Source organism: Plecotus auritus (genome assembly GCF_963455305.1).
Source record: "Plecotus auritus genome assembly, chromosome: 6".
In the NCBI taxonomy this organism is placed as follows: Eukaryota; Metazoa; Chordata; class Mammalia; order Chiroptera; family Vespertilionidae; genus Plecotus; species Plecotus auritus.
In genome coordinates this window covers 110,727,046-110,798,741 of record NC_137773.1, presented here as the reverse complement: position 1 = coordinate 110,798,741, position 71,696 = coordinate 110,727,046, and the positions used below count along the sequence as shown (strand labels likewise).

The 71,696-nt window shown below is 50.9% G+C and overlaps 1 protein-coding gene across 2 annotated transcripts; it reads right to left on the bottom strand.

The window, feature by feature from the left end:
• Positions 1 to 37,373: 37,373 nt before the first annotated feature.
• On the bottom strand, positions 37,374 to 67,036 carry ANXA5 (annexin A5). 2 transcript variants are annotated; one of them, XR_013960774.1, is made up of 14 exons: positions 66,886 to 67,036; positions 66,703 to 66,753; positions 57,637 to 57,721; positions 55,706 to 55,800; positions 54,037 to 54,150; positions 52,245 to 52,335; positions 46,646 to 46,725; positions 46,281 to 46,337; positions 42,637 to 42,730; positions 41,736 to 41,831; positions 40,700 to 40,758; positions 40,388 to 40,510; positions 37,959 to 38,412; positions 37,374 to 37,615 (listed from the first exon to the last, which is right to left on the bottom strand). XR_013960774.1 is itself a non-coding variant. In XM_080671735.1 (13 exons), exons 2-13 carry the CDS (start codon positions 66,709 to 66,711, stop codon positions 38,350 to 38,352), a joined length of 966 nt encoding a protein of 321 aa, XP_080527861.1. In that variant the 5' UTR covers positions 66,712 to 66,753; positions 66,886 to 67,036; the 3' UTR covers positions 37,931 to 38,349. The 2 variants fall into 2 exon arrangements, 1 of the variants encoding a protein (XP_080527861.1); XM_080671735.1 differs by lacking the exon at positions 37,374 to 37,615 and having other exon boundaries at positions 37,931 to 38,412.
• Positions 67,037 to 71,696: the final 4,660 nt, after the last annotated feature.

Sequence of the window (71,696 nt, the reverse complement as noted above, 5' to 3'; positions counted from 1 at the left end):
CCTTCCTCTCTGAAATCAATAAAGATATATTTTAAGAATAAATAAATGAGAATGAAGAGGGGACAGGGAAGCCTTGGGGAGAGGAGGTCATGTGGAGCCTGTGTTTGGAGAAAGGGAGTGAACTGACAACAGACGTGCAGGAAGGTCAAAACTAAATGCTTCCTGGAGAATCTTGAGGCGATATTCCCACAAATCCTATATAATAAAAGCCTAATATGCTAAGTGTCTAGTCGTCTGGTCATCCGTTCAACCAATCAAAACATAATATGCTAAGGATATGCTAAGGCTGCTCAACCGCTCGCTATGACATGCACTGACCACCAGGGGGCAGACAGTCGGCTGCTCCACCAGTTGCTATGACATGCATTGACCACCAGGAGGCAGACCCTCTGACCAGTAGGTTAGCTTGTTGCTGGGGTCCAGCTGATAGAGACTGAGCGAAAAGGGCCAGACACACCCTGGAGCCCTCCCATGGTTCCTCCCCAGCTGGCCAACCTCCTGCATTCCTCCCTGGCCCTGATCATGCATCGGTGGGGTCCCTCAGCCTGGCCTTCATCCTCTCACAATCTGGGACCCCTCGGGGGATGTTGGAGAGCTGGTTTTGGCCCAATCCTGCAGGCCAGGCCGAGGGACCCCATGGGTGCACAAATTCATGCACGGGACCTCTAGTCAGATAATAATTTCTTGGTTCTTTCACAGCTTTCTGACTTCATTTTCCATCCTGTGACTTTCCTACAGACCCAAAAGTCATAGCAATTAAGAAGAATTTGAGTTGAAGGCTCAATGAGTCGTCACCTAAATTACCCGGCAGACAATTCAGACCTCAGTCTCACCCGGTGCACAGACCACAGGTCAAAGACAATAAAGTCTCCAACTCTCTCCCTTGTCACAGCACCAAGGAAAGACACAAATGCAGCTCAGACTATGGTGTCCTACAAAGGAGTCACCTGGTATCTGTCTGAGAATAAAAGAATAAAAGAATAAACCTAATAAAAGAAGTTGAGGGGCAAATGGCTCATCACAAAATAACAACACACCCACTCTTCTGAATTCCTCCATCTCTCCCATCCTCTTCAGATTTCTCTTACAGCCCTACCCTCCCTACACGACGCCCCTCTCCCCCCGCCGCACCTCGTTGAAGCCTGAGGACCCGGCCACCCCATCTTTCAACACGGCAAGCCCCGCTACAGCTCCAGACCTCCCGCACCTGCTCCTCCCACTGCCTCCTCCACAGCATTCAGATCACACCTCGATGTTATTCCCTCAAAGACCTTTCCTTCATCCCCACTGATGCAGGTTTCCCTGTCATCCGTCCCGGAACACCGCACATGTTTCACTTTACAGCACGTGCCACCGTTTGTAATTGAGCACTTATCACATAACATCTGTGGACCCGGTGGAGCACGCACTGCGCGGGCAGGACTAGGGACAATGTGAAGCGCAGTGTAGACAGTAGCCGCTCAGCGCCTGGACCTGAGAGTGGGGGGCAGTGGTTTCAGAGAGTAAGCACAGTGTCCATGCGTGAGCTCAGGACCCTCACAGGCGGCCAGAAGCTGGGGCAGGGGCCTGCCTCACGTGTTGGGGGCAAACGCCAGGGACAGCAGGAACTAAAGTCCCTCAGCGACTGCGTGAGAACAGGACGTCGCATGGGGCCCCGAGACGTGGCGAGAAGTTGGCTGGGAGTCCGGGACCCAGACCCACCTCTCTGGGCTCTGCCACTGCAACTCGGGGTGGCACAGCTCCTGGGACCTCTAATCTGTTCTGGAAAAGTGGAGGGGCGCCAGATGGCATTGAGAAGAAACCATCTGGCAGGTGCCCCCCACTTCTCAGGAGCAGGCTGTCCCCATGGAGTTTAGCGGTTCCTGTGCTTTGAGGGACAGGGCACCCCGTTGTCACAGGCTCGCCCACAGTAACTTCTCAAGGAATCTCGGGAGTTCCCCTCGGTTACCAGGAGCCCCTGCTTCCTCCGAGACGGCCGCGTGGCCCCCGGCTGCGTCTCAGAAGTCTGCGTGGTCACTCTCCGGCTCCGCCCTTCCATGTCATTCTGAAGGCATTCTCACCTGGAAACAAAGGAAATTCTGTCGGGACAAAGGCAAACAGAAGCTTTATTAGGTGGTATTAATAAGAGGACCAATAAGACTTTGCTTCCCAAAAAATCAAAAAAGTGATTTAATACATGCCTCCCCTTTCTAGTCAAAATGTCAGGCGTACAATTGCACAGCGGACGCTGTCTCTGAGTCTTCCCGGTCGGAGTGCAAATGTGGCTGTAAGAAGGGCTCTGAGAACTGGGCGGACCAGGGCCACACCCTCACTTCACTTTCCATTCTACACGCCCCGCCAGTAACCTAAAGGAATCTCATTCCTCCCAACAGTCTCTGAGGAAGAACGTGTCACTGAAAACCCACGAACTGGGGAGTCGGAAAGCCTGGCTGTGTCATTTACTAACGTACCTTCTCAGGCTAGTCCATTGGCAGTCCTGAACTTCGGTTTTCTCAACTTTAAATGAAAAACATTGGAGTCGATAAACTCTTAACTCTCCTCTAACTCTAAAGGTGTGGCAACATCTCTCCTGGCCCACAGAGCGTGCTGCTGGGATCCAAGAGACACCCCTTCACCCTGTGTCTCTCCAGAATCCCACGGAGGTGGCTCCCCCAGCCCCTGAGTCGGACCCTCTGGGAGAGGCCAGAGCATCAGGCTTTCCAAGCTCAGCAGGTGCCTGTGAGCCTCCCTGCCAACAGCCACCGCACCAGGGGGTCAGGGGCCAGCCCGGGGCTGTGACACCACAGACGGGGGCTCGGAATTGAGAAGGAACCTTGGAACAGGGACTGCCTCTTCCTGGGCAGCCCCAGCGGCTCAGGGAAGTTCAAGAGACAGCTCACCTTCCAGGAAAAGGCCATATGGAGAAGACTGTCACAGTGAAGAATCAAGTTAAAAAAACAAAGCAACAAGCCTGGGGGCTGAAGCACATCACAAGAGTCAACAGTAAGACCTCCACCAGGACAAGTGCAGGGCCCGCCGAGGGCAGGACCATCGGCAATGGGACCACAGTACTTTTATTTATTTATTTTTAACGTTTTTATTGATTTCAGAGAGGAAGGGAGAGGAAGAGAGAGAAACATCAATGATGAGAGGGAATCATTGGTTGGCTGCCTCCTGCATGCCCCCTACTGGGGATCGAGCCCACAACCCAAGCACGTGCCCTGACCAGAATCAAACCCAGGACCCTTCAGACCACAAGCCAATGCTCTGTCCACTGAGCCAAACCAGCCAGGGTGGACCACAGTGCTTTTAAATACGTGTAGGCCAGAAGCAAGAGCAAAATGGTGATTCCAAACCTTATTTTTTTCGTCACGTTGCCTATGTCCTAAGTATTGCACTGAGAGTCTCTCTTAAGGGCAGCCTCTCTGTTTGGAGGGCACAGGGACTGGCATGGCGGACTCCGGCCGGAGAGGTCAGTTCCTCCAGTCTCTCTTCCTGGGCGTCAGTTTGGGTATTGGTGGGGCAATCCCCGCGCAGATACTCGAATAAGCGAATAAGCGTCAGCATGTGAAGGGCGGCCCCGGGAGAACGCGGCGCCCCTCCGACGACCTAGGGATCCGGCGTCTCTGACAAGCTGCCATGTGGCCGAGGGCAGGGTGTGACGATGGGGGCTCTCAGGAGGAAGACGCCCGGGGAGGCAGGCTCAGGGAGGGGCAGGCAGTGTGGGTCCCGGGGACAGGGCCGGCCACAGGCTTACACCCAGCAACATCAGACCCCGCGCCTACCCGTCCTGTCCCAGAGCCCTTCCCTTCACACATCCAGACACAAGCCTACATCTTGAACCAAACTGTTGGTGCTGCTGGGGATGGAGCTGGGCCCCAGTGACCCTGAGCCCGTGGCTGCGAGGGAGGTTTCTCTGGGTAAGAAGTGGACAGGCCCAGGCTGGTCAGGAACGCTCGGCTGCCTGCAGACGCAGGGCCCAGGCTGCGTTGTGTTATGTGGTCCCTGAGGCAAAGGCTCACTGGCCCTGGGGAGGTGGGAAGCAAGTTGCTCACACTCAGGACCGCGGGCACCTCCTGCGCCTGGCAGGTGGGAGGCTCACCATCCAAACACCCGTGGCCGTGGGCACAGCTTCCAGCCTGAACCCCGACTCTGCCCATGTGACCGGGAGGAAGCATCAGCGCTGGGAGCCTCGCGTCGCCCGGTTAACACGGAGATGATGGGCATGCGAGGATGTGTGTTCATTACTGATGCACTCAATAAACACTTGGGTGGGTTTAGTTCATCTGAATTTCAAGGGAGACGCATCCTCTGAAGTGTGACCAGCGCTTCAACCTAAATTCCTGATCAAAAAGCCAGAAAAAAAGAGGGGGGAGCGGAGGAGGCTGCGTGGTCTAAGTCTGAGAGAGTGGGAGTGGCCAGCTCTGCTGCGATATCCCCTCCTCCATCAGCCAGTGCCCAGGACAGGATGGCATGGGTGCCCCAGTGCCAGGGACAGGGCGGCACGGGTGCCCTGTGCCCCGTCTGTCGGAGCTCCCAGGAGAAGATGCCTTGTGTCTGCCACAGGCACCGGGCCCCTGCACACGCCCCCTTTTCCGAAAGCACTGCTGGTTTTTAACTGGCGCCTGTGTCTGCGTGAAGAAAGGCCTTCGTCTCTCAGAGTCCAGAGATTGATGTGCAACCGGAGCCCGGCCCAGGCCCCGACTCCACGTGTTTCCTGAGCACCTGTCTGGCCAGTAATGGCAAACAACTGAGTCCCTGCCAGAGGCAAGTGGGATAAGGTTGGTTATGTCACAGCCAGTTGTGAGCTAGTCTCCGCACAGGCGCACAGAGCAGATGTCCAGCAGGGAGGGACCCAGACACCGCTCTGCGCCACTGGTCAGCGTCCGTCTCTGGGCGCGCTGTCCTGGCAGCCCCTGACCGCAGGACAAGGCCCCTCCTCCCCTACAGTCTCCCCAGACCCCGTGACAAGCACCCCTCCCCACGCCTCTCCACACTCTTCCCACTAAGGGAGCAGATGCCACAAACAATAGCCACAGCTCTGTGGGCAGCCGTGGCTGCGGGGTACGGCCTGGTCCTGGGGCTCCGAGGCCTCCCCCTTCCTGTCCTCCAGGAAACACGGTGGGTCCCCAGCAATGAACCCCGACTTATTGGTCCCACTGTTTCCAGAGATGGCAGAGGGAGAAAAGAAAACCGGGGCGACCTCAAACAAGGAACATTGTGCCCAGCGACGCTGCCAGTGAGGAAGCAAGGCCCAAGGGCAGCCGGTGGGCAGAGGTGAGCGGGACTGAGGAGGAGGAGCAGGGGTGGAGAAGGCCTCCTAAATGTGTACCCGCCTGTCCCGGGCTCGGCATGACCTGGACTCAGACAGACGTCCCAGCTGGAACTGCAGGAGTCACAGCAGGAGAAGGGGCGGCCAGTGTCCACGCGGGAAGGGCTCCCACCCCAGCGCCCCCCAGAGCCCGCGCTCCAGGGTCGCCATGGGCAGCCCCTCCCACCTCCTGATCGTGGTGTGATTTTGTTCACTGGCTTCACAGAGGGCATTTCCCCTCCGTGAGTGACGGCAGCTGCACCCCTCCCTGTGGATCAGAGCTGCTGTGTCTATGAAGCGCACCCTTCCTGCCCCACTCCTGGTTCCTTCCTCTCCTCCTCACCTTTCCAGCTGTCATTCCTGGGACAGGCAGTGCCCGCTGGGGCCACATAACCAACCTTGTCCCACTTGCCTCCAGCAGTGACTCAACTCAGTGCCCGCCCTGCAGAGGGTCCCCCAAAGGCTGTCACTCCAATGTTTGTCATTCCTCTTCCAGCCCAGACCCGCCCCTGGCTCTTGGCAGATGAGCAGCCCCCTCCTCCCCTCTGAGCAATGAGCAGCGAGAGGCCAGGGGTCCCACAGGACCCCTCACCCCACCCCACCCAGCTCTGCTCACCAGTTCTCTCCTTTGTCTCAGAATTTGATGACCGGGGCCAACCTCTCTCTCCCTCCTCTGCCTGTTCCCTCAGCCTAGAAATATTTTGCTCAATCTCTCCATCATAAACAAGCAAACGATTCCACAAGCACAGGACAAAAATCTCTCCTCATGTATTATTTCTTCTTCCAGCATCATTTTCTCTTCCCTGTAACTGCCAACCTAACACAGTAGTGCCCCCCCGCCCCCCCGCCCCCTCACTCAGGCCCCGGGGCCAGTGTGCTTCTCCCTGCATCAGCCTCCTCCCACAAGTCTGTGGGTCTCAGTTCTACCCCTCAGCCCACTCTGAGGACAGACCCTGAGCACCTCTCCAGGCCAGCGATGGAAACCATTGTATCCCGGCTTCACAGCCGCCCGCACAGGCGCTGCCCGAGCACCATCTGTTCCATCAGCAGCTCTTGGATGCCCCCTCTCCTGGCTCCGGGGCATCAGACTCCTGGTTCTTCTGCTCCTTCTTCTGCTCCTTCTCCTTCTCCATATGACTCCCACATATTGAATATTGACATTCTCTGGGACCTTCTTCTCGGCTTTTTGTCTCATCCGTATTCTCTCACTACAGGATCAGCCTGAAATCTCAAGTCACACCTAGTTCTGTTTGACTCTCAGAGTTAGATGCGTTGAGCCCAACGTTTCCTTAACTCCTGTCAGTATTTCCTCCCGTGGGGCCGGCAGACGCCTTCTGTTGGACGTGCCCACCCTGGAGTCCTGAACGCCCTGCCCAGGCCCCTGGTCCCGTGTCCCCCCTCCACCCCTGGTGCCGCCATTTACCAGGCTGCGTGTCCCCTTTCCTGTCTCCATGTCTGCATAGCTGTGTACCTGGTGCTGTGACAGGCTCTGAAAATGCAAACATGAAAATGATTCGGTGCCGCCTTCCGAGGATGCGGAGTCCACTCAGATAGACCAAAACGTGAGCGCCGCTCTCACTACGAGACAAAGGTGACCATGGAGGTGCTCCCGGGAGGCCAGAGGAGGAACTGAGGGCTGGGGGGGAAGGCTTCCCAGAGCAGCGGTTCCAGCCTTGTTTTGGCCACACCCCCCTAAGCATCTCTAACATCCTGATGCCCACCCCCTCCCGTGACATATAATTCTTATTATTCAAAGAGTGAGCTCCCATTCACGTGGAGGAAGCCTAAAAGGCCATGAACTTGGTCTAAACAAGCTTCCAAAGAACATGGCATCCATGAAAGAGGAAAATAAAAGAACAAAAGGAGAGTTGAAGGACTGAGGAAGAAATCACTAAGAAATTGTTAAAAAAAAAAAAAAGATGAAATTATATGAAAAAATAGCAAATAAAGTTTCCCAAAACATATAATAGAGAACTGAAATGTGTAAATATGTCACAATGTATATTATATACTGTATATGAGGCCCCTAGAACCACAAGAAATGCAAAAAATTGACTGCTAATAACTCATTCTCGAATTGCCCCCCTTAAAAATCAAATTGCCCCCCTTTGGGGTGTGTGCCCCACGTTGGGATCCACTGCCCTAGAGGGTCTAACCTTGGACCTGAGTCTGGAAGGAGGAGCACTAATAAGGTGGGCCAATGGCTGAGACACAGCAAGGATAACTCAGCATGGCATGCGGTGAGCCCTTCTCCAGGATGGGTAGATACACAGGAATCCTGCTAGGGAGCCAGAATTTGGAATCACATCTGCCACCCCTGTTGTGCCCTGCCTTGCCCTGCTGTTCCCAGATGGAGAACCTCATGGACCTCTACCATCACGCCTGGGTTCCAACTTTTCTAGGAGGCTACCCATGGGTAACCCGCAATAGTAACCGTTACGTAAGGAGTTCATTCTATGATCAACCACGGCTCCAAGCGCCAGCCTTCTTTTAGCTTAATTCTCAGGACAAGCCTGGGAGGTAGGAATTACCACCCTCACTTGATAGTTGAGGAAACTGAAGCCCAGAGAGGTCCGGTCACCTAGGACTCAGCTCACAGACTCCGAGATGGGAGGCAAGCCATGCTCTCTGGTTAGCAGCTGCTGACTCACAGTGCTGTAGGCCTCCTCTGGGCTCAGGCACGCTGCCTGCACCTCCACCCTCGAGGACCTGTGTAATCTTGTATTTGCTCATCAGACTATGTCAATATGGAAAAGGACCCAAGAGATAACTTTGTGCCAAGACAGCCAAGACTTGAAACTCCCTAATCGGGAATGTTAAGGGTTTGTGAGGTTCTCTCTATGCAGCATATGCCAAGTGATGTAAAAAGATGATCGGACTAAAAATAACTTCAAAATGCATGCAGACCCTCAGGCTTGTCCTCCTGTCTTTCTGATCATGATCTGCTATTGGTCGTGGAACTGAGGTTGGTCTGGTCATGAATGGAGCCTGAATTTTGAGGGAACCGCAAAATGATAAAATGTGCAAGGGGCAGATTAGGAGAGAAAAAAAACTACTATAAACCATTCATCCAAATATGCCTCCTTCAATGGGATCAGCAACATCTTTCCATCAGAAACTGCTCTCATATTCTCCAGGCACCATCACTCAGCTTTCTCCTTTCAGCCAGAGGCCCGCCAGCGGCAGAGCTCAGATGAAGGAGCGTGGCTGTAGAAATGCTTTTTCTAGATTAGATTTTCCTGGAATGTCAAGTACAAAGCATGTGGCCTGCGAGACAAAACAGCAGGAGTGCGGAGCAGCCTGGACGAGCTTACAGATTAGAGCCAGTTAGGGATGCTCTAAGGTCAGGTTCCTTAGGGACCGAGCAGACTGCAAACTAAGTCCTCCTATGTTTGTCTACTACAAACCTTATGCCAGAGTCCAAAATGGGAAGTAATTTCAGAAATCATCAAGTTCAACCCTGCACAATCTCCCTGTTCTATTTTTTTTTTAAATATATAAATCAGTCAGGTACACAAGATGAAATGGCTCAACCAAGGCCCATGGGGGTCAGAAACTGGTCCCCAGGTCTCCTGACTCCCAGGCTAATGTCTTTTTCTGCAATGAACACTCGCTGACTCTCCCGTCCAGTTTGGTCAAACTTGATTGTGTGAAAAACTACTTATTTGTAAAAATTTATTGTTTGACTGTTATGTGATATGTAAAAAAATTTAACTCCCAAATTTTTATAAGTGAAGAAAGATATATCTGAAGTCCAATAATTCTTGCAATTACTGTTTCATTCAAGTAAAGTTAAATTTAATATTTTTAAATCACATGTTTGATGCCCTAGTCAATTTGGCTGCTCCGTGGATAGAGCATCGGCCCATGGACTGAAGTGTCCCAGGTTCAATTCCGGTCAAGGTCCTCGGTTGCAGGATTGATCCCTGGCTCCAGTCAGGGCCCATGCAGAGGCAACCAATCGATGTGTCTCTCTCATATCGATGGTTTTTCTCTCTCTCTGTCTCTCCCTCTCGCTCTAAAAAAAAAAAAAAATCAATTGAAAAATATCCTTGGGTGAGGATCAACAAAAAATTAAATAAATAAAAAATAGATAAATCACATGTTTGATATGAATCCATTTTCCTAAAACTATTTCTACTTACATAACTGTTGTTTGAGCAATGTATGTGTATGTGTGTGTGCATGTACACACACACATAAAGAAAGGTCTAAGGTAATAGTCACAAAACATTGACCAAACGTTAATGCCTTTTTTCTAGAGGGTGGAATTGAGAGGCTGGCATACTGTCGTCATGACTTTTCTATACTGAGTACTTTATAACGGACCATGTCATTTTAACAAATGCATACATAAAGCTACATTGGCCACGTGCCTGACCACCAGCCCTGGGATAGCCGAGGGGGTTTGGATGCTTCCATATTGGCAGCAAAACCACAGCCAGCATCATCCTGAAGCCTGCATCCTTTCTCCTGCATCCTTTCTGTCCCTCTCTGTTCGCCAGCTGCACTGCTCCCGCTGGCTGCGGCCCCACTGTGGGTGCTCTGCAGTGACGAGGGGAGAACCAGGTCCATGGGGCCACGGCCACCATCAACACCCAGGCGATACTCTTCTCCCGTGGCGACTGCCTTCCCCTTCCCCCAGTCACCTCCTCCACTGTGACTCCGACTGCTTGTCCAGGCCTTTGCCACCCTCGTGGCTCTGGACAGGGTGCCTCTCCCTGGAAGATGGACCCTACGCACAGGCCCCATCTCCACTGGTGAAGATTGTGGGGAGCCTAAGGGCGTGATCTCCTTCCAGACAGCAGAGAGCGCTTGACCCCCGTGGTGGGTATTGGTCCAAGCTGATGCTAAGACTTTTAACTCCGTGCTACCTTCCTATCTGGGGAAGGAATCGCTCTGGGTCTTGATTGGAAACAAGATCTCACTGAGAATGAATGCCAGAGAAGTCCTGGCAGCTGTTGGCTGAGCAGGAACCCCAACACTACCAGCGAGAGCGTCCAAACAAGATTTGGAATCCAGCGGTGATGTGGGATGGGCAGCCAGAAAGATTTTTAAAATAAAACCCTAATGTTCTTACTTCCCTGCACAAAATCTTCCTGCGATTCTAAAAGCATTTAGGCCTTTAGGATCTGACCCAGTTGTGACCCAGGATTCTGGCCTCTTCTCTTACCCTCATATCCACATGTTTCTCTCATCACGTTCAATTCTTTACATGGTGTCGGGCCTCCCGATCTTTGCATATTCTGTTCCCTTTGCCTGGAGTGATTTTCCCCGCCTTCTCTCGTTGCCTAATTCTTACTGGCCCTTCAAATTAGCTTTTGTCTTATACTTGGTGCTAAAGATTGGGGTCCCAGCCCCTGTGGCCTGATCATCTCCTGTAATAACAGATGTGTATTAATTTATAGCCCTCGTTTCACAGAACCGCCACCACCTGACTTATTTCCCAGACTTCCACAGTAAGCCGTAACTGAAGCAAGGATTAAAGTCTATCAATTTCTGTAACCCCAGCGCCTTCCCCAATGCCCTTCAATAGTAACATTTTAAAAAATAAATGGCAAATAAATGAATGAGTGTAGTTGAATCACAATATGTTTGTGGGCCCAGTGTGAAGGAAAGGGTTTCCAAACGTGTGCTTAGGAACAGAGTTAGAGACTACAGTGCTTTGGATACTATTGTAATTAGCTAATTATTAATAACTAGAGGCCCAGTGCATGAATTTGTGCATGGATGGGGTCCCTTGGCCTGGCTGGCAATCGGGGTGATTGGGTCTTCTTGCCCAGTCCCAATTGGGGACAATTGGGGCCTGTCAGCTGGGGAGGGATTGTGGGAGGGCTCCAGGGTGTGTTTGGCCCTCTTGCCCAGTCCCAATAGGCCAGACCCCAGCAGTAAGCTAACCTACTGGTCGGAACATCTACCCCCTGGTGGTCAGTGCATGTCATAGTGACTGGTTGGTCAGACACTTAGCATGTTATGCTTTTATTATATACTAGAGGCCTGGTGCATGATATTCATGCACTTGGGAGGGCCAGGGGGGACCCTCAGCCCAGCCTGCACCCGTTTGCAGTCTGGGAGCCCTTGGGGGATGTCCGACTGATGGCTTCGGCCCGTAGTCGGACATCCTTAGCACTGCTGCAGAGGCAGGAGAGACTCCCGCCAGAGCCCGGCTTGTGGCTGAGCAGTGCTCCCGCTGTGGGAGCACACTAACCACCAGGGGGCAGCTCCTGTGTTGAGCATCTGCCACCTGGTGGTCAGTGCGTGTCATAGTGACCAGTCATTCTGCCATTCGGTCGATTTACATATTAGCCCTTTATTATATAGGAGGATAGGAAAGGAGCAAAGGGAAGTCCAGACCTTATAGGCGTGTTTCCTGCAAAACACTGGGAAGGGGACTAGACAAAGGGAAGGTAGATGCATGTGCAGTACAGTCAGATGACTAGGGAAGATACTTGCTGCCAGTCACACCTGGGGACAGAGATGGTTGGCCAGAATGGGCGTGGCCACAGCAAGTGCAGGAAGATTTGGGATATATAATCCCCTAAACAAAGGAATTCACTCTCTTAGCTCTTGGCTCCTCTTGGCAAGCTTGGCTGGTGGCTCACACTTGGCATCCCGGCATTCCCCCAGATGGCCCACGGCCATGCAGACCCCACCCACAATGGACCAATGGCCTGTCACTAGCCTGATGCTGAACTGGACCCGGCTCCAACATGGGAAGGACACGCTGGACACTGGCTTTGCTTCTAGCTTTACTGAAACCCCAGCTACACGTCTTCCACAGCTGGGCAAAGGGACGTGGGACTTTGAAAACCCAGGGTAGAACTCCATGGGAATACAGCTTCTATCACATCTCATCCTCTGACGGGGCCTCCTCAGATGGTTATTCCAGCAGTACTCCAAGGGCCCCACTTCCACCGATACCACTTTCATAAAACCGATGGGGCAGTTTTCAAAATCAATCATTGCATTACTCTCAGGAACAGAGAAACACAGAGCACACAAGTACATCCGGGCAGGCCACACAGTGAGCCATCCCACCCTCTCCCTCAGTGACCCGGGTCAGCATCACAAGTCATTCCAGAGCCTGAAGAACCAGACTTTAAAGTCAGGTGGGCACTTAAGAGTTCGGTTCTATTAGGAATGAACTGATGATTTTTTTTACATAAATGTGTATTTAAAAGAATAATAATAGAAATAAAATGAGCACTCACACATGCTATCCGCTTAAGAAACAGAACATTGCCAATATTTTGGAATCCCTCTGTGTGCCCTAACTCCCAGTCTTTCCTCTCCACACTCCAGAGAGAACCTTCTCCAGAACTTTTCTTTATTCATCCCTTGCTTCTACTTCCTATGTTCCCACACATGCATCCTCCACTAATCAGGACATTTAGTTCTGCCTGTTTTTGTGCTTTATATAAATGGAACGAGGGTCTGTCTTCTTTTGTATCCATCTTTCACATAATTATGTATTTGAGATTCCTCCCTGTTGATGTGGAACTGATGAATTTTTAAGCAAACTATCCTCAGGGAATTCCCCAAGTCCTTCCTCAAAATGACTTCAGATTTTACACCTGAAGTGTGAATTTTAAGCAGAAGAACAAAATAAAACTAAAAGATCTAATGAGATAATACATGAGAAAGGAAATATAAGGCATTATCCTGATTAGATATGTGTCTTGGTATAACACAGTATCTGCGTTATGTTAGAAAGCTAATAAGTAATTTTAAAATAACTAAATTATAGTTTTGTAATATGTTATTTTATGAGGCTTAAGAGAAACGAAAAGAGCCGTGCCAGTGTGGCTCAGTGGTTGAGCGTCGACCCATGAACCAGGAGGTGAGAGTTCGATTCCTGGTCAGGGCACATACCCGGGTTATGGGTTCCTTCCCCAGTAGGGGCCTTGCAGGAGCAGATGATCAATGTTTCTCTTTCATTATTGATGTTTCTATCTCTCTCCCTCTCCCTTTCTCTCTCTGAAATCAATAAAAAAATATATATTTTAAAAAGAGAGAAAAGAAATTAGAAAAAAAGCTGTGTGTCTGGTAAAGGCTATGACTCAATATTTCTTTTCCTGAGAAATAATCTTGCATGCCTCCAAATGGAAGGGAAATTTTTGTAAATATTTCTTAAATGTTGTACCTAATTTAATTTTAGCAAGATGTCCCACTTTAAATTGCAATCTCAGAGAAATGTATAGCCTATTTAGTATCATCACCAGCTGTTCAACTCAGTATTTTCTTAATAAGAAAATTTGTGCAATTGTATTAATAAATCTAAAAATTTAGATGAAATTAATTTTTAGAAAATATAACTTACCAAAATGGACTCAATAAGAAATAACACATATGAACACACAGTGAGCCATTAAAGGCATTGAGTCAGTAATTTAAAATCTTCCCACAAAGAAAATAATAGGCCAGAGGGATTGTCTAGAGAGACAATAAACAGATAATTCTACTCTGGTACAAACCTTATACCAAAAGCGAAAAAGGATAATAGAAGAAATAAAAAACTCATCAAGCTCATGGATATAGGTGTAGAAATCTGCAACACAACAGCAGAAAGCCAAATCCAATCAGCATCCCATACAATGTGGTCGGTCAGGATTACCCTAGAGTTGCATGGGAGGCTTACCTTCAGAACACTGATGGGCATTTTCAGCACCTTAGCAGAATTAAGGATATATCTTAAAAATCTCTGTAGACACAAAACAACGTTCGGTGAATTCAGTGATAAAACTCTTAGCATCCAGTAAGAGATGAGAATTTCTTCAACTTGATAAGCATGTATCTCTAACAAAAACCGATGACAAACTAACATTCAGTGATGACACTTTAGAATTATTTTCTAAAATTCAAATAGGAGTGTAAGAAGCACTCCACGCCTCTTCTATTCAATGTGACTACAGAGGTCCTAGCCAGCAATAAATGACTAGGAAAAAAATAAAATAAGAGGTATTAGAGCTGGAAAAGTATAAACTTAATTGTTGTGATCTCTAAAGATACGGTTGTCTATGCAGAAAATTGATGCTGACATTAAATGATTGCCTATTAAGGGGAACTGAAGAATAAGAACAGGACATGAAGATTTAAAGTCAGAAATAAACATTCAAGCAAGAGGAGGATGAACTGTCACAGACTGGCAGGTGTGTTCAACTACCTGGGACTTTAAAATACACAGATAAGCCCTAGTCAGTTTGGTTCAGTGGATAGAGCATCAGCCTGCATACAGAAAGGTCCCGGGTTCAATTCCGGTCAAGGGCACATACCTTGGTTGCAGGCTTCTCCCTGGCCCAGGTCCTGGTCAGGGCACATGCAGGAGGCAATCAATCAGTGTGTTTCTCTCACATCGATATTTCTCTCTGTCTTTCCCTCTCTCTTCCACTCTCTTCAAAAATCAATGGAAAAACATCCTCAGGTGAGGATTAAAAATAATAAAATATACAGATAAGTTATTAGAATAAATAAAAGAGCTTAGCAATTAGATTGATTTTTAAAATCAACTGCATTTCTATATAGCAATAACAAAGAGACAGGCTGTGTAATTAATAAAGAAATACTGTTTAGAATAGTAATAGAAGAATATATTTTAAAATATACAAGAAATGTATGAGAAAATGATAAATATTTATTGAAAAACACTAAAGAAGGCTGAAACAACTAAAAGTTGGGACAAAATCTATGACACAATATCTTCAAGACTGTGGAAGTCGGGTGGAAGTAGGAATCCCATCTCCACATTTCATGGCAGTGTAGCTGCTCAGTCCTGTTTACATGTCTCTGCTTGTGAGTCTGAGAGCCTCTTTATATGAATAACTAGAGGCCCAGTGCACAGATTAGTGCACCAGTGGGGTCCCTCAGCCTGGCCTGTGCCCTCTCGCAATCCAGGACCCCTTAGGGGATGTCAAACTGCCAGGTTCAGCTCAATCCCCGCAGGCCAGGCCGAGGGACTGCACCGGTGCACAAATCCATGCACCAGGCCTCTAGTATGCATATAAGATCTTTGGTTAATCTCTTCCTGCCCTCTGACCTCCCCCCTTCCCTCTGAGATTCATCAGTCTGTTCCATGTTTCCATGCCTGTGCGTTGAGCATCTGCCCCCTGGTGGTCAGTACACATCATAGCTACCAGTCAAACTGTCGAACAGTCGCTTAGGCTTTTATATATATAGGTGACCTATGCATTTCCCACTCCATAAACTATTTGTCTTTTGCTCACTTTTTATTTGCTCATTTCTCAGGAGCTTATTTTTCAGCTTCTTAAATATTTTAGCTATTAATTCCTGATCACTTTTTAATACCCAAAATATTTACTGCCATTTCATCATCCATCCTCTAACTATCCATTTATTAATAACTACTCCATTCTTTAAGTGCTTAACCACTGTCCCTCAGTGGACAAAAACATCCTTCGTTTTTATCTAATTAAAATCATATTTTTGTTACACAATTTTTTAGTTTCTTTAGCAAATCATTCTCTGGCTTGCCCCTAGTTACACAGAATTTCCCATTACCTCTATAATGTTGCTTTCACAGGGAAATCTTTAGTCTACCTGTAGTCCATTGCTGTATGTGGCATCTATCAGGTATTTTGTTGCATAGAGTTAACCAGTTTTTCCTACACCATATATTTCATGTACCTGTCCTCTTCCCATTTACCTGTGATGCCATATTTCTGTATGTTACCTTACTATGTCTGCATGTACTTTGTTTTAAGAAGTATATTTTTTTTGTATGTGTCATATGTTGAGCCAATACTTGTTTTTACCATGCTGCCGTCATAGTTTTTCAGTCTCAGTAGCTAGTAGGTACCCAGAACTTCAAAACAACCCAAGTGGAATTTGGACCATGGAGAATTCACATCTTTATGGTACTGAGCACTGAGCGGTCCCTTTAAAGAACTTGTATCACTCTCTTTACTCAGCCCATCTTCTCCACCTTTCACCGGTGCTTTAACATTTACTCGGAGTTGTATGTGTTCTTGGGTAAATAAATTCTGTGACGTATTAAAGTTGCACTTGCTTACCAATGGTAGCTCAGTCTGGTTGTGTTTTTATGGGTTCCTGTTGGTGTAGAGCAGTGGTCAGCAAACCATGGCTCACGAGCCACATGCGGCTCTTTGGCCCCGTGAGTGTGGCTCTTCCACAAAATACCATGGCCTGGGCAAGTCTATTTTGAAGAAGTGGAGTTAGAAGAAGTTTAAGTTTAAAAAACTTGGCTCTCAAAAGAAATTTCAATCGTTGTACTGTTGATATTTGGCTCTGTTGACTAATGAGTTTGCCGACCACTGGTGTGGAGGAATCTGTTGGCTGCATGTGTTAATTCTGATTCGCAGGCGACTGAAGCCTTTCTCCGGCCTCCCCCAAGGTGAACATCTTACCCAAGACACTGGCCTTGTACAACCCACAGAGCTGGTTCCTACTCCACTGGTAGGTCCTGCAGGCCCTTGCCACTGAGTGCATGTGTCTGTGGCTCTATTACCTGTTATCATCTCACAGCTGTAAGAGGGCAAGTGGAATATTTGCTGGGAGGTTTGATAAAATCACGTTTAGCACATATGGAAGCTCCCTTGCATTCCTAACTTACTTTTACATTTTTTAAAATAACTGTTGTACCATAGCAAGTGCATTTTCTGTATTAGCTGAAAAAATTACTCTCCCTCATTAATATTTTATAGTGATGAATTGCACGCGTAGGTTTTTGCAAGTAGACATCACCCTTGCATAACTAAAGGGAGCCTACTGATCCCGCGTGCCGGCTCACACACTTGCTCTCACACATGCCCTGCTGGTGTGACCCGGCCAACGGGAAGCAGAGAGAGCTCATGGTGCCTGCTGTGTCCCTAAAGGCAGGCGGGCAGCGTAAGCGCCTGAATGAAGCTTGGGGTCAAGGAGCCCCTCCCCCCCGGGCCTGTCCCAGTGAATAAAGCATAGCTTCCCGGGCGCGGGAAAGCAGGACATGTTTCAAATGTATTTTATTTATTTCAGGGAGGAAGGGAGAGGGAGAGAGAGACAGAAACATCAATGATGAGAGAGAATCATTGATTGGCTGCCTCCTGCATGCCCCCTACTGGGGATCAAGCCCGCAACCCAGGCATGTGCCCTTGACCGGAATCGAACCTGAGACCCTTCAGTCTGGAGACCAACGCTCCATCCAATGAGCCAAACTGGCTAAGGTGAAGCAGGACATGTTTTAAGCAGCCCTGCCAGCAACCACAGTTGGGAAGTGAGCCCAGCTCCCGCCAGGCACCCAGCAGAGCAGGGCAGCCAGCAGCCACGGAACCTGCCCCCAGGGAGGAGTGGCCACGGAACCTGGCCCCTGGAGGAGTCGGGAAAGACCAAGGAAGCAGAGGGGACTGTGTCTCAATAAACCAGCCCCAGGGAAAGAAAGATGACCCAGGGCCATCCATCAGGCTTCAAAGAAACAATCCCTGATTCAGGAGTGCAGACTTGCTGTGGGAGTACATTCTCAGCACAGCTGTGAGGTGTGATAACCCAATGAGAGACGTCTTAAGATATATTTAATTTTTATTGATTAATTTTAGAGAGAGAGGAAGTGGGAGAGAGAAAATGAAAAACATGCGTGGTTCCACTTTATGCATTCATTGGTTGATTCTTTTTTGTGTGTGTTAATCCTCACCCAAGGATATTTTTCCGTTGATTTTTAGGGAGAGTGGAAGAGAGAGGAAAAGACACAGAGAAACATCGATGTGAGAGAAACACATCAATTAGTTGCCTCCTGCATATGCCCTGACCAGGGCCCGGGTGTAGAGGAGCCTGCAACCAAGATACGTGCCCTTGACTGGAATCAAACCCAGGACCTTTAATCCAAGGCAAACGCTCTATCCACTGAGCCACACCAGCTAGGGCCATTGGTTGATTCTTTATGTGCCCTGACAGGGGATCACACCCGCCACCTTGGCGTATCAGGACGATGCTCCAACCAAGTGAGCTCCCTGGCCAGGGCCCAAGATATACGTATATTTAAGGAGGAGCAATGGGGTCTCTCACTTTGTGACTAGACTGTTTAAGTCTGACTCGTGGTGTATTTCCCACACAGAGAGAAACATCAAGAAAAATGTACTGACCCCTGTACTTTGGAAAGAGTTGACAACCTAAGAGGCAGTGGGACTGAGTGAAATCAACTGGGCATGGAGGCTGGTATTCAGGGTCCCAGGGTGGCGCTCTAACTGTGGACAGGACCTGGGACGAGTCCTTAGAATACAAACTGTTGGTGAGGATGTGGAGAAACTGATGGTTAAAACTGATGGTTTAATGGCAGCCGCCACGGGAATGGAAATGGTGCAGCCGCCTTTAAAAAGAAGGGAAGTTATGCTTTTTCAATGTAGATAGAGAATGAGGCATCAAAATGCCCAGGGATCTCGGGGGGACATCACTGTCTGTGCAGGAGGCATGGGAAAGATGCTGATCGCCTACTCAACAGCTGGTCTCCCTTTCTTACAGTGAAACCCCTGCTGTATGGGGTGGCATAGTAGAAAGCAGTCTGCACTATTATTCACAGACATGTTATGCCGGGAAAGGCCGACAGAAATGACTTTCTTTGGTGAGAGGATTCCAGAAAGCTGTTGAATACACATCTTTTCATACACACACACACACACACACACACACACACACACACACAAACACACAAAACTGCATCAACAACCTACAGGTAACAATTTGGGAAGTCCAAGGTTTACACACAGACCGGAAAATGTTCCAACAGCACCAATGAGCGTGGCTAAAGGCTAATCACTGCCTGCGTCTCCCAGCTGCCCTGCCTGTGTGGCCTGGGCCATAGAAATGGTGGGTGGGCTTCTGGGACAGTTCTTTAAGCAGGGCTGACACATCAGAAGCACATCCGTTTTCTTCTCCCCTTGCTTCCTTCTAGAAGGCAGACATGGCAGCTAGAGCCCCTCTGGGATCATGCAATGATCTTGAAGACAAAGCCACAGTTAGCAATGGGGAAACAGGACGGTAGAGTCTAGGTCACTGTGAAGTCATGGAATCAGCCACCCAGTCCCAGGCCAGCTAATTCCAGGTCACACCACCTGGGAGGGGGCGAGCTCCTGCCTTCTGGGAACCACTGGGTCCTGAGGTTGCTTCTGTTAAGCGGGAGTTTGCAGTTTCCCGTCAGCTGAGGGCTAAGGGAGCTGGGGAAGAGTGTTCTATTAGATTCTCGTGGACTCCTGAGTATTTCTGATCAGCAACATCAAAGGCAAGGACACTTTACAATGGGAAGGGAGTTGAATGAACCCACCCGGATCCATGGAGCTTTTCCTCCTAATTAAGTCATGTTCATTATAGTAATAAAGTGTGCCCCATTTTTCCTATCAAAATAAATGCATATTTCTAAATCCACATCTACACTTGAAGGTGGGATCTAAATGATGGTCTGGGTTTATAATAAGCTAACCCAGCTTTAAAGCCTGGCTCCAGACTCAAACAGCTCAGGTAACAAAAAATAACTACATAAATGAGATCTCATCAAAATTAAAAGTTTTGTGCATCAAAGGATGCTATTAAGATGGTGAAAAAACAACCCACACAATGGGAAAATAATTGCAAATCACATCTCTTAGAAGGGGCTAATATTCAGAATAAAGAACTCCTACAATTCAATAGCAAGCCACTCATTCAAAGCTGTACAAAGGATGTGGGCAGACATTGGGGGCGGCCTGAACTGGACAACAAGGCAGCGGAAACCAAGCTCATCTCTGGCTGAGCAGAGACACCCAACTGTACTTCAGCAGCAAACAGCTCATTCAAAAATGTACCAAGGACTTGAACAGACATCTCTTGAAAGGAGATACACGAATGGCCAATGAACACATGAAAAGCTGTTCAACGTCACCAGTCATTGGGCAAAAATAAATCAAAGCCACAGTAGATACACTTCCCACCATGAGAATGCCCCTTATCAGAAAAACGGAAAACAGCAGGCTGGTGAGGAGGTGAGAAATTGGAACGCCTGGGCGCACTGGCGGCAATGGAAACGGTGCAGCCACCATGGGAACAGTAGAGCAGTCCTCCGAAAGGTACTGCAGACTCCCCCTGCTCCAGCACCCCTCTTCCGGTGAAAGCGTGACTGTACACATACGTACACACCCACGTTCATAGCAGCATTGCTCACGCTAGTCGGAAGGTGGACACAACCCGAAAACTCCATGGTACACTGCGCTGTATGCATATATTTCACAGACTTTAACAGGAATAAAGTATGATATAGGCTACAATGTGAATGAACTTTGAAAACATCCTGCTAAGTGACGTAAGCCAGGCACAAAAAGACAAAAACAAAACTGCGTGGTTCCATTTACATGAGGCTGTCTAACACTACCCTGGAGGTAAGGTGTCGGGGCTAGGGATGCGCAGAGCTGAGAAGACATTATTGCTGAGTATCCGGGAAGAGAGCGCATGTGGACTGAGGAAAGACGCCCCCCCCCTCCCCAAAGTGGGTGGCATCACCCAGTCATTGAGGGCGGCCTGAACCGGACAAGAAGGCAGAGGACACCAAGCTCACTGTCCGGATGAGCGAGGCCCCATCTCCTCCTGCTCTTGGACATCGCCGCCCTCGATTCTCAGGCTTCGGGGCTCAGACCACAGCTCACACTACTGGCTCCTCAATTCTTAGGCCTTTGGCCTGGAACTGAATTCCACCACCACTGTCCTGGGTGTGCAGCTGGCAGACGGCAGATCCTGGGTTCTTGGCCTCCACAACCACATGGGCTAACCCTATAATATATGTATATGTATGTGTATGTGTATGTGTATGTGTATATATATACACACATATGTATGTACATATACACACACACACAAATATATATAATCTTATTATTTCTGTTTCTCTGGAGGACTCTGCCTAATACTCCAGGTCATCGACTTTCAACCTTTCTCATCTCATGGCACATAAACTAATTATGAGAATTCTGTAGCACACCAAAAAATATATATTGTTGCTGATCTTATAAAAAACAGGTGTAATTTTGATTCAATCACACTGGATGGCTATTGTTGTGTTGGCTGTTGTCATCTTTTTTACAATTTAAGGGAAAAGAGGTCAGTGCCCCTGGCTGAATAGTCAGGCACTGCATGTTTTAAAATTTCTCACAGGACCCTGGCTAGGTAGTTCCATTGGTTGGAGCATCGTCCCAATATACCAAAGCTGCAGGTTCGATCCCCAGTCAGGGCACATACAACAATCAACCACTTAATACATAAGTAAGTGGAACAACAAATCAATGTTTCTCTTTCTCTCTAAAAATAATTAATTAATTAGTTAATTAATTAATTAAATTTAAATTCTTGAGGTATCCTGGTTGAAAATTGCTACACTATATTGATCAAATTCATAGAGACAGATTGCCAGGGGTTGGTGGAGAGGGGCTGAGAAGTTATTAATATGTCCTGGGATGATATGGGATGATGGAATCCCATGTGGAAGAAGAAGGAACTCCATGTGGGATGGTGGAGGAGTTCCATGTGGGGCGATGGAGGAATTCTATGTGGGATGATGGAGATGTTCTGATTTCTGCATAGGATGATGAAGGAGTTTTGTGTGGGATGATGAAGGAATTCTGTGTGGGATGATGGAGCTCTGTATGGGATGGTGGAGTTCTGTGTGGGGATGAAGGAATTCTGTGTAGGATGATGATGAAATTCTATGTGGGATGATGATGGAATTCTGTGTAGGATGATGAAATTCTTGGGATCATGAAATTCTGTGTTGGTTTATGGATGATGGTGATGATTTTACAATTTTATGAATGTACTTCTGCCACTGAATTCCATACTTAAAAATGGTTAAATTGGTAAGTTTTCTATTATGTCTTTTTTTTAACTGGCTCTAATATGTATTCACCATGAACACAGGAAGCAAGTTAAACTTTCCCACAGTTAATACAGTTCAAAATTGCTACGCTGCAGGGACAATTACCGATGAAATGAACAGCCCTCCTCACTCACTTCTCGCTCGGTTTGACCACTGGAAGTGCCCGCACGCTGCATCCTGGCAATAAACTAAACAGGGAGAAGCTTCTGGTGAAAATAAACAAGTGACTTAAATATAGTGTCTGAAACATGGAAGTGACACAGTTGGAAATGTCAGCGAGGTAGGCATTTGGCCTATGTGGAACACGGTAAACAAAGTCACGGTTGGCCAAGCCTATGAGGTGGTCGCTGCAGCAGTAAAAGCACCAGCTGACTCAGACCAGGGACAAGGGAGAATCCAGATATCCGTACACCAGGGGGGCATTTTAAAGAGGCCTTTTGCCAGCAAATGACAGAATCAATGGGAATACCAGAGGTTGATGGAAAAGACTGGCCCCCATGTGCAGTTCTTGGCCAGGGTCCATGAACTGTCCCGAACAGTGGTTCACAAGCCACTTGCGGTTGATTTGTAGATTCCAAAAAGCCTCAATATGGCTGTGTGTACACAACGCTTGGCCTACAGGACCGGGTTTTCTCAGAGAACTTATTTGCATCACAGTGAGCTGGAGCAGGAAGAGAGACACTGAGCCACGCCTGACGCTGCAGCCACGGCTGCAAGATGTCCCCTACACAGTGGGACTGCACATGCTGGTCTGCGGTTCCCTGATCTCACATGACAACAGATGACAATGAAGACGAGCAAACTGCAACCTGCAGGAAACTGAGAAGCAATCCAGTCCTTGCATGAAGGCGCACTTGGAGAGACGCCGCCCAGAGACCAGGCGTAAAGGAAGAGTCACTGACATCTTTTCCTGCACTAAGCACGCAAGTGAGGCTGAATGCATTACCACAGGAAGGCTTCTCAATCCCTCCCCCCGTCCCCTCCACAAGTCCCTCTCACTCCACACATGCTCCAGAACATCCACGTGTGCTCCAGCACCTCCATGTGTGCTCCAGAACCTCTATATGTGCTCCAGAACATCCACACATGCTCCAGAACATCCACACATGCTCCAGAACATCCACGTGTGCTTCAGAACCTCCACACATGCTCCAGAACATCCATGTGTGCTGCAGCACTTCCACATGTACTCCAGCACCTCCACACATGCTCCAGAGTATCCACACATGCTCCAGCACCTACACATATCCTCCAGAATATCCACATTGCTCCAGAACCTCTCATAGCCAAACCCCAACACTTTCTGTAATCTCTGCCTGGGTGACTGTTTTCAAAATCTGCCAGTTGCCGTGGTTTTTTCATGTTGTCCAATCCTCTCCCTCCATTTTCCTGATGCTGCTCCCCAAGTCCTGAATCTGGCTGGAACAGATAAAACACTTCAGGGAGCTGCCGGCAAGGTGGGAGGAAGGCAGGCAGGAGCACAAATTAACGCATCTTCTCCCTATCAGATATCCAACTGTCAGCTATCATTGTTTTTTATTTTTTTAATGTTTTTATTGATTTCAGAGAGAGGAAGGGAGAGGAAGAGAGGGATAAAAACATCAATGATGAGAATCATTGATTAACTGCCTCCTGCACACCCCTTACTGGGATCGAGCCTGCAACCCCAGAATATGCCCTGACCAGGAATTGAACCATGACCTCCTGGTTCATGGGCCGACACTCACCCACCCCAACCTGTCCTCAGCTATCATTTTAAAACCTGAGTCAGAAACTGGCAGAGCCGAGCTGACGTTAACTGCTCCCCATACTTGGGTCCCTGTTCTGACAGGTTCACGAAGCAGCATCCATGGCCTGTCGCTGCGCTCCAGGAGCCAGAGCGGCTAGCGGGCCTGATGTACAGGGGCTCCAGAATAAAGACAGACCAGGTGATAAGTCAGTGGGAGCAGTGTGGAGGCTGCCGAAGAAGTGCTCTCCAAGCACAATCAGCCTTGGGGCGCCACCTTGGGGTCCGCTCCTGCCCTCCTGGCCTTCCAGAGGAAGGCTCTGTGACCGCCGCCCCTACAGCAGAATGAGGGTGTCCGAAGCCTCAGACAACAGTGACGGAGGCTCAGAATGTCCTCCTGCCACAGGTGTGGCACGGGGTGACCTGGGAGGGGGCCTCCGTCACGGGCTCCCTGACCTGCCGTCTCGCGGGCTGGTCTGGTGTCATGCTCACACTTCGGTCCTCTTGTTCTGCTTTCCCAGCGCTGATCAAGGTGAAGCAGATGTAAGAAGACCTTGTTCCTGAGTTTCAAACAACAGTGTTCAGGCAGCCTGACTTCTCAGGAGCAGTTAGCCTGTTGTTCTATTTGTTCTAAAAGATGAAAACAAAATTCAGCAATATATATGTAAGAGTGTGCTTCTGGCTCGATGTAAGCCAGCGTATGCCCAACTCTAATTCTGTTCCCTTTGAATGCTTCCATTGCGAAGTCCCAAAGGTTGTACAGAAAGACCTATGCTGTTAATTAAAATTCTCTTTTGCTTGGAAACCAGGTGATAATGAGCAGCAAAGGGAACACACACAAACAGAGAATCACGGCGGTTTGTAATATACTAGTAAATTCCCCAGGATGTCAATTAAGGTTTCAGAACTTTTTAAAAAAGTCTGCTTGGTCTTAAAAAGCAGTGAATACAGTGTTGTGTTTTATACACTGATATACAGATCTTTGTTAGGAGACAAAAATCGCATGCTATTTTAACAGTGAGGGTTTCATATGAAGAATTAAACTAGGTAAGAGGATTTTTTAAAACTAGAACAACAGGTTAAAGAATAAGGTGTTAGAAACTAGCAAGCTAGGAAGCAGCTGGAGGGGGGCTGGAGAACAAAGGATGGAGGAGGGAACTCATAGCATTAGAACTTGGGAGGAGAGCCCACAGAGCTGACCCTCAGACCTCTGAGCAGAGGCTGTGCCTCAGCTGCGCGGGCCCCTCTGACCATGGGCAGGGAGTAGGGTATCGCAAAGGGAGGCTTTGTGGCCCCTGCTGGTCCCTAAAAGGCACAATGACGCCTCGTTCTTCAAAGGCTGGAAGATCTCCAACGTGAATTCAACTGCTTCTATGAAATGAAGCGTCACTCCCACTGTGGTACCAGGACAAGAGCCCAACTAAGCAAACAGGAGGCCCTCCCTTCGTGGCTCTTGGAATTCCAGTCCTCTCTAGCACCCCCCGTAGTCAGCGTCTAACAGAACCGGCTGGGGAGGAACGCCAGAAGCCAAGTCCACCATGTCAGCAGGGCTGAATCAGCTGAAAATGACTGAGGGCATGTCACCAAACCTGAAAAGGATTCATAAATGATTGCTTGCTGCCTGACAGCTGAGGACATTTAAATCTACATGTTATTGCCTCCTCCTGGCCAAACACCTGAACAGCCAGAGGTAGTTCCTCCTATCTGACAACGGATTTTGTATATTAAACCTTGCCTTTGATGTATATCTACTTTGCTTTAGGACAATTTGTGTTAATAAAAAGCAAGGGGTTCTGAGACAAGGAGAACTTGGTTTCTTTAGCCAAGCTCCTCTGGCCCCCCAAATGCCTTCCAAAATTATGTTTCGTCTCTGGACTCTTGATTAATTTACACACAGCACCTTCTCCAGATTCCTGAACCCCTTCTAGATGCTGATTTAAGACCACTGGCATTAATGGTGCCTGAAAAGGGACATCTGGAGGAGAAGAATTCACCTGAGTGGATAAAACAGCATCATTAATGGTGGTAAGATTAACTGTGCATAAAACTCATGTTTAGCTTTTGGAAGCCCGTGGATCCATAAGTGTGTGGGTAATTCTTTTTTTTTAAGTCAGATTATAATGGGGAAGAATTTAGTTAAAAGGCAAAATTATAGAAGGGTGGAAAAATGACAGCAGAATAGACAGACGTGTCCGGAGCCTTGTCCCGGAGCAGATAGAAAGAACATCTGAGGGTCGCACAGGGAGTGTCTGTTGGAGAGTTAAGGGACAGCTATACTCCAGGAGAAGCGGGGGGGACTGCTGGACGGGGGTCCCCTGACTGGGCAGCCCCCACTGCTGGGAGGAAAGTGGATGTTATCTGAAGCCTGGAAATCTACAACGGCGGCACCCACCGAACAGCTGCAAACCCCAGAGCACCGGTCCCCAATTGGCGCAAACATGTGGATTCAGAGGAGCTCTACACTCCACCACAGAAAGGTCAGATTTCGCCTGGGATAAGGTGAGGTCTCTGGTCCCGGCAGGACAGAGAAACACTCGCACTGCAGGAGCGGGAGGACCGGGGGAAGTCTGCACCTAGAAAAATCCGTGGATGTTGGGGCTGGCGTGATCCGTGAATGTGGAAGGGGGTCCTCAGAGCTGCTAACAGAGGGGATCTCTAAAAAGCAACCCATTTTGATCTGACGCAGAAGGACAGCCTAAAAATTTTGGGAGTGTGCCGGCTGCTTGGACACAAGGGGGAAAAGGGCTTACGCGCAGACCCGGAGTGCGCACACTAGCACTTTCTCCTCTTTGAATCCTTGCTTCTGATTACTGAGCCCAATACATAGGATCATCCAGTTGGGGACACCCTGGGAGACTGCAGGGGAAAGTTGTTTTTCTGGAACCTGGGGATCAGAGCAGGAAGTGACCATCAGAGAACCAGCTCTGGGGTAGCCCACTCCCACAAACCGGTATTGAGTGCCACAGGGAAAGCAGGATCTAAGAACAGGCTAGAGAGGACCTATAGTCCTGGAAGTCAACTCAGAAACACTGCCACCCAGGGACTGAATCACAAATTGACTCTTCTGTAATCACAAATTAAGGAATACAAGAAAGTAAGACACACTACCTGCTTAAAAATCAGGACTGGCTTACAACACTGAGGAGCAGTGGAACGCAGGGAACTGCAATACAGTCCTGACTGGGAAACAGGCGTGCCAAACAGAACAATAGGGGAAGTGAATGACCTTCACTACTGCACTTTTTTTTTTTTTTCTTTTCATCTTTGACTTAAGAAACTAATTTTCTTTCTTTTTTCCTCACTTGATTTTACCTTTTTATTTATTACATTTTTATTTTCAATCAGTATTATTACTACTACTATTTTACCTTTTTTTTTAAAAAAAAGGTGTCATTTTATTTTCTCTTTATTTGACTTTGAGATTAGTGTTCTACATTCTATTTTCATTTTTCCTTTAGCATCATTTTACTCTATCTCAACTCTACCTTTATGCCATCACTCTCTTCCTAATGTTTGCCCCTTTGTTGTCCTGTTTCTCTTACCCTTTTCCTGCTTTGGATTTTCCCTATTCTTTCTTTTTACCCCCTGTTAAAATTTCACCCTGATTATATATCTAATTTCCAATCCCCTACTCCGAGTTCATACACACCTCTCTCTTCTCTGTCTTCACTATCCAAAAAATTGTTTTTCTCTCTGTCCTTTTGTTGTTGTTTGCTTGAATGTTGATTATATCGATTTTTTATGCTTGTTTGTGAGATTGTTTTGCTTATTCTTTTTTTTGTATTGTTATTATGTTTGCTTTGTTTTTTGTTTTTTTGTATCTGTTTTTCCTCACTTCACTTGATACTAATTGTTGTTTGTAGTTTGTATTCATCTCCAGGTACTTGTTGCTGGTATTTGCTGGGATTAGTGGCTGTTCTGTTGGAGTTGTCCCCCCATATATATAGTTTGTTCCCCTTTTCTTCCTTATTCTCTTTCTTTTCTCTCTTACTTTTTTTTTCCTTTTCCCAATTTCATTTTGGCACTCATTTCTTTTTTTTTTCTCCTTTCTCTCCTATCCCCTAATTTGCCTTTCTCTGGTGGTCACCTTTATTTGGGGTTATTAATATCATGAATATATTTCTGTTCAGTGCCTTGTGTGTGGTACCTGGTTGTGTTGTATTTGGTGCCTTTAAATCAATGCAGGAGAGAGAGAACTACATAACCAGACACCCAGAGAAGAGAAACCATTGGGAGACAAAGAAAGAGCCCGCATATGAAAGAAAAGCAGGAATCACCAGAAAAGGAAGTAAACAAAATGGAGGCAACCAACCTGCCAGAGAAAGAATACAGAGAAATGGTCATAAGGTGGCTGAAAAAGATGGAAGACAAATTCAACAATATGAGTAAGAACCAAGAGAAAATGAAGAAGAATCAAGAAGAAATGAAAAATCACATCGCTGCTGTAAAGAACTCAATAGAAATCATCAAGAGTAGACTAGAAGAAGCAGAGGACAGAATCAGTGAGCTAGAAGACAAGATAGGAAAAAATACCCAAGTAGAGCAGCTTCTAGAAAATAAAAAATTAAAACGCAGGAGGAGAGCCTAAGGGAATGTTAGGACAACACGAAACAAAACAACATCTGCTTAATAGGGGTTCCAGAAGGAGAGGAAACTGAGCAAGGAATAGAAAACTTCTTTGAAGAAATAATGACAAAAAACTTCCCTGATATAGGGAAGAAAAAACCTACACAAATCCAAGAAGCTCACAGAGTCCCAAGCAAAATGAACCCCAAAAGACCGACGCCAAGGCACATTATAATTAAATTGGCAAACACCAACGACAAAGTAAGAATCTTAAAAGTGGCCAGAGAGAGACAGAAAATCACCTACAAAGGAACCCCCATCAGACTAGCAACTGATTTCTCAACAGAAACTCACCGGGCCAGAAGGGAATGGAATGAAATATACAAAGTCATGCAAAGGAAGAGTCTGAATCCAAGAATACTGTACCCAGCAAGGCTATCAATCAAAATTGAAGGTGAAATCAGGAGCTTCACAGACAAAAAAGGACTACGGGAATTTATTACCACCAAACCAGCAATGCAAGAAATGCTAAAGGGTCTGCCATAAAAAAAAGAAATAGGAAGCGAGGAAGGAACATAGGGGTAAAGAATAAAAATGGCAACAAATAAGTACCTATCAATAATAAGTTTAAATGTAAATGTATTGAATGCCCAAATCAAAAGACATAGGGTAACATATTGGATAAGAAAACACAACCCATATATCTGCTGTCTACAAGAAACCCACCTCAGAAAAAAAGATGCACACAGACTGAAGGTGAAGGGATGGAAAAAGGTTTTTCAGATGAATGCAAATGAAAAAAAAAGCTGGGGTAGCAATACTTATATCTGACAAATTAGATCTCAAAGTGAAGAACATAACAAGAGATAAGAAAGGCCACTTCATAATACTAAAGGGAGCAATCCAACAATAAGAAATAACTCTGGTTACACACACCCAATACAGGAGCACCCAAATACATAAAAAAACTCCTGGAGGATATCAAAGGAGAGATTGACAGCAATACAATCATAGTAGGAGACCTTAATACCCCAATATCACCATTGGAAAAATCCTCTAAACAAAAAATCAGCAAAGAAACAGCAATCCTAAATGATTCACTAGACCAGATGAAATTAATTGACATCTTCAGAACATTTCACCCCAAAGCCACAGAATATACATTCTTCACAAGTGCACATGGGTCATTTTCAAAGATAGACCATATGTTGGGTCATAGGCAAAGTCTCTTCAAATTCAAGAAGATAGAAATCATATCAAGCATCTTCTCAGATCACAGTGGCATAAAACTGGAAATCAACTACAATAAAAACAATCCAAAAAAATCAAACACGTGGAGACTAAACAGCATGCTATTAAACAATGACTGGGTTACCAGAGAGATCAAGCAAGAAATAAAAAAAAACATCATGGAAACAATCGACAATGAAAACACAACAATCCAAAATCTATGGGACACAGCGAAAGCAGTCTTGAGAGGGAAGTTCATAGCTTTACAAGCCTACTGCAAAAAAAAAACAAGAAACAATGATAATAAATTACCTAACCCTACAACTCAAAGAGTTAGAAAGAGAGCAACAAGAAAAGCCCAGTGTAAGCAGAAGGAAGGAAATTATAAAGATCAGAGTGGAGATAAACGACACTGAGACCAAAAAAAAATACAAAAGATCAACAAAACCAAGAGCTGATTCTTTGAAAGGATAAACAAGATTGATGAACCTCTAGCCAGTCTCACCAAGAAGCAGAGAGAGGACCCAAATAAACAAAATCAGAAATGAAAGAGGTGAAATAACAGCAGACCCCACAGAAATACAAAGGATTGTTAAAAAATACTATGAACAACTCTATTCCAACAAACTGGACAACCTGGAGAAATGGACATATTCCTAGAAAAATATAACCTTCCAAAACTCAATCAGGAAGAATCTGAACATCTCAATAGGCCGATAACTATGGAAGAAATTGAAGCAGTCATCAAAAAGCTTCCAGCAAACAAAAGCCTGGGGCCAGATGGCTTCACAGGGGAGTTTTACCAAACATTCAAGGAAGAACTAAAATCTATCCTCCTCAGACTATTCCAAAAAATTCAAGAGGAAGGAACACTTCCAAGCTCCTTCTATGAAGCCAGCATCACCCTAATACCAAAACCAGATAAAGACAACACAATGAAAGAGAATTACAGGCCAATATCCCTCATGAACATAGATGCCAAAATCCTCAACAAAATTCTAGCAAATCGGATCCAGCACTACATCAGAAAGATCATACACCATGACCAAGTAAGATTTATCCCAGGAATACAAGGATGGTACAATATTCACAAATCAATAAACGTGATACATCACATAAACAAATTAAGAGATAAAAATCACATAGTCATATCAATTGATGCAGAAAAAGCATTTGACAAAATCCAACACCCTTTCTTGATAAAAACTCTCAACAAGGTGAGAATAGAAGGATCATACCTCAACATAATAAAAGCTATATATGATAAACCCACAGCTAACATCATACTCAATGGGCAAAAACTAAAACCATTTGCCCTAAGAACAGGAACAAGACAGGGATGCCCACTCTCACCACTGCTGTTCGACATAGTACTGGAAGTATTAGCCATTGCAATTAGACAAAAAGAAGAAATAAAAGGCATCCAAATTGGAAAAGAAGAAGTAAAGCTGTCCTTATTTGCAGATGACATGATATTGTACATAAAAAAACCAAAAAACTCCATCAAAAAACTAATAGACTTAATAAATGAATTCGGCAATGTAGGAGAATACAAAATTAACGCCAAGAAATCCATGGCATTTCTATACACCAATAGTGAACTTACAGAAAGAGAGACTAAAAAAGCAATCCCATTTACCATTGCACCAAAAAAATTAAGATACCTAGGAATAAACTTAACTAAGGAGGTAAAAGACCTATATGCGGAAAACTACAGGACACTGAAAAAAAGATAGAGGAAGACGTAAACAGATGGAAGAACATACCATGTTCATGGATTGGGAGAATCAACATCATTAAAATGTCCATACTACCCAAAGTAATCCATAGATTCAATGCAATCCCCATTAAAATACCAACGGCATATTTCACAGACCTAGAAAGAACTCTCCAAAAATTCATCTGGAATAAAAAAGACCCCAAATAGCCACAGCAATTCTGAGAAAGAAGAATAAAGTACGTGGGATCTCAATACTAGATTTCAATCTGTATTACAAAGCCATTGTTCTCAAAACTGCCTGGTACTGGCATAAGAACAGCATATAGATCAATGGAATAGAATAGAGAACCCAGAAATCGATCCAAATCACTACGCTCAATTAATATTTGACAAAGGAGGCATGAACATACAATGGAGTCAAGACAGTCTCTTCAATAAATGGTGTTGGGAAAATTGGACAGATACATGCAAAAAAATGAAACTAGACCACCAACTTACACCATACTTAAAAATAAACTCAAAATGGATCAAGGACTTAAACATACGATGGGAAACCATAAAAATACTAGAGGAATCCACAGGCAGAAAAATCTCTGACATATGCCAAACCAATTTCTTCACTGATACTGCTCTTAGGGCAATGGAAACTAAAGAGAAAATAAACAAATGGTACCACATCAAAATAAAAAGCTTTTGCACAGCAAAGGAGACCATCAATAAAACAACAAGAAAGCCCACTGCATGGGAGAACATATTTGCCAATGATATCAACGATAAGGGTTTAATCTCCAACATTTACAGGGAACTCATACAACTTAACAAAAGGAAGATAAACAACCCAATCAAAAAATGGGCAACTGATCTAAATAGACACTTTTCGAAAGAAGACAGAAGGAAGGTTAAGAGACATATGAAAACCTGCTCAAAGTCACTAATCATCAGAGAGATGCAAATCAAAACAACAATTTGGTACCATCTTACACCTGTCAGAATGGCTATCATCAACAAATCAACAAACGACAAGTGTTGGCGAGAATGCGGAAAAAAAGGAACTCTTTTGCACTGCTGGTGGGAATGCAGACTGGTGCAGCCATTGTGGAGAACAGTATGGAGTTTCCTCAAAAAACTAAAAATAGAACTCCCATTTGACCCAGTCATCCCACTTCTAGGAATATATCCCAAGAAACTAGAAACACCAATCAGAAAGGATATATGCACCCCTATCTTCATAGCAGCACAATTCACCATAGCTAAGATTTGGAAACAGCCTAAGTGCCCATCAGCAGATGAGTGGATTAAAAAACTGTGGTATATCTACACAATGGAATACTACGCTGCGGTAAAAAAGAAGGAGTTCCTACCATTTGCAACAACATGGATGGAGATGGAGAGCATTATGCTGAGTGAAATAAGCCAGGCAGAGAAAGATAAATATCACATGTGGATATTTATCTCACTCATTTGTGGAATATAATGAACGGCATAGACTGATGAACAAGAACAGAACCAGAGACTGAGAAACATCGATCAGAACCTCAACCAAGGGACTTGTGTGCATGCATATGAGCCTAATCAATGGACAGAGACAACAGAAAACAACTCCAAGACCATGTGGATTCCTGTAACAGAGAGGAATTACTCCAGCCATGAAGACAGAAGAGAAACAGTCCAGAGATGGAAGACGCTGATGACGCCTTGCCATACTAGCAGTCAGCAGCTGTGCGTCGCTGCAGGTTGCCCAGGACCAAACCAGAGAGGGTCGGACCTGCATTACCACCATTTGTCCACCATCCAGAACTAAAATATCATTGCTGACATGTACACATAAGGAACTGTTTGACATTGAAATTGGGACTCAAAAGAACTGTTGGCCCAGAAAGAAACTCACTACAGATTGATTCATTTGCCTCCCAGCATAACCATTATTGCTTGTCCCATTTTCGGTTCTTATAAGTGTATTTCTAGTATCACATGATCTCACTCATCTAGGGGAAATAATGAACAACATAAACTGATGAACAAAAACAGACCCGGAGACAGGGAAACATCGATGAGACTGTCAAACCTCAGAGGGAAGGTAGGGGAGGGTGGGGGTAAGGGGGAGAAATCAACCAAAGGACTTGTATGCATGCATATAAGCCTAACCAGTGGTCACGGACAACAGGGGGGTGGGGGCATGCGTGGGGAAGGTTTCGGGAGGGGAATGGGGGGATGAGCACAAATATGTGATACCTTAATCAATAAAGAAATTTAAAAATAATAATAATAAATAAATAAAAGAAGAAGAATGTAGAAATACCCAAAGACTTTGCCAGGGAAGGAGACGTGCCTGGTGCTCCACGCTCCACTGAAGGGTGGGGAGCAGGAGGGAAGGTGGGAGTTGATTGACTATAAAATATCTTGGGACAAGCCAGTGCGTTCAGATCACGACAGAATATCCTAACCAGGGTCACAGGTGAGGGACCCAGTCGGGGACTGAAGTTGAGATTTTCTTTGTCTGAGGGTTGGGCTGAGGAAGATTGGATAAAAATCTAGACCCGGTGGTGCTGAAAATGTTTCAAGTTTCAATGTAAACACAGTGCAGTTTGAACGTCATGGAAGTAAGTTTGTGCCAACAGCACCACCTACTGGGCACGGGAGGCACTGCTGCCCACTTGAGGAGAGACCAGCGTCATGACCACTAGACACAAGCACAGAATCAAGTGATGGAACGGTTTTTCCCCATTTCCGCGCCAAATGAACTAGATAGAGGCGTATTGCTTGGAAGTTCCCCTGACACCTCGGATGGAGAGCATCACTCCTACCCTAACAAGAAGAAAACGCTGTGCATACCACAAAGGCGTTTTCTCGCCTTTTGAAAATTAACGGACGTAGTCAGGCGGTGGCTCCGTGGTTGAGCGTCCACCCCTGCACCAGGAGGTCACCAGTTCGATTCCCCGTCATGGCACAGGCCCGGGGTTGTGGGCTTGATCCCCAGTAGGGGGCGTGCAGGAGGCAGCTGATCAGTGATTTTGTCACTGATGTTTCTCTCTCTCTCCCTTCCACTCTCTCTAAAATCAATAAAAACTTATTTTTTAAAAAAATTGTTTTTTTAAGAAAATCAACTGATGTAATTCACCTTATCAATAGGAAAAGAAGAAACGCAGAGTCCAGTTCAAGATGGAGACGCACGAGGACCTTGAACTCACCTCCTTCCCAGCCACACGGACGCACAGCGAGTGCAGAACACTTTCTCCTGAAATAAACTGCACCCCAGACCAAGGAGACACTCCCCACATTGACGCTGCGGGAGAGGCTGACACAACCTCACCATCAGCTCCCCCAGCGCAGGGGGGGCCTCAGCCAGGAAGGAACTCAAATCCCAAGCTTCTCCCTGAAGAGTGAAGGGCCGGAACCCCACATCTGGCACCCCAACTTTTAAAGCCTACACCTGAGATACAAGCCCCCATAATATCTAGCTTTCAAAACTAGCAGGGCTGGCATCCACGAGACCCCCAAGGCTCTGGTGAACTGAGAAACAGCTTAAAGGGCCGGCACAGACTCCCCGACCGGGGCCCAGCACAGAGGCAGCCCCTGAAAAGCGCCCCCACTTCTAGGAGAGAGGCTTCTATGCTTCTCTTTTTATTTGTTTGTTTTTATCCTCACCCAAGGATATTTTTTCCATTGATTGTTTTTTAAGAGTGGAGGGGAGAAGGAGTAGGAGAGGCGGTGAGAGGGAAAGAGTGAAACATCAATGCGCGAGACATCGATTTGTTGCCTCCCATGTGCACCCCAACTGGGGCCAGGGATGGAGCCTGGCACACGCCCTTGACCAGGAATCAAACCCATGACCCTTCAGTCTGCAGGCCAACACTCTATCCACTGAACCAAACCAGCTAGAGCTTGTATGCTTATCTTTTTTATTTTTTAATTGATTTCAGAGAGGAAGGGAGAGGGAGAGAGAGCTAAACATTGATGAGTAAACACATTGATTGGCTGCTTCCTGCACGCCCCCCCCCCCCCCGCCGCCCCCCACACTGGGGATGGAGCCTGCAACCTGGGCATGCGCCCTGACTGGAAACCAAACCGTGACCACCTGGTTCATAGGTCGAGGCTCCACCACTGCGCCACGGCGGCTGGACTTGTATGCTTATCCTAAGGAGCCAGCGCGAAGGCGGCTTCTAGTGAACACGGCTCCCGGCCTCCTGAAACCTCTGGCAAGGCGGAGGCCACACGGAGCCACAGGGGCCTCCGGAAAGGAGCCTGTACACCCTCTGCTGCCCTGACTTTGGGGACCCGGGAGACACCTGTCCTTTGCCTGCTCTGGGGCCGCGGGCTCCTGCTCACGGGTCCCGGGGAACTGGACAGATGGAAAGCGTTCCTGGCCGGCCACCACCCCACAGAGGCGAGGCACCCCGTGTCCCGTACCTTCAGAGCAGCGGCCCAAACACACAGGAAACACACATGGAGGGCTGCCCGTCCTCTCCAGAGGACTCGGAGGAAGCAGCATGGCCACGCTCTCCCGGCCACGCTCGAGCGCCCCTCTGGGAGGGAGCTTGCCGTGCATCTGGTGCCCCACCTGGCGGCTGCTGCCCAGGGCCCTCCCGGCCACCTGGCTGTGGAGGCCAGTGCAGCCTGGTTCCTGGGGCCCATGGGACACACCAAACCAACAGTTCCTGGCAGAGCCCCGCAGGCACACTGCACAGACAGGGCCTGGAACAGTCCTCGTGGCGTCTCTCTGTGAGCACCCTACTTGCTTACTTGGGACACTGACATGGGACTCCCAGGGCGCCATCTGGGGACGGAGGCGGGCCCACCATCACATTCAGCCTCTGCCCCCGCCTCCCACAGGCGTCCTGGCTGGCACCCAGCTCGTGTGCCTGTGCAGCAGAACTTCCGCACCTGCTGCCCAGGGACCCCCTCCTTCACCAGCTCAGGTGCCACCGGGCTGTGCTCCTGGGCCTGCAGGACCTCTACAGGCAAGGTCAGTTCTTCCTGCCCCCCAGGGCATAGCAGAGACCACACACGGAGATGCACCCCGGTCTTCCTGGGAAAGGGCTACAGGCTTATCTTCATGGCTGCGGCCTGGGGGCCAGACTGCTAGTTAAACTAGACACGGAGGGGCTGCCTGCAGGCCTCTGCAGGGACCAGGGGGGCTGGGGGCGCCATCGCCACGCTGCCCAGCCACCCCGCCCACGGTGCCTGTGTCTCTCTGAGAGGAGCCTGTGCACACGTCTGGGCCCCGGCTTTGGTGGCTGCCAGCAGAGGACACAGCCGTGACAGCCTGGCTCTAGCGGCCAACCGGAGGTCACAGGTTCAGCGAAATGCACATGAAGAAGCAGTTCCTTACTGGCCTTCACCTCCCCAAGCTCAGCACAGAGGGCGCAGCCAGAAACGCCACCTCCCAGCCTTCCCCTCAAACAAGTACATTTCATCCTTTAAAAGCTGCTGCCTGCCCTGGCTGGTTTGGCTCAGTGGATAGAGCGACAGCTTATGGGCTGAAGGGTCTCAGATTCAATTCCAGTCAAGGGCACATGCCCGGGTTGCAGGCTTGACCCCAGTAGGGGGTGTGCAGGAGGCAGCTGATCAATGATTCTCATCATTGATGTTTCTCTCTCTCCCTTTCCCTTCCTCTCTGAAATCAATAAAAATATATTTTTTTAAATCCTATATAATGAACGGGTAATATGCAAATCGACCAAATGGCAGAATGACCAGTCGCTATGACACGCACTGACCATCAGGGGGCAGATGCTCAACGCAGGAGCTGCCCCCTGGTGGTCAGTGCGCTCCCACAGGGGGAGCGCCACTCAGCCAGAAGCAGGGCTCACAGCTAGCGAGCGCAGCAGCCCGCCTCCCTGGCAGCACTAAGGATGTCCAACTGCCATCGGTCAAACATCCCCCAAGGGCTCCCGGACTGCAAAAGGGCGCAGGCCGGGCTGAGGGACGAATGTCGTGCACCGGGCCTCTAGTAAATAAAATAAAAGTCTAACCACTATGCTGTACACTTGAAACTAATATAATATTGAATGTCAACTGTAATTGAAAATTTACTTTTAATATTTTATTGATTTTTTTACAGAGAGGAAGGGAGAGGGATAGAGAGTCAGAAACATCGATGAGAGAGAAACATCGATCAGCTGCCTCCTGCACACTCCCCACTGGGGATGTGCCCACAACCAAGGTAAATGCCCTTGACCGGAATCGAACCCAGGACCCTTGAGTCCGCAGGCTGACGCTCTATCCACTGAGCCAAACCGGTTAGGGCTGTAATAGAAAAATTTTAAGTAAATAAATAGACTAGAAAAAAAGAAAATAGCAAACATGAGTTAACCATAGAAGAAAACTAGCTCTCTGAATGTTTAGGTGAAGTTTCAGCGTTTCTACAAAGCATCGTAAGCATCCCGGAAATGGTGCCACGTGAACAGGCTGCCCATGGGCCGAGACCCTGGCCACGCGCCCACTCCCGCTCCCGTTACAAGGGGTATGCAGTCTGGGCGGCTGCATGTGGGCGTCGCACCCCCAAGGCCCACTGCACACCCCTCACTGTCAAATCAATTACATTTTCCACACACACACAGCCCAGGGAAGGAAATGTTTATTCGCTAACCCTCTGAGGGCAACCGCATGATTTCCAGGTGTCACTTGGTGGCCCAGCGGCCGGCGAGTCTTCCAGGTCCCCAACTTCCAGCTGTGTCCAGTTCGGCCGCACCGTGAGCACTGTGACACCCACGGCCGCCTGAGGGGGAGCCGTCTGACCTCTTCCAGGGACACACGGGAGGCAGCTTTGGTCTGAGCGAGGAAGGGGCTTAAGGGCGAGTCAGGAGGAAGGTCTGAGGAAGGGTGAGCAGAAGCTCCGTGCCTGCGTCTGCGACATGCGTGGGGACATGGGCATCGGGCAGGGGTAAGGCAGCTAGTGGCGCTCAGGCTGCGGAGCGGCGAGCGGTGCTGAGAGCAGTGGCAGGCACGGGGCGGGCACGGGCGGGCCCTCCTGGGGCACCTCAGTCATCTTCACCCCCGCAGAGCAGCAGGAGGGCTTTCTTGTAGTCCCCAGACGTATCGCCCTGAAACCCAAAGGTTCTCCGTGAGCGCCACCCTCACGGCGCCACAGGGAACAGAGAACCAGCCAGCGGTGACCCCCGACTGTCACTCCCGGGGATCACGGGTTTCCTGCCGACACAGCCTCTGTCTAACACCCCGGCTCGGCCCGCCAAGGTGCAGTTCTGTGTAAGAGAAGCTGGTCTCCCTCGGGGTCAGAGGACGGGAGCCCTCACACCCATTCACACCCGCTGTCTGGACACACTCGAGCCCGCGTCCCACAGACACGCCTGCTGAGGGCGACGCGGACGCCTGGCTGCTGTGGCTTTGCCCCAGGACAGAAGGGTGGCCAGGCTGCTCCTCTGCTTGGCTCAGGCACAGGTGTGTGTGGCGATCGGTGCTTCAGGCTCCGAGAGCACAAGAGCAGGAGAGCACAGGACTCAGGCGCCCTTCGCCCGCCTCACCACACACAGGGAGCTGAAGGCTGCCTCTGCTGAGACGTGCATGGCACGCAGACCACATCCCCTTTATCCAAGGGGGAGGGGGGAGGAAGAGGCAGCCTTGACCCTGACCCTGACCCTGACCCTAACCCTAACCTGGCTGGGAGGCGAGGGGGGAGGAAGAGGCAGCCTTGACCCTGACCCTGACCCTAACCCTAACCCTAACCTGGCTGGGAGGTGAGGGGGGAGGAAGAGGCAGCCTTAATCCTGACCCTGACCCTGACCCTGACCCTGACCCTAACCCTAACCTGGCTGGGAGGTGAGGGGGGAGGAAGAGGCAGCCTTAATCCTGACCCTGACCCTGACCCTGACCCTGACCCTAACCCTAACCTGGCTGGGAGGGGAGAGGGGAGGAAGAGGCAGCCTTAACCCTGACCCTGACCCTGACCCTGACCCTAACCCTAACCTGGCTGGGAGGGGAGAGGGGAGGAAGAGGCAGCCTTAACCCTGACCCTGACCCTGACCCTAACCTGGCTGGGAGGGGAGAGGGGAGAAAGAGGCAGCCTTGACCCTGACCCTGACCCTAACCCTAACCTGGCTGGGAGGGGAGGGGGGAGGAAGAGGCAGCCATGACCCTGACCCTGACCCTGACCCTGACCCTAACCTGGCTGGGAGGGGAGAGGGGAGGAAGAGGCAGCCTTAACCCTGACCCTGACCCTGACCCTAACCTGGTTGGGAGGGGAGAGGGGAGGAAGAGACAGCCTTGACCCTGACCCTGACCCTGACCCTGACCCTAACCCTAACCTGGCTGGGAGGGGAGGGGAGGAGGAGGGGAGGGAAGAGGAGGGAGAGGGAGGGGAGGAGAGAGGGAGAGAGGGGAAAAGGGGAGGGGGAGAGAGGGGAAAAGGGGAGAGGGGAGAGGGGAGGAGAGCCAAAGGCCTTAAGCCGCACTTAGGTAACAGTGCCCATGCTGTTACAAGGACAAGAACAGTAGCAACACCTCAGCCCCTGACTTACTCCTATGACCTGGTCGGTTCTTTCCTGAACCGTGAACCAGAGACAAGGTGATGACAGACAGACTAGAAAGGAATACAGATATGAGACAGGAGGAGCCATAAAGGCCGCTGGAGCTGATAAGAGAGAGAGAGCAAACACGCTGTTACCATGCCATGGGTGGGTCTGCCGAGGCATCTGTGGCCTCTGCTAACCAAGGCTCCCTGCTCTTCAGGCCTGACCAGAGCCATCACGGCCTCCAGGGACAGTGTGCCAGCCTCCCTGCACAGCCTCCCCTCCCCCCTGCCACGCACAGCCTCCCCCACACCCAGCCTCCCTGCACAGCCTCCCCCCTCCCTCCGTACTGCCTCCCCCCAGACCCAGCCTCCCCGCACAGCCTCCCCCTGCCCCCCGCACTGCCTCCCCTACACCCAGCCTCCCCCCACTGCTCCCCACCGCACCTCATCCCACTGCTGCTTGAAACCTAGCACAGAACCGGCTCTCCCCGCCACATGCGCACGTGGTCTGCTGTGGATTTCTACACGGAGCATAGAGCAAGGCCCCTCACCTTAATCATGGAGTAGAGTGAGGTGGCAAAGTTCTTCCTGAACTCCTTCCTGATGTTGAACAGGTCAACCTCGCTCCGGGACACGATGACCCTGATGAGGGTGTGGTCGTCGGTGCCGGCGCCCTGCAGAAAGAACAGATAGGCCGGCCTTTACAGACGCCGCAGCCCCGAGCTGGGCGCATCGCAGAGGAAAGCCGTTAGTGAAATGCAGCGACATGCTTTAAGGAGAGAGAAACGTCCCCAGGCCATCACCTAAACCGTAACCGCAGTCGGAGAAAGACAAGCAGAGAGAAGCGGGTGAGGGGGACTTGCCTTCATCGCGTAGTAGAGGGTCTCCGCCAGGTAGGCAGGGATGCTCCGGATGCACTTCACTAGGAGAGCCAGAACATCAGGTCAGGTGCTAATCTGATAGAAAGGGACGAAGTAGCCCTGGCCGGTTTGGTTCCGTGGGTAGAGCGTCGGCCTGTGCCAGGGAGGCGGGCCGCTGCGCTCGCCAGCTGTGAGCCCTACTTTGTCCCTTTCTATCAGATTCAGGAGGAACACCAGGTAAACAGGCGGCAGAAAGGACACCTTCCCTGGACGGGCACCTGCCCGCTCCATCCCCTGGGGTGGCTGCTCGGCCCTCAGGCTGCTGAGCTGCAGAACGTTTAGATGAAAATCCCTTATGATTCAAAGATAACCCTCCCATGGGGCGGGGCAAACTTCTTTTCCAATGCTTAGACAAAGCCCAGCCATCAGTGACTACACACGTCATAACGCTCATGTGCAGCGACACGCCTCGCAAACCCGCGGGAAAGCCGGCCTGGGCCGCGCCTCCTAGCCCTGCCCTGGATTTGGAGAGCATGTGATACAATAAGAAACTTCACCCACTCGGTTCCCCTGTTCTTCCAGATTACCCTGAATGTGCAGCTAACATGAAATTCCCCATCGTTTATCTGAAAACGACCACGGTCACACCTCCCGGTTCATCCAAGACACTTTCCTAAATTGGGCCATGTCTCAGCCACCGCGGAGCTGTGAGGACGGTGCTGGGAGCGCATGGCGTCCCGCAGCATCAGCAATAACGTGGACCAGCCTCGAGACGATGCCCACACTCCGGGCTCATCAGGAAGCAGTAAGACCTTTAATGCAGCTTCAAAATGATCACACAAGCCCCTTTGTATTCCCATAGGAACTAACCAGGTCATCATGTATTTCCACCATCAGAGCAGACATCACACTGGAAAGGCAGGCGTTTGCGTCACCCAAATCTCACAAGCTCTTCTTTTAGTAAGAAATCGGTGTTTATGCTCAGACACAGACAAGCTCTCGAGGCCACGCATGTCACCGACACCGTACAGTTACCCACCGACAGCCAGCAGCAGCTGCTCCAAGTTTCCAGAAGTCTCCCGGTCAATGGTTTCCTCGATCTGAAATCCCGATATAGTCATGTACTTGTCGAACACTGGAGAACAGAAAGACGATCTCAACACATGAGGCCCCCTCTGCCCACAGAGAGGACATCTCCTCTCACCAGGCATCGCCCTTCCGAACACAAAGCCCCCTTTTCCTTTCTGACGGAGCCTGACGGTGTCTGAGCCTCAAAGTGCCCTAAACACCTGATGGCGACTGTCTTGCTCACTGATCTCCCAGCCTGAGCAATGGGACCTACAGGGGAATCCGGAAGATTCTGAGACAACTTCCTCTCCTTACTAAAAGTCATAGAAGCACATTTACATCTTCCTTTTCTTCTCGCTGTGAAAACGGTCGCTACGTTTGGGGCCACAGCAGCCATCCTGTGACAATGAGGGAGTCAGCCAAGCGCGGAGGACGCGGAGCGGAGAACAGAGACCACGCCGCCGGCCGCTGTGGCAGGGTTTCCCACCATCTGCCCCTGAACTCATTCCTCCTGGCACCGTGAGTCACGCGGACTATCCAACATAATAAATTGTGGACAACTTATTAAAACCCAGAGAAGCCATCGAGCGCCGACCTACCCAGAGAAGAGGACGAGGTTATCACTATCGGAGGGAATGCCTGGAGGGCCCACAGCTCGGGGGTCTGTGACTGAGAGCGACAACCTAGAGCCTGCCTCTCCCTCCTAGAGCGAGAGGCGGACAAGGAGCTCTCGCTTTAAAAAAGCTACAACAGCAGCGAAGAGAATGACGCGATTCCTCAAGGTCCGCAAGAAGCAAGCAGACGCAGACCCATCCCACAGGCGCACTCGCAGGTAACCGGTGCCTCCCTGCACTGCATCTCGCTGCACTCACCCCTCCGCAGGTGGGACACGCTCCGCGTCCCGAAGATGGTGATGAACTTCTCCTCGTCCGTGCCCCACTTCAGTTCTCCAGCCTGGAACAGCGTCTGTGAAGAGTACCGCCTCAGTCAATCCCCGGCTGCTTCCTCTCGCTTGCATCACACTTGGGTTTCTCTCCCCAAACATTAACCTGCCCAGTGCATCATCTGGTTCTTTTCCACTCTAATATTAGCTTCCTATTCTGAACCCATGACCTGAGTCTGGAGCTACTTGGGACCCTGAGGATGAACTGCCACGGAAGACGGATGGGTCAGAGCTTAACGCAGCACTGGCCCAAGGTGAGCGTCCCCAGTGTGGCCGTGTCCGGTCTTCCTGGGGCCCCGGTGGGGTTGGCCAAGTTCCGAGCGCCCACTCACAGGCCGGGAGGGAGTGGCCTGACCAGAGGCTGAGTCCTCTGCCTTTTCTGTTTTCCTGCTCTGTGTTCAGTGACACCTGGTAGAAAGTAACTTCCTATTTTCTCTTCACACCTGACCGTTAGCCACAGACCGTCCTCCGTGGCTGCGAGATCACCATGAATGTTTCAGAGGCTGTGGGTGGGGCCCGCGAGGCCTCTGGCAGGCACTCACGTTACTGAACAGCTCAAGTTCCACATTTACCTCTGCACAGGGAAGGAATGTGTGCCTCCCAGGACCCATAAAATTACGGAAAGCATGACAGTATGTACAGACATCAGCATTAAACCGGAGCCCACCACTGAGCTGGACAATTTTAAAACCCAGAGAAGCGATCTTCACAATGTCTGTGCTATGCTTTCGGTTATGCATTTCAAGGCAGCACACCCAGGAAGCCAAGAGGAACGCAGCTGGCTGAGCGTCCCCCACGTGGCAAACCAAATGGGGCCAGGCGGCGGCCGTGGCACGTGGGCACGTGGGCATTTCAGCCACACTGTGTTCAAGACAGAGTTCATCTCCAGAGCTCGAGACAAAGGAGCTCCATGTTTACACTCAATTCTGAAGTTATTTTAATGATAAAAATGGAGAGCGTCAGTCCTGGGCCTGTGAGCACGTGCTTTAGAATGGGGAAGATCTGCCCGGCCGGCGTGGGTCAGGGGTCGAGCGCCGACCTATGAACCAGGAGGTCACAGTTCGATCCCCAGTGTGGGGTGTACAGGAGGGAGCTGATCAATGATTCTCTCTCATCATGGATGTTTCTCTCTCTCCCTCGCTCTCCCTTCCTCTCTGACATCAATAAAAATCCTATATAATAAAAACCTAATATGCTAAGTGTCTGACCATTCATTCGACCAGTCACTCTGACCCACACTGAACACCAGAGGGCAGACACTCTGACCGGTAGGTTAGCTTGCTGTTGGGGGTCTGGCCAATCAGGACTGGGCAAAACAGGCTGGACACACCCTGAAGCCCTCCCGCGGTCCCTCCCTGGCCAGCCAACCTCCTATGGTCCCTCCCCAGCCGGCCGGCCCCGATCGCCCCAATCAGCTCTGATCAGGACTGAGCACCACAGGCCGGATATTCCCTGGAGCCCTCCTGCGGTCCCTCCCCGGGTGGCCAACCTCCGTGTCCCTCCCCGGCCCCGATCGTGCACGGGTGGGGTCCCTCGGCCTGGCCTGTGCCCTCTTGCAACCCGGGACCCCTCGGGGGGTGTCAGAGAGCCAGTTTCAGCCCAGTCCCCACAGGCCAGGCCAAGGGACCCCACCAGTGCACAAATCTGTGCACCAGGCCTCTAGTATTTTTTTTAAACAACAACAGGAAAGACCCCAGCGGTCAGCCCTGAGCTCCAGCTTAGAACCCAGTGTTCAGACCCCTCAACACAGCCTGCACATCTTCTCACAGAAACAACACATGTCCCCTGAAGAGTGTTGTAAACACAGGAAAACATACATGAAATGAAATTACCACAATACCAGTGGCGTAAAGCCACCTACTGCGTTTCCCGCAGAGGAGATACTCACACACTCTAACAGGCGGGGCCTGCACCCTATCTCTGGCTGGCCTGGAGCCCTGCTTCCCCACCACCCGCTGCACCTCGAGGGCGGCTCCCTTGCAGGCGGGGAGCAGTGACACTGAAGCCGGGAATCATGGGGAAACAGCTATTTTAACTGCACGATCCTGGTTTCTTGGAAGAACTGTGTCTGGATAGGTATCTGTCCTACAGCTACTCGCAGGAAATCCCACAATAAGATGAGGGCGCCTCACAGACGGCAGTCTGTTCCCCCCGCCCCACCCCCCCAGGCTATCGGTGAGGGGGCCCCCCCCTCCCTCCCCCTGCATCTGCCCAAGCACAGCTGGGTAACCCCTGCTTCAGTGCCAAGTACAGAGGCTTCAGAGTCAGAAAGGCCTTGGCCCTGGTCCTGTCTGTGGGCCTTAGACGAGGCCCTGACGTCTTCTGGAGCCTCAGGTCCCCACCTGCGGAGCAGGACGGTTTCCACAGGCTCAGCCATGGACGCCAGAGCGGCAGGTCACCCGCACGCTCAGTGAGCACGGCGCCCTGCTCCCCTCCTTCCCGGGCCACCGCCTCGAGAGCACAGGGACGTGGGGAGGAGGTGAGCTCGGCACCACGTGCACGCGTGCGAGGCCAGTGGCCACCCCAGCATGCTCAGCGCCCGCCACAACACACCGCTCACCAAGTCCTGAGACAGCGGGACGGGCTCGGGCCAGGGACCAGGAGAGAACACATCACACGCTTATGAAGGGCCCTGAGCCGACTGCTTCCTCTCCACAGAGATCTTAACCCCGTGAGTGACAACAGTCCGCTGCCCGCCCCTCAGGCACAGGTGGCGTGTTCCCTCCTACCCAGCTGGCAGGACCGTTTCTAACAGGCTGACCGGAATAACATGCCGCAGAGGCAACGTGCAGAGCGGGGTCGCCGTCCGTGCTGCCCGGTCACTGAGCAGGCGGGAGGCCTGGACTCCCTCAAGGGACACTTCCTCAGGCACTTTCTGATGTAGCTCCCCTTTGGGTTCTGGGGGGGCACACCCCTGCAGGCAGGTAGGTGACACCCGTACGGCCTCAGACTCGGTGTGGCCTAGGACCACATGGGCACTGCCAAGCCTGTGAGAAACGCCGGTGCCCGACCCCCAAGCCCTGAGGGGAACCTGCAGGCGGGGGTTGGGAGGGGTCCTCCGGGCGACGAGTCTGAGACGCACTGACAGGGAGCGCTCTGTGGAGCGACGGCACTGAAACCGGTTACAATGGCGCATCCGCTTGGCAGAATTCCATCAAAGGAGAGGGGGCAACCTCCCAATCCTACAATTAGTTGTCACCTACTGTATACTAAACACCACTCATCACTGGAATACATTCTTCTTATCCCTCTGCCCAGACCTACTGCCTCCTCGGCAGTGGGATCAATAATACCTGGGGTAGTGTTTTTGTCAAACTCTCCGTTTTGTGGGTGTTCCATGATCCCAGAAAAACTGCACCTCGGTGCGCCTCACTCTTTATATGTAATTTATTCACTTCACTTGGCTTTGGGATAAAAGATTTTGTGGGCCACATCAAAGTAAGAGAAATGTACATGGCCTTGTGCTTTGAGAGACCAGACAGAGGCCACTGCAACACGACACGGAGAATGTCATGAGCATGGGCTCTCTTCACTCAGATGTCATATGCAGCCGTCACACACGGTGCCACTCACCTGAGCGTCCTGTTCAACCTGCGCCTCATCGATCCCGGCGTCGGGGTCTCGATTAGCCTGTGAGAGAGAACACACATCCCTGAGTTTCCACAGCCTTTCCCGGAAAAGGGAAATGGCTCCACCTGCTGGCCGCGGTCAAACCCAATCTGATCCTCTTGGTTTTAAATTCTATGAGTAAAAAGAGGACAGTGACACCCCAGAAAACTACCAGTTAGCTATTAGGAGTTCCGGTCAGGCCTGACACAAACAGACACCACACAGCAAGCACCAGAAATGACTGACAGAATTGTAAGTGGCCTCACATAATGGATCAGGCCAGTCTGGCGTCAGATTGACTATCACACTGTAGCGCGTCCACCCGATACCTGAAGGAGAACCACCAGCATCCTCTGGTAGAACCCCGAGGTGTCCCCCACCACGTCGTCTTCCAGGCTCGAGCCATATTCTGCAACAGAATAACGTCAGACTTATTTACAGCTTCCATCAGCTAGGAGAGAGATCCCGCCCCCTTCGCCAACGGAGGAGACACAGAGGAAGCAGTGCCCAATCAGCCCAGCGGGCATGACCAGGAGGTCGTGGTTCGATTCCATCAGGGCACATTCCCGGGTTGCAGGCTCCATTCCCAGGACCACAGGAGCCCGCAGCCCTTGTTACTAACGTGCAGCCGCCCCTGAAGGAAGGAGGTACCTCCAAGGCATTTAAATATTTCATCGTTATTTGAAAGCAGGCAGCATTTAAAAGCCTGAAAAGTCGATTGGGATTGGCGTGTAGGAGGAAGCCAATCGATTCCTTCTCATCACTGGTGTTTCTATTTCTCTTTCCCTTTCCCTTCCCTTCCTCTCTCTGAAATCAATAAAAACATTTTTTTAAATTGATCTTAACTTTAAAGTATCTAATTAGCATAAATGTTCTCTACTCTGTTCTGAGTGCTCTAGACTGTGACAGCAAAGGCTCTGAGTGAGTGCTGGACAGAGAGGCATTCGGTTTCCCAGAAGCCCTCGGTCCACGCCTGAACGATGACTCAGCGCTCACAAGTGCTCTGGGCAATGTCGCTGTGAGCCCGCGGACACGGCGGCACCGAGAGCCTCCAGTGCAAGCGATCCCGTGCCAAATGCCTCCTTCCTTCCGGACGGTGTACAGGACGGTCCCAAAGGTCTCCCGTCCTCCATACCAGCAATTTTCAACCTCTCCCATCTCATGGCATAAATGAATCACTAAAATCCTGCAGCACGCACAGATATACTTCCTGCCAATGTGACACACAAAAGGAGGCATCATTCTGATTCATTCACACCGGATGGCTATTGTTGTGTTGGCTGTTGTCATGTTTTCATTTGACAATCTAAGGGGAGAGGTCGGTGCCCCTGACTCAGTAGTCAGGATTGCACGTCTTGAATATTCATGCAGCACACCAGATGAAAACTGCTGCTCTGATCCTCTGTTTACTTTCTTGGGGACTGGCCATCCTTCCACTAACAGGGTGATTTTCCTCACCAGCAAATAAAGTTCACCCTGAAGGAGAGCAGTGACCGCTTAACCTAGGCCGCTGCCCGCCACACATTTCAGCTCCTCCCCAGCGGCCGAGGGCAGGGGAGAATGGACCCCAGTAGCCCGCAGCGCCCCTGCAGGAAGGAGGCACGACTCCAAGGCATTTAAATATTTCATCGTTATCTGAAAGCAGACAACACTTAAAAGCCTGAAACTTCTATTTGAAAAGGTCCAAGAGCATTGCATGTTTATTTCAATCCGTTACCCAAATACAAAACCCGCAGGACTCTTTCCTCGCTCCCTCTACCCCAACGCCTTTCACACGTGTCTCCCTAGGAGTCATTCCCCCCAACTGCCACCCACCTGGACAGGTGGGACCTGCCTGGCTTACCTCCTGCCCACACGCGGCCACCTGATGCAGATCCTTCCTCCTGGTCCTTCAATACCCCTCGCCCACTGGGGGAGCGCTGTGCCTTTGAACCAAGGCCAACCTGCTGACCTGCCAGGCGAATCCCCCTCGAACAGCCTAACCTCAGCTGCTCAGGTTCTCTCCACCTGGACACACACATTTCCTCCACACTGTCGGGTTCTGTCCCCTCCGCACACTTCCCACAGCCCGGTCTCCATGGCACTGCAAGCCGGGGGCGACCAAAACTGCCTTCCTTCTCCCCTTACCCACCTCCCATCTCAAAACCCTGCTCAGCGCCTGACTACACCATGAAGACCCTCCCAACACCCAAAGCCTCTCTCCTCTGAGTGAATGTTTGCATTAAAGACTTTTGGCTTCAGTTTGAAGTTTACTGTCCTGTCACCCCTCAATAGGCAGCAAATGCCCTGAGGGCGCAAACTAGGCCGGGTGCACCTTCCCAGTCATTCGCGACAGCCCACACGCTGCCAGACCCAGAGCCCCTGCACAGCGTCGCAGCCAAACAGGGGACCACTCGCAGGCACTGTGCCCTCGAGGCACCCGGCAGCCACGGGCGGCACACAGGCTCACCCTTCCATGTCAGAAAGAGATACCTGACTGTGACATGGAATACAGCTCTCAGGTGACCACGGGCATCTGAGATGCATGTACCACCTCTGCCTCATGGTTGGGGCTATCCAGCTATAAAAGCAGAAGCAGGCAAGAAGTGTTACAGGACTCCAGGGCAGGAGGAAAAGGGAAACTGAGGCAGGGAAGTTAAAACAAGGCCAAACAGTGCAGCCAACTTGTAACTAACAGGCCAGTATCTTCCCAAGCCAAGGACATGAGAGCAAATGGTTAAAAACCTCCCTAATGAGAGAATGCAAAGAGGGAGGGGGAGGGGAAAGGGCAAAAGGGCAGTTTTACTCCTTAAGCAGAGAAGCCAGCAGTCTCCCGCTGAGCAAGATAAAGTTTCAGGTGCTTCTCATGAATTCTGGGAAGGCCACAACAAAGTAAAAATAAGGGGCCTTGAGAATTATTCTGCACCAAAATAGTCAGCAGAGGAGTTTTGAAGCCTATAGACAGAAGGGTGTATAACACCTCAGACCCCCACCAAACTCGCTCTTCAGATGAGCTGAGAGCCCGTCTGCACATCATAAGCCAGATGTATGTTTGCTTGCTTTGATTTTGCGTCTTTCAATCAAGATGCATGCTTTAATTGCTTTAATAAATTGGCTTTTCACAAGGCAGTCAAGGTCCCTCGTATAAATCTACACTGAGTGGCCATATTATTATGATCTCTGAACGCATAATAATCTGGCCACTCAGTGTATATCCTATATAATAAAAGGCTAATATGCAAATTGTCCCCTCCACCAGGAGTTCAACCAGCAGGCAGGCCGACCAACCACCCATGTCCCCTCCCCCTGGCCAGGCTGGCCGGACCCCACCCACGCACAAATTTATGAATTTATGCACCAGCCTCTAATATATATACATATATATACACTGAGTGGCCAGATTATTATGTGTTCAGAGATCATAATAATCTGGCCACTCAGTGTCCTATATAATAAAAGAGTAATATGCAAATTAACCATCACTCCGCTACGCCCACAAGCCACGCCCACAAGCCAATCAGGAGCGAATATGCAAATAAATCCAACCAAGATGGCTACGGCCACAGAGAGCAGGAGGTTTCCCCGGCGATGGAGGAAGCCAAGCTTTCCGCCTGCCCTTGCCCGCCTAGGCGTCCACTCAAGGCTACAAAGTTTCAATGATAGAAGATACATAAACCCAAACAGAAATGACGGCAGCCACGGAGCTGGAAAGAGCAGGAGGATAGGGTTGCCCCCGGCTATGGAGGAAGCCAAGCTTTCCGCACACCCTGGCCGGCCCAGGCCTCCGCTTAAGGCTACAAAGTTTCAATTATAGAAGAATCATAAATCCCAAAAGAAATGGCTGCCGCCACAGAGCAAGCAGAAGGCTTGGCTCTGCTCCAGGCTACAAAGTTTCAATTGTAGAAAATAAATAAACCCCAGATACCAGGGCCTCCAATTGGGTTACCGGGGGGGCATAGCCAGCCTGCAAACCACCACAGGCCCCTCGCCCAGGCTGCCCCACACCCCAAGGGAACCCCCACCCTGATCCGGGACACCCTTCAGGGCAAACCAGCTGGCCCCCACCCGTGCAGCAGGCCTCTATCCTATCTAATAAAAGAGTAATATGCAGATTGGCCATCACTCCAACACATAAGATGGCTGCCCCCATGTGGTCAAAGATCCTGCCCCCATGTGGACACAAGATGGCCACCACAAGATGGCCAGCAGGGGAGGGCAGTTGGAAGGGACCAGGCCTGCAAGGGAGGGCAGTTGGGGGCAATCAAGCCTGCAGGGGAGGGCAGTTAGGGGTGACCAAGCGACAGAGGAGGGAAGTTGGGGGCGACCAGGCCTGCAGGGAAAGGCAGTTGGGAGGGACCCAGGCCTGCAGGGGAGAGCAGTTAGGGGTGACCAGGCCTGCAGGGGAGGGCAGTTAGGGGAAAACAGGCTAGCAAGGGAGCAGTTAGGCATCAATCAGGCTGGCATGGGAGTGGTTAGGGGGTGATCAGGCTGGCAGACAGAAGCAGTTAGGAGCAATCAGGAAGGCAGGCAGGCGAGCAGTTGGGAGCCAGCAGTCCTGGATTGTGAGAGGGATCCCAGGTTGGAGAGGGTGCAGGCTGGGCTGAGGGACACCTCCCCTCCGTATAATAATACGGGCCTCTAGTATAATAATAAAAGTGTAATATGCTAATTAGACAGGACAGCCAAAGAGCAGAATGACCATCCATCCGGCTGCGCAGCTGCCATGGCTGCAAGGGCCGAGCCCCTTGCACGAATTTCATGCATCAGGCCTCTAGTTCATTTATATGAGAAGACGAGGATCGAGGTTGGGAACAGCCTCTCCCCCTGGTGCAGGGGGCTGTCCAGTCCTGGAACCCCTCTTAGTGTTGGTGAGAGGGGCCTATGACAGAGAGACCAGCACTTGGAAAGGTAACTATTTAGCTGCTGTAAATCCCACACTGTTCTGACTTGCTGGGTTCCAGCGACGTCCTAAGATTAACAAACAAAAGCTCCTGGCTAAGAGCAGTGGGTGTGGCGGCCTGTGGACTGGCCGCCATCCAGATGGCTGGTCACCTCTGTCAGGCAGGGCAAGTCTGGTGCAGGAAATCTGACAGCGGGGGGAACTCTCTACTACCTTTACTTTTACTTTCATTTTCCTGGTTCCATTCACAGAATATGCTTCAGACCGACAGACTTTTCTTCACAAGAAAAGTAAGGCAGGCCAGAAGGGAAAGCCAGCCATGGAGCCCTCAAACACTGCCGTCACAGAATAGCATGCCTGGTCGAAGACGCTCGGCCACTCTCAGCCGGGTGAAATATCTTTTTACCTAAGATAATTCTCAGCTTTGCTAACAGAAAAGTGAACTTTTATAAGGAAGAAAAAACCCTTACATCTTTCCCTTTTGTTAATCCTCACCCAAAGATATATCTTTTCTTAACATTGCTTTTACAGAGAGTAGAAGGGAGGTGGGGAGAGAGAGCGAAACATTGATGTGAGAGAAACACATCAACTGGTTGCCTCCTGCACACACCCCAACCATGGGCAGGGAGTGAACCCGCAACCCAGGTAAATGCCCTTGACAAGGAATCTAACCCTCGACCCTCTGATACACAGGCTGAAATTCTAACCACTGAGCAACACTGGCAGGGCCCACTTACATCTTAAAGTGAATGTGAAAGAAAGACCCACTTGTATATCCCTACGCTAGTGGCGAATCCTATTTAAAAGGGAATGCCGTCTTCATCCAAAGCTCCTTATAAACACTAAAACATTTACCCATATATAACTACATTAGTTATGGGTAAGAGGAGAGGAAGGAGAAAAGCAACTTGAATGGTTTCTCATTTATTCCCTCACCCATTCATCCAGCAATCACGCGTGGCCTGCCTCCTGCAACCACGGACCTGCATTCGCTCTAGAGAAATGAAGGAGGGACAATGGAGACGAGAAGCACAGGTTGAAGCCTGTACCTTCTTCGTAGACGTTCTTTATGGCTGTGAGTTCCTCGGGGGTCCTGGAAGCAATGATTTCCGTCAGGACTTTCTCATCCGTCCCCGCTCCCTGTGTGGAGATTAATTTTTAATGAAAAGAACATGTCAACAGACTAAAAAGAAAGTGATTTTCCTAGAATAGACGTTACCCAAACTGCAGAATTATATAAAGAGTACCCAAGGTAACATTCACTTCTTTGCATGAGTTCCGTTAGTTACAGAAATAAGAAACTTCAAATTAATTTTCTTTCCTAAGACAATTTTATCCCTTGTTGTCTAATGAAAAACAACCTTCATTGAATGTAAGTGTGCATTCAGAGACAGCAGATTACACAACCCTGTCATTTTATCGGCTTAATTCTAAAGTGTTTAAAAGTAAAACATTTTAATGAAACATGGAAAAATAAAAAAAGGCTGAAATAGTGCAAATGTAACTCTTACATGGATTTATATAGAGAAGCACTGATACGTAAACAATCTATCTCAAAACATCAGCCCTGCCCCCAACTCAGTTCTCTGTGGGCGCACGGGGACGTCTGAGCAGCATGGCTCAGTGAGCAGGAACTGAATCAGTAAAAGGATTGGGACTTGCTTTCTGGAGTTTTGAAAAATAATTGTAATCCATTTTCCTTTTTCTGATTATAAAAGCCATAATGACACTGATACATTTGAAGATACAAGCAATGATATAACCTAACTTAATTTTAAAAGGTAGTATATTTAAGCATCATTCTCTTCATATGTTTCTTTACCAAAAATCAAGCCCTTGAAAGACCTGGATTTACGCTCTGGCAGAACCTTAGCTGCTGCTACCACTTCAGAGCACTCCAAAGACACCCTGCCTCCAGTGCCCTAAGACAGTGTTTATTCCCAAAGAGCTGCTGCAGGAAAATGCAGGGCGTAAGCCCAGGAAGGCCCTAACTTGGCCCCCCTCTTCCTTCCACTCCTACGAAGAATCCCTGGGCCACATTATCTCTTTGTTATTCAATCTGTTTCCTTTTTCCTCCAAACTCAAAACTGCTAACTCAGTGCCATGGGTCCAAACCACTGTTTCAATGTAGCCGGACTGACACAATATTCCAGCACCCGGCAAGGACACCTGCTACAATGCAAGTATAACAAGTTCACCCGATTCTCCGAGGAAAGGGTGTAACAACACTTTCTGATCTGAAAATTCCCGAAGCTTCGTTGTTTAACCTCTAATGATTAACAATACTGTTTTCCCCAACCCGCCAACTTCCTATTTTATAAGACAAAATACCTAACCTGAACAGACACATCTCAAAATTAGAAACAGGCTTAAAAGATCTAAAAGGCTGTAAAAAATGTTAAAAATGTAAATAGTACCCAGCTGGCATGGCTCAGTGGTTGAACATCGACCTATGAACCAGGAGGTCGTGGTTCGATTTCTGGTCAGGGCACATGCCCAGGTTGCGGGCTTGATCCCAGTGCGGGGCGTGCAGGGGGCAGCCGATCCATGATTCTCTCTCATCATTGATGTTTCTCTCTCTCTCCCTCTCCCTTGCTCTCTGAAATCAATAACAATATTTATATATTTTTTTAAATGTAAATAGCCACTAGTATTGAGTAAACTATACAAGAAGGATTAAATGACACACTTGTAATTGCCTCCCTCCTCTCCCCCTGATGGCCTCCCACAGCTCTGTTCTCCAGGAAACCCTCACAGGAATAACTGAATATTTTTATTATGAAGAAGGGATGGTCACGAGCACAGACCCACATCAGGGAGGTGCATGGGCAACGCCTGTACCTTGAGGGCGTGCTTCAGCTCGTAGGCGTCGTAGAGCCACGAGGGCTTCATCAGAGCCACAATCAGCTTCTCGAACTTCCCCGTCAGTTCCGACTTCAGGTCGTCCAAAAGGTCCTGCTCACAGAGAACACAGACGCGTTACCGGGCGCACACGCTGCGGTTCTTCTTCACCGTGAATGGCAGCCCTCGCTCTGAAGGGCTCCCCAGCAGAAGGCACAGAAGCGAAGCCAAAGCCCAGGCTCTAAGTGCTGCGCCTGCAGGGCCTGGGCTTGAGGGAAAGCAAGGCCACACCCTCCGTGTCAAGGTCGCTGTTCTCAAGAGATGTTTCTCTTCCTTCCGGAATTAAAAAAATGAAAACTTTAAAAGGACACAAAAAATTCTGTTTTAAAAATACTGTTCTGAGAAACGTGTGTAGCTTTAAAAAAATACTTCCCCCAACAAATCGTAAATGTATTTTGACAAAGGGTAAAATCTGGCCCATCCTACGTGAACATCTTTCTTTTCTCTCAATGTCACGGAGGACGCACTGTGCCCGACTGGGGCCTGCACCATGGGAAACACTCATGGGTGAGAAGGAGAGCAGGATTCCCACCCCCTCCTGAGTCTCCTGACAGCTAGAAACTGGGTTCAAAGTACCTGCTTCTCTTTTTTTTTTTCTTTTTTTGCTTTGCATTTGTTTCTAAATGAAAGGACAAATGAAAATTTACAGAATGATAAGATGACATCTAAGTTGTTTATGTAGGCACCCATTCATTTCATAACAAATTTAATTTCTGTTTGATTCGTCAAAATACCACTCCCCATCGAGACTGTGCCTGTGGCCTGACCACCTGCATCGCGGACCAGGCCGACAGCTGGGAAACAGAGGCCGGGGCCCCATGGGACACCCTGGGGAGGCCGGGACACCATGAAACACCCTGGGGAGGCCAGGACCCCGTGAGACACCCTGGCAGAAGCCAGGACCCCGTGGGACAGCCTGGGGAGGCCAGGACACGATGTGACACCCTGGGGAGGCCAGGACCCTGTGAGACACCCTGGCAGAGGCCGGGACACCGTGGGACAGCCTGGGAAGGCCAGGACCCCGTGGGACAGCCTGGGAAGGCCAGGACCCCGTGGGACAGCCTGGGGAGGCCGGGATACCATGGGACACCCTGGAAAGGCCAGGACCCCGTGGACACCCTGGGGAGGCCAGGACCCTGTGAGACATCCTGGAGAGGCCAGGACCCCGTGGGACACCCTGCAGAGGCCGGGACCCTGTGGGACACCCTGGCGGAGGCCGGGACCCCATGGGACACCCTGCAGAGGCCAGGACCCCGTGGGACACCCTGGGGAGGTCGGGACCCCGTGGGACACCCTGGAGGAGGCCGGGACCCCGTGCAACACCCTGGCGGAGGCTGGTACCCCATGGGACACCTTGCAGAGGCCAGGACCCCGTGGGACACCCTGGGGCGGCGCTGGAGGACGGGGTCCAGCCTCACGCAGGAAGAGCAATGTGTGGGGACAAGCGGGTGAGCACTGTTCACCAACAGCTGCTAATTAAGCAAATGGGGGACGGGGAGGAGGAAAGCTGGAATCGCTAAATACACGATTTCTGCCAAAGAACGCAGCAGATTTCAAACTCATCTTAAAACTCGCAGCTGCCAGCAGTGGACGGGGAGGCGTGTCTTACCCGGCCGAACAGAGTCTTGAAGGCGGCCACGATCTCCTGGCGCTGCGCGTTGCTGCGGGCAGTCAGCAGGGTCAGGATGGTCTCCTCATCGGTGCCTGCGGGTGGCACTTAGTCAGGCCTGGCTGCACACCCACCCGCCCAGGGCCCTCGGGGCCTCACCTCATACAACACGTCGTGTTATGAAAAGCATTAAACTAGAGCATTGAGCCCGGCCAGCATGGCTCAATGGATAGAACGTCAGCCTGCGGAATGAAGGGTCCCAGGTTTGATTCCGGTCAAGGGCATGTGTTCAGGCTGCAGGCTCGATCCCCAGTAGGGGGATGTGCAGGAGGCAGCTGATCAATGGTTCTCTCTCATCATTGATGTATCTCTCTCTCCCTCTCCCTTCTTCTATGAAATAAAATAAAAAATATATTTTAGAAAATAAAATAAACTAGAGCATTGAACACATAGCTGATGTTACACTGCCAGCACATTCGACCCTGTCGCTGCTGCTCCATGAAGCAGGTGGGAAACACTCCTGACTTTCACACACTCAGGGCACCGGTTTCCTTGCAGCAAACAATGGCTATTCCCACGCACGAAGCCGTGGGCCTTCCAGGGATTGAGAGAGGCAAAGATGGACACCCCGGTTTCAAGTGACAGACTATTTAGGGGAAAAATATAGACACACACAACCGTGAGCTACGGCAGAATGTGACAGGGCCCAGGGGAGGCCCAGGCGCTAAGTGGGGTCCCAAGCAGGTTCTCTGAGCGACAGGAGGTGGATGGGGTTTGGGAAAAGGTGCAGCCATCAGTCTTGAAGGATGAAAGGCCAGGAGGAAGGAAGACAGGCTTTTGTTGGGATGAGAGTAAAGGGCAGCAGGAGGAACAGCAGGTACAGCGTGGCTCAGAGACCAGGGGAGGAGTCAGACAGGCGGGCTGAGTTCCACGGAGGCCTGGGCAGGCCAGAGCCCCCCACTATCCCTGCTCCACCAGGAACCTTCCCCAAGGGCAGCCAGATCTGAGAAAGGTGGGTCCTAACATGGGGCCTAGGGATGGGGAGCACCTGGTGCAGGGGCCTGGGGATGGGGAGCACCTGGTGCAGGGACCTGGGGACGAGGAGCACCTGGTGCAGGGGCCTGGGGATGGGGAGGACCTGGTGCAGGGGCCTGGGGATGGGGAGCACCTGGTGCAGGGGCCTGGGGATGGGGAGCACCTGGTGCAGGGACCTGGGGACAAGGAGCACCTGGTGCAGGGGCCTGGGGATGGGGAGGACCTGGTGCAGGGGCCTGGGGATGGGGAGCACCTGGTGCAGGGACCTGGGGATGGGGAGCACCTGGTGCAGGGGCCTGGGGACGAGGAGCACCTGGTGCAGGGGCCTGGGGATGGGGAGGACCTGGTGCAGGGGCCTGGGGATGGGGAGGACCTGGTGCAGGGACCTGGGGATGGGGAGCACCTGGTGCAGGGGCCTGGGGATGGGGAGCACCTGGTGCAGGGGCCTGGGGATGGGGAGCACCTGGTGCAGGGGCCTGGGGATGGGGAGCACCTGGTGCAGGGGCCTGGGGACGGGGAACAGTGTATGTGGAAATCCTTGAGGACAGAGGCTACTAAGCGGCTGGAAAGGAGGCTGGGACAGAGGAGATGGGCATGGAGGAGGCGTGAAGAAGCGGATGGTGCTGGGCAAGGACAGCGAAGACTGCAGAGGGTGGGCCTCGGGAAGGTCTGCTCCTCTGGCCATCACCCGCCACAGGAAGAGCTGACTGGCGCTGCAGACCGAGGCTGCTCAGTGCAGACACTGAACACCGGGGGGCCAGGCGCATGATTCCCCTATCTCAGCGCACCTCTCTCCAGATCAAAATATTCCAAAGTCAATCCTCTGTGAATCGAAGACATTTTGTTTGGAAAAACAACGGTCCGGTTTCTTTAGAACAAAAGGAAGGGGGCCTTACCCAGGCCCTTCATGGCCTTCCGGAGGGTTTCCGCATCCGCCCGCTCATCAAACCCTGGGAAGTCGGTCACGGTGCCTCTGAGAGCCTGAGGCGGGAACAGGGGCGTTATTCACAGTGTGACTAACTCATACACAAAGCAAGCACAGGAACAGTTCCCCCTGTGTCATCCTATTTGAAATGGGCGGATCAGCAGGATCAGCAGGACAATTCAATGTCTGCAGCCGGAGGCCGGCTCCCAAGGCCTCTTCCCTGGGGCGTGGCCCGTAAGGACCCTCCCCCCCCACCTCCTGACTCGCCTCCTCCCAGGCCCCCTTCGCAGGAAGCCTCTGGCCCCTGATCCAGGAGCCCGTGGAGCCCGCATTCTAGCTGGAAGCCCTAACCCAGGTGCTCTATGCTCTCATTACATGACTTTGCATCTAGCCCTGTTTCTTATTAGTAACTTTAAGGTAACCTGGCAACGCCTGGAAGTATACTGGAAATGTGTGCGCCAGAAGAAGGCAATCTTTTAAAGACAAAGGTGCATTGTGGGAGATTCTCTCTAAAGTTTCCTGCTACCCATCCTTTGATCATACACACAGCACTTAAAGCATCAACACATTTCATGCCTGTACATCAGTCGACCTTTAGCAGAAGAAGGCTACTAACACTGAGCCAAACATTTATCTTATGATAAAGGGAGGCTGCAGCATTTCCTTCTACCCACAAATGTCTTCACAGTCCCTCCAAACTCCCCTTAGGGTTCCATCTGAAACTGAGGGACCCTAAGGGGAGGGCAGGACCCCCGTGTTGGATTATGAACACAGGCAAGCCCGGTCACCTACTCCCCACCCCAGCCTCCAACTGCTGGACTGGCCAGCAACATCCTACACCAGCCAAACAAAACAGATGCAGAGAGAGCAGCCACAGGACACAGCGCCAAGGGCAGCTGGCGGCCGCTCCTCCGGGCCCTGAGCTACGCCTCCTGAAAGAGCAGCGCACGGATCCTTGACCCCCTCAGGCGGCTCCTCTGAGCCCCTTAATGGCAAGGCCTGGTCCCTCCCCAGCGGCAGCAGGAACCTGCTGAGTCAGCTAGAGCCCCGCCCTCCACATCTGTCCAGTCCTCACGCCCCCCTTTGAGGAGTAAGTCGTGGGCTATCTCCAGCAAGAACCCTCCTGGGCCAGGTTAGCAAGACCCCCTGCCCTGGGTGTCCCCTCTCGGTAATCTCCGCCCACTGACCCCTCCCCTACTGCATCCCCAGCGTCTTTGCTATATTCAGACTAGAACCCACTCTCTCCCCACTGCAATCATCTTGAATAGTCTCCCTCACCACCGTGACGGGGTCAGGATAACTCTCTCTCCTATCCCTCCTCTCATTCAAGGAAAGAAGAAAGGTTCCTCGTCCTTCCTCACAACAGGAGTCACCCTGAGAGTCTCTCCAGGGGACCTCAGGGCTGTGCTCCTGGGGCCCAAAGAACACAGCCCAGGAGGAAGGGCTGTTTCCCGCGTGACTGCCAGGCCGTGTAGGCTGGCAGCAGCTCCTTCCTCATCCCTGAGCTAAAGAAAGGGTGTGGCCAGCTAGGGAAGGGGAGGGGCAGCCCATCCCCCCCCACCCCACCCCCATCTCATCAGGAGGCGAGGAAGCTAAGTCAAAGCTCTCCATGCCCCCCACCTCCCCGGGAAACGTGCCCCCACCAAGCTGTCTCCACCGCCCGCCTCTAACACAGCAGATGCACGAAGAGCCACAGATCCCCTCCCCTGGTTCCACGGCTTGAGCCACGAGAAACCGGGCGGCTGATACAGGTAACATCAGGTGGTCCTACATGGTTACAGGGAGCACCGCTTAGGAGATAAAGCTGAAAAGGTTGGGAAGACAGCCCATCCAGACTGGGAGGGGAAGTGCTGCTCTCAGCCCACGTGCAGCCGCTTAGTGGGGCTGCTTCAAACCCTCTGCCGGCACCACCAGCATTGTCATAACAATGAGGAAACACACACGTTCTCGCTGTGTGAGAACCTGGGATCCCTTCCAGGGATCGGGCCTAAGCCGGCAGTCAGACATCCCTCTCGCAGTCCAGGGCTCTCACAGTCTGGGACCCTCCCTCCTTACCACCCACCTGCAGGGGAGGCAGGAGAGGCTCCCGCCACTGCAGCTGCACTGGCCGGGCTGTGAGCCCGGCTTCTGGCTAAGCAGTGCTCCCCTGTGGAGCACATTGACCACCAGGGGGCAGCTCCTGCACTGAGCTGTGTGACAATTTGCATATTAGGCTTTTATTATATAGGATATATACTTTATATCAGAGAGGAAGGGAGAGATAGAAACATCAATCAGCTGCCTCCTGCTTGCCCACACTGGGGGCCGAGCCCACAGCCAGGGCATGTGCCCTGACCGGGAATCGAACCCTGACCTCCTGGTTCATAGGTCGATGCTCAACCACTGAGCCATGCTGGCTTAGCAACAACCATTTCTAAATGCCTCCCACGTGCCGGGCACTGTACACTCACTAGGAAAACGCCAGGACCTCTACAGCCAAGAAGGCACGACTGAGTAGGACATACACAGAGGGTTCTCTGGGCTGACATGAGCACTCGGGGAGGGACTGAGTGGGAAGAGTGGGAAGAGTGGGAAGAGTGGGAAGAAATGGGAAAAACTTCCCCAAAATGTCTTGAAAGTGGCCTGTGACATCGCCAGGCAGGTTCGGGAAAGTAGAGAAGTGCAGGGAGGTGTTCCAGAAGCATAAAACTGGGAAGAATGCGGCTCTGGTGAAGGGTGAGTGTTTCGACAACCAGGGGAGGTCCTGTGGGGGCACTGGAAGGTCAGCTCAGGAATGCTGGCTTCCTCCGTGCTCCAGGCCAGCCCTCAGGGACACGGGAGGAGCAGCCACTCTGCACCCAGTTACCAGGGCAGCAGTGGAGACAACAAAACGGACCCTGCAAACCTGGGAAGACTGTGCAGAGCTACCAGCACGAGAAGGTGGAAGACTCCGGGTCAGGAGCAGCTGAGGCGGAAAGGAACAGACAGACGGGGTCAGGGCCGGCAGACGGGGTCAGGGCCGGACAGACAGGGTCAGGGCCGGCAGACGGGGTCAGGGCCGGCAGACGGGGTCAGGGCCGGACAGACGGGGTCAGGGCCGGACTGACGGGGTCAGGGCCGGCAGACGCGGTCAGGGCCGGACAGACGCGGTCAGGGCCGGACAGACGGGGTCAGGGCCGGACTGACGGGGTCAGGGCCAGCAGACGGGGTCAGGGCCGGACAGACGGGGTCAGGGCCGGCAGACGGGGTCAGGGCCGGACAGACGGGGTCAGGGCCGGCAGACGCGGTCAGGGCCGGACAGACGGGGTCAGGGCCGGACTGACGGGGTCAGGGCCGGCAGACGCGGTCAGGGCCGGCAGACGCGGTCAGGGCCGGCAGACGGGGTCAGGGCCGGCAGACGGGGTCAGGGCCGGACAGACGGGGTCAGGGCCGGCAGACGCGGTCAGGGCCGGCAGACGCGGTCAGGGCCGGACTGACGGGGTCAGGGCCGGCAGACGGGGTCAGGGCCGGCAGACGGGGTCAGGGCCGGCAGACGGGGTCAGGGCCGGCAGACGCGGTCAGGGCCGGACAGACGGGGTCAGGGCCGGACTGACGGGGTCAGGGCCGGCAGACGCGGTCAGGGCCGGCAGACGCGGTCAGGGCCGGCAGACGGGGTCAGGGCCGGACTGACGGGGTCAGGGCCGGCAGACGGGGTCAGGGCCGGCAGACGGGGTCAGGGCCGGACAGACGGGGTCAGGGCCGGACTGACGGGGTCAGGGCCGGACAGACGGGGTCAGGGCCGGCAGATGCGGTCAGGGCCGGCAGATGCGGTCAGGGCCGGCAGACAGGGTCAGGGCCGGACGACACGGTCAGGGCCGGACAGACGGGGTCAGGGCCGGACAGACGGGGTCAGGGCCGGACAGACGGGGTCAGGGCCGACAGACGGGGTCAGGGTTGGACAGACGGAGTCATGGCCGGCAGAAGGAAGCAGGAAGCTGGCTCCTTGTTGGCAGGGGAGCGGGCGGCTGCTTTCCTTTCTCCACAGCAGGCCTGTGAGTGACAGCACATGGGTGGGAACTGGAGCCAGGGAGGAGGCAGAAACAGGACAAGGGGGGACGGAAACCAGAGCAGAGGAGAGGGGACGCCACCTGCCCTCGGAAGGCCACCAGCACCTACACGGCTCACCAGGGCCCTGGCATGGAGGCCGGAGGGAAACGTGTTCCAGGAGGGAAGGGGGCAGGCATGTCGAAAACAGAGGAAGAAAAGGAGGGGGGATGGGGGAACAGGGCCCTGCGTTGAAAGATTGGGTCCTGGCGGCGGGAACAATGGGACTGGAGACACCGAGCAGTGAAGGGAGGGGGTGCGGGGGGGGCGGACATCTCTGGGAGCCCCCCTCTGACAAACGGTGGTTTATTAAAGCATGCTTTTAAGAACAGACTTGGGCCCTGGCCGGGTAGCTCAGCTGGCTGGAACATCGACCTGAGAAGTCAAGGTGGCAAGTTAGATCCCCAGTCAGGGCACATTCAAGAAGCAACCAATGAATGCATCAGTAAGTGGAACAGATCTCTCTCGATCTCTCTCTCTCTCTCTCTCTCTCTCTCTCTCTGCTGATGCATTCCTTCCTCCCTCTCATCAACAAATAAGTAAAACATTAAAAACACACTTAAAAACACTTTCCCTGTCTACAGGCTAGGGAGGAGTTACAAACAGAGATGTTAAAGCAGGGGTGAGGTGAACGACAGAGGAGACAACAGGGATGTGCCTAAGAAGTGACCTGTGACCCTGGATGAAGGAAACCAGGCAAAAGCTGGGAGAGAAGTGTCCTCAGAACCTCAGCCACTACCTCTGAAGAAGGAATGAGTAACTACCGGCCAGAGAGCTTTCTAGAAATTGAGAAATACTTGCTACATTCCATACAGCCAGAGTCACCGTCCACGCTAGCAAAGCCCCGTAGGGACCAGACGTGAGTCACAGACGTGAGTCAGAGGCCACAGCCCTCGTGTGGACATCCTGCCCACACCCGCCCCACCCACGGAGGTGGGCTGCGCTGGGCAGGGTGACTTCCCGTGACTCAGACAGGGCTTCCCTCCGTCCTGTGCGACCACTCGCCCGGGGCACACATCGGGCCTCCCCCGGGAGAATCTCAACTGCACCAGGTGCTGTCCCTCAGCCATGCTGTCACCCTCAGTCACCCTCGTCCCCTGCCACAATGCCTTCACAGGGAATTAGACACATTCTCAGACAATACCTGGCCAAACATGTAATTCACTCTAAACGCTCACCTTCAAAATTACCCACTCCTCCAGCTCTATCATTTTGTTGGCTTTTTTGGAAAGTTCTTTACCTTCAAAGACCAGGCACGCCAAAATAAAATGGGTAAAATTAAACCAAAGAGCAAGGGAAGGGTTGCTCTTCTCTACACAGAATTTAAAAACACAGAAAGGCTGGATCCAAAAACCACATACTAGTAAAGCAAAGAAAGGTCTCAGGAGTCCTAATTTATCTTGTAATCAACTGCTGTGTTTGTGAAGTTTTAGAATAGTATACAGGTTACAGGAGTAGAATTTACTTCAGGAGTGGATCTATGATGTAAAAATGTTGTGACATTTCTACCACGTTAAACTTCTAAGTCACCAAGAGGAGGCATCACCGACTGCCACCTCTAACTCACCCGCCACTGGGCAGGTCTCCCGGGCAGGAGCTGCCAGGAGGGAATGAAGGGCCGACTGCCAGTGAACTCAGGGGCTTGCAACGCAGCCAAGCCCTTTTGGATCCAGTTCTTCCAAAGGATCCAAAACAAAGACAAGAGTCAAAGGAATGGGGACCTGAGTGAGACTAGCCGGAAGCAGCACAGGCCAGGGGTATCGGATAACCCTGACCTGAGGCCCGAGGGGAAATCCTTCGCCACCGAGGGATCCGACTTCAGGTGCAGGGCCTGAAAAGTGCATCAGATGCAGGCATCGCCTCTGGACTGAGCCTCCTCGCAGCTTCCCCGCTCACACTGCGCCTGCGCCTGCACCAGACCTTCCTAAATCACCACAGCTCAGGGACTGCAAACCAACCCAAGATTTCCTAATCCAACCTTCACATCAGGAGGTAACTCCTCCGATGTTCATGAAGTTTCTAGTGAAAAATTAAGGAGCCTTGATGATCCTGCTGCCCTTGTATATGTTCACTCTTTATAAACAACCTTATAAATGAAACTAAGCTCAGACGGCCCCAGTATAGTATTTTAAAGTTCCATCACCTTAAAGAAAATTAAAGATAAAAGCCTTAAAAATTGAATGAAAATGTGTTAAATAGATCATTCATCTATGAAATACAGCCAAATCTTGATTTTTTTCCCGAACCAGGAGTGCAGAATGTATTTTTTTTTAATTTTTTTTAATATATTTTATTGATATTTTACAGAGAGGAAGGGAGAGGGATAGAGAGCTAGAAACATCGATGAGAGAGAAACATCGATCAGCTGCCTCCTGCACACCCCCTACTGGGGATGTGCCCGCAACCAAGGTACATGCCCTTGACCGGAATCGAACCCGGGACCCTTCAGTCCACAGGCCGACGCTCTATCCACTGAGCCAAACCGGTTTCGGCATGTATTTAAAGTAACTTAGACCATCTGTGGGAAAGTTGGCTCTAGCTAACTAGTGAAATGGGGAAACCCATGGGAGCACGTCGGGAGGTTCCAACGTTAAGTAGAAAGAGAAGACACTGGTGCGCAAGATGGTTCATAAACATGAAGAATTGCCGCTGTGCATGCCTGAGGGCCTGAGCCTCAACCTATGAACCAGGAAGTCACGGTTCAATTCCCCGTCAGGGCACCTGGCCTGGTTTCGGGCTCAATCCCTAGTGTGGGGTGTGGTGTGCAGGAGGCAGCTGATCGATCGATGATTCTTTCTCACCACTGATGTTTCTATCTCTCTCTCCCTCTCCCTTCCTCTCTGAATCAATTTTTTAAAAACTGCCACTGTGGAAGGCTACATATTAATTTTTCAAAAAGAGACACTGATTTTTTTTTAATGTATTTTTATTGATTTCAGAGAGGAAGGGAGAGGGAGAGAGAGATAGAAACATCAATGATGAGAGAGAATCATTGATTGGCTGCCTCCAGCACACCCCCCACTGGGGATCGAGCCCTCAACCTGGGCATATGCCCTGACTGGGAATCGAACCAGTGACCTCTTGGTTCCTGTGTCGACGCTACACCCAGCTGGGAAAGAGACACAGATTTTTAATAATACGTTTTAAATTGCTAAAATGTGCACCTGGGAGAGATTCGGGCATCTGATCGCATGAGTCTACAGGTGGCCACAGAGTGAGGTCTCTGGTCCCCACACCCACAGGTCAACACGAGGAACCGCCCCGGAAACCCTCTGAACCTGACACGGAAGCCCCCTCCAGGTGCCCTGGGACCAGAGGACATGCAGACAGGAAAGTCAATTCCATAATGCAAGTACAGACAACCAAAGTCCATCGCAATATTACATATTTCACCAAAATGTTTTGCTGGAATGGCTCCCAAGGATAACTAATGACAAAGCCAGTGTGAATTCAACACTGTATCTTTAATAGCTGTAACTTTCATAATAACTAAAAACTGTGGCTTTGATTGGAAACAGGCCTGGTGTTATGTTGGCATAGAAATCACATACATCATCTTATAATACAAACCAGCATTCTCCCATGTTCTGTACAGATAAGGGCCCTTACACTAGTTCCATTCTTTGAAGGTATTAATGTCCGCACCGGAAAAATGTGCTCACTGATGCTCTCTTGGGTCAAGTGTCTACATAATTAAAAGGCATTGATTGAAAAACTTCAGACATCGCTGGGAAAACGTACAGGAGAGATTCAAGAAACAGCAAATAAGCAAGGATAAAGAGAATTATTCTTTGAAACTTGCTCACTCATCATTTATATCACCACACCAGCATATCAAGATAGGACAAATTATTCTCAGGAAAGTTAATTCCACATAAAAGTATCCCTTCCATGGGGAAAAACCTAAACCAAAGTTTCCACTTGAAGTAACATTAAGAATCAGTTTATTGTAAGATTTCTTAAGTGCAAAAGAGGAAGTAAGAATGGAGTACTGGATGAATTTAATACAGTTACCAACCCATCTTAATCCTCCCATTTTCTCTTGGAAAGGACTAGGAAACCTTACTCAATTTAGATAAGTTAATCTGATAAAAAAAAAGAAGAAGAAGAAGAAGAAGAATTCTTGGTGAGAAAGAGCATTGTTTGAGTAGTGAAAACTCTTGTTTAAAAAAATGACCTGGTCTCTGACAAGCCATTTAGAAGGATAAGGTCTGTAAAATTAGTTTTGGGTGGAGCTGCGAGGCAACGATGTTTCATTCACAAAAGACTGCGTAACATGGTCCATGTTTAAAGACTGCTCTATAAATCACACGACTCTCTTCCCTACATTTCTGATTAATGTTAAGGAGACAACGAAAGCCAATATTAGGTCATCCAGTTCTGAAACAGACCCAAGCGAAATTCAATTCAGAACTCGTTCCGCGAGTTCATTACTTAAGCGGCTTTTCTGTTTCATGTTTTGCATGAAAAAAAAAAAAAATCAGTGCCTGCGACGAACAGTTCCTTTTAGTAAAACTGGGTTGAGCAACTGGGGAAAGCCGGGCAAGCTCAGCAGGGAAAGCCGACGCCCATCCACGGCATTAAAATGCAGGAAAGTTGGCGGAAAAAAACGAAGGAAGCCAGAAAAAAAAAAAATGAGTTCCCCTCACATGACCGCGCTGGGCTGTTCCTGCTCTGGTTCTAATTTTAGCGACTCTTCGGATTTTGGGGAGGCCCCTTCTCCACGTTCACTCACGACGAGGCAGCGCGCAAAGCCCGGCCACGTCACCCTGGCCGCGCCCGCGGGGCTGGGGCAGGTCCGGGACACGCGGGAGGGAGCCCCGAGAGACCGGCAGGGGGCCCAGGGACGTGCACGTTCCCCGGGGCAGTCTCTTGACTCCTAAACTTTCTCGGCTCCCAGACACATTCTAGAGCTCCCTGGGCGCCGCTAACCAAGGCGCTGAACCGGGGCGCTGCACGGGGCGCACGGCCTTACCTGCGCCATGGCGACTGCTCAGGTCCGGAGAAGAGACGAAGGGACGTGGGCCTGCAAGACAGGGGCCAGCGCTGGTTCCCGGGGGCAGACCCGCCCTCCGCGGCAGGGGATCGCCCTCCGCCCGGCGTCGGTGCCCCCCTCTTCCCTTCGGAGGTACCCTTTCCGAGCCAGGCGCGCACTCACCAAAGAGGGACCAGGAGCAGGAGCCTCCGGAGAGCGGCGAGTGCTAGAGCGCAGCAAGACGGTCAGGGATGCCAGCAGGGCGCTCGGACCGCTGCTCCAGCTCCAGGCAACGGAAACACCCCTACCAGCCCGCCCCGCCGCGCCCCGCCGCGCCCCGCCCCCGGCCTCCGTGCGCCTGCGTGGGGCGCGGCCAGGCAGCGGGTGGGGCTGGGGCTGGAGCTGGGGCTGCGGCTGCTACGGGACCCAAATGGGGCACCGCTCCCCGAGGGCGGGACGGGCGAGGGTGGGGAGCTGTCCCGGACTCCCTGGCCCCCGCGGCCGCGGAAACGGGGGCCCCAGCCTGCTGCTCGGCGCGTGGGTGTCTTTTTGCAGGGCCAGCCAGTCACTGCGCCAAGGACATCTTTGACCTTGGAATAGAAAAAGCGTGAAGCTTTGAGGGCCGTTTCCCATTTGTTCTTAAGTTATGAGTCTTTTTCTTTTCCTTTTTCTCTTTAAGTGCCAGTAGCCCTCTCTTAAATGTAGAGCATTCCGTGTCTTAGGAGGGAAATTTCAAAACCTCTACGGGGCCAGTTTCCTTTTCAGAACCAGCCGAAAACTGTAATATCACTTAAACTTGATGGATGTCCCCATGAATTCAACATGCAGTGTGAGCACAGATGAGAGAGAGACGACGGGATGGCGCAGGAGGCTGGTGTAGAAAGGCAGAGCTGGAGAGACGGCGCCTCCTCAGATTCTGGGGCAGGGAGGCACAGGGTGTGGCCACGGGCCCAGGACAGAAGCCCGCGAGGCCACTCCGGGAGAGGTCCTGTGATAAGGGCCACGCCTGCGGGTCAGAGATAAGCATCTGCTTGGGGGAACTAGGAAGGGGTTTGCCATCTTGAATGGGGAGAACTGGTGTAGTCCTTTGCCTGCAAGTTCTCGTTTGCTTCCTCGTGTGAGCACGGGCTCCATGAGGCCCTGACCAAGGAGCAGCGGGGAGGGCGGCGAAGCTGAACGGCGTGGGGGCTGCTGCACGCACACCCCGCCCAGGTCGCCTTCCCAGTTCCCGCCCAGCCTCTTCTCACCCGCCAGGCCTCCGCCTCCTGCTGCGTGGCCTCTAAGTCCCAGCCGCGGTCCCAGCGGCCCCAGGAGGTCGAGGCATCCTACCTGCTCTTCAGATTTAAGTGGTTATAGAGCCCTTCGGGGAAATGGATCCAGATTTAGTTCAGAACCTCATCCTGCGCCAACAGTGCTGAACTACGAGGAGGCGACTTTACCTCCCGTTCCGGGGACCCCTGTGCTCACCGGAAACTAAAAGCAGGCTCCTCTGAGTTTTAGCTTTAGATGTCCTTCCCCTGTTTCTATTCAAAACAATATTTGTATTTATCCAGTGAAACATAAGTCACCTTCCCTAGCAGGCGGCTGGACTGTGGGTCTTGGGTAAATAATTAGAAAGATTCTCACGGGGCTCTTAAGGGTGGAATGTTTTGCGCCTGATGAAGATTCTCGGGGCTGTGAATGGAAGGAAGGAGCCACAGAAGTCCTCAGCCCTCCCACAGGACGGGGTGGGTCTGGCCTGTTGCTGCCTCCTCTGCTGGCCCCCACTAGCCCGCCCCCTCTCCCCCCACGCCTGGCACTGAGGCCAAGTCGCTGCTCCCCGAGTGTTTCAAGTGGAAAAGCAACAGGTGAACGCATCCACTGTGGTTGGTGTGCGGTTTTTATCTTGAACAATGGCTGCTATTAACTGCAAACGACTGATATTCAGGATGATGAGGAATATAGGCAAACGAGTCCAAAGGAAGCCTTGTAGGAAGCATGGCAGCGGAGGGACAGGCGTGTGTGCTCAGACAGGGCCTGGTTCCAGAGAGGCCTCGTTCCAGAGAGGACTCGTTCTGGGGCAGTGGTCGGCAAACTCATTAGTCAACAGAGCCAAATATCAACAGTACAACGACTAAAATTTCTTTTGAGAGCCAAATCTTTTAAACTTAAACTTCCAACGCCACTTCTTGAAAATATACTCGCCCAGGCCATGGTATTTTGTGGAAGAGCCACACTTAAGGGGCCAAAGAGCCGCATGTGGCTCACGAGCCGCAGTTTGCCGACCATGGTTCTGGGGGAATAAAGTTTGTTTTATGGTCTGGCCAGCATGCGGCCTGGACAGCGATCTGATTTTCCCTGCTTTGGGTGGTGGTGGGGACTAAATGAGCTCACTTGTTTAATGTCTAGAAATAACAGGAAGGCTGGTTTCCATTTCTCATCCCACTTTCTCTGTCCAAAAACTCTCACCACCAAACCCCACCCTCATTTCCATGCTGCGGACTCAGCCCCACCCATCCCACTCAAACACCAAAAAGCAGGCTTGGTGACCCCACGGGCCATGCCCCAGGCCAGCTTCCCAGCCCTGCCTCCCAGCCCACTCCCACCCGGGGCTGGTAGGCAGGGCTGAGCACTGCTTCTTTCCCTGGCACTTCTTCAGTCACTCAACAGCTTTACTGTGTCAGACCTTGTGACAGGCACTGAGGATACAAAAAAAAAAGTACACAGACTGTCCAGGGGGCACCCAGCCTGCAGACTCAGTGGGTGACAGCGGAGTCCTGGGAATTTATGTAAGGACTAGAGGCCCAGTGCACTAAATTCGTGCACGAAATTCATGCACTGGGAAGAGTCCTTCAGCCAGGCCTGCACCCTCTCCCAGTCCAGGAGCCAGCAGTTGGACATCCTTAGTGCTGCCACAGAGGCAGGAGAGGCTCTCACCACCGCCTTTGCACTCACCAGCCGTGAGCTTGGCTTCTGGCTGAGTGGCGCTCCCCCTATGAGAGCGCACTGACCACCAGGGGGCAGCTCCTGTATTGAGCATCTGCCCCCTGGTGGTCAGTGCATGTCATAGTGGGTGATTGAGCGGTCTTAGCATATCATTAGCATATTATGCTTTGATTGGTTGAATGGACGACAGGATGACCAGACACTTAGCATATTAGGCTTGTATTATATAGGATTCCTTGTAGAGCCACAGCTCCAGCTCCAGGGTTATCCAGCCTGCAGCAGGCCTGGCCATCACAAAGGACACTCCACTTCCCCTCCAGGCTCACACATCTCCCGCCCTGCTGCTCAGGTCTCAGCCAGGACACCCACAGCCAACTGCACCCAGCATGCCCGAGCATGCCCATCGTTTGGGCGCCAAGACCAGCTGCAACCATTGGATGTCCATATGCAAAGGATAAATGAATATAACTGGACACAGATCTCACATTTCACAACATTAACTCACATTAGCTCACAGGAGGTGGAGCGTAACTCCTTATGCCTTGAGTGTGGGCTACAGAGTGACTTTGACTCCCACATCGCCATCCTAGTTAAGCATCACGGTTAATGCGTGGCTCCTGCAGTCCCTGGATCCCTCCATTTCCCTCACACCCCACCCGCCACGTGGAATGGGAAAGTGGCGGATTCTAACAACGGGCTCCTGTCTTGCACTGGCCCCCGCCTGTGCAAGCACAGTCTCCCACTGGCCTCTTCATTTCTCCTCCCTCTAACTTATCTTCACAATCGGATGGTGTTACTCTGTGCTTATAATCAATAGATTTATATGTTCAGCTCAATTTTAAAAAGACACTTAAAAAAATAGTGCATGCTGTCAAAATCAAGTTACGTTTCCTGCTTGGAAGCATGGATAACTCCCTTTTAGAAGATGTAACAGGGGATTCAAGACACCAAACTGGAAGAGCTTTCACATCACACAAGCGAAACAGTATTTCCCAATATTTTCCAAGAACTACTTGAGAAAGTGCCCCTCGGCCCCGAGCCCAATCAATACCCTCTGATTCTTAGCACAAGCGGCGGCCTCTCTCCATCTGGATTTGTGGGAGGGGAACCACATTCAAATGTGCGCGCGCGCGCACACACACACACACACACACACACACACACACACACACACACACACGCCAGGCGGGCAGACAAGGAGTCCAGGGCAGTGGGCAGAGGGCTCCGTGACTCAGGGTCGGGGAATCCCACAGGGTGAAGGAGGAGGGGTGGAGCATAGAAAGAAGAGGAAAGGGAAAAACTTGACAAGGCCTCACAGCTGAGAGCCAGGGCCGCAGTGGGACAGACAGGGAGCGTTGGACACAGGGTCAGGGAGGTCCAGGCGCCGAGGACCAAGGGGGCAGAGGTTAGGCACTACAGCAGGTAACCCCAGGTGCTCCCACTGCGGCAGGGAAGGCAGAAAAGGGAAAGCTGTGGGCTCAAGGCCCAGAGGCATCCTGTGGGGAGAAACCTGTATGTACAGAATTCAAGCTGCTACCAATTAAATACAGACACTGAGGCCCAGACAGGAGGGACATGGTGTGTAGGGTTTCACTATTTCCCCAACACACATCAGCCGTGCCCTGTCCTTTCTCAGGGAAATTCAGCTCCACACCCTGACCACCCACAGCCGCCTCTGCCAATGGTCCCTCAGGGTGTCACCCGGATGCCATTGCCTTTCCGGGCCCACTGCCCTCTGGGTCAGGGGCTTTCTACGGGTCCTCAGGACCAAGCGCCTTCCTCTAGGCAAGCCTTGCCTTCATGTATTGCGGCAGCCTGTTGATTTTCTTTTTAACTGTGAAACATCGTAAACTAGAGAAAAGTGAAAAAGATATTTTGTTACCAATTGAGTCTTCTTGTAATTAACTAGAGGCCCACTACATGGGGGACTGGGGGAAGGATGTCCCTCAGCCCGGCCTGCACCCTCTCCAATCTGGGACCCCTCAGGGGATGTCTGACTGCCGGTTTAAACCGGCAGTCAGACATCCCTCTGGCAATCCAGGACCGCTGGTTCCTGACCACTCGCCTGC

Bases quoted from the DNA above. Each gene is read 5' to 3' on its own strand.
- ANXA5 (XM_080671735.1), bottom strand. The intron at 55,801-57,636 runs GTAAGGCCCCCT...TGCCACCCGCAG, and splicing joins GAAGGCCATGAAGGGCCTGG to GCACCGATGAGGAGACCATC. The intron at 46,726-52,244 runs GTACAGGCTTCA...ATTCTGTTGCAG, and splicing joins AAAGAACGTCTACGAAGAAG to AATATGGCTCGAGCCTGGAA.